The following is a 72,089-nucleotide window of genomic DNA, read 5'->3' as shown; positions in this document are numbered from 1 at the left end:
AACAATGATCTCTTTATCTTGTGAAATTTTAATTTATGATTTCTTGAAATATAGCTTTGAAAATTAGACTTTGAAAAAGCCTATTGTGATTCAAATGGAGTTATTTGCCTGTGGTTTTAAACTCACTCTAGGCTTTCATTGAATGACCAATAATAGGTATCAGCCCAAACCTCTCATTCTTTATTTGGGTTTTGATGACTCAGAATGAGGCCAGAAACTCTAAGGGTCTTTCCCTCTCAGACAGATTCTTTTGTGATGGCAAACTAGGCCATCTTTTGTCTGATTTCTTAATCAGTGAATAGTTTGTCTTAGACAAACTGAAACTTGGGAAAGATCATAGCTTAAATAGGCCAAGGTCACCCATTACATCAAAGGCCATTGCCATTGTCTTGACTTTTGCCTTGTCACTGGCCTCTATTGACTCTGGAGGAGAGAATGTGATGCCTTTGAGCAACTGCCTCACTTAAAAAAAAATTCACTCAAAGGTCTCTAAGACATCCCATTAGTTGTCTTCAAGAACTAACAAAAAAAATTATTTTTATTCTTCTCTGTACTTCTCCATCACAACTTTGATGTCCCCAGGAAAATCACTACTAGAAATCTCATTATCTAGCAAGAGTGAACTGGCTGATATTCCTATCTCAGCAATGCCTTCTACCTCTGATTGGATCCTCTGACTTGAGAACAGAGCTGTAAGCTCTAGGTCCTCTATTTTAAAAAAGCATTCAATATAGTCTTATCCCCACCAGTTACACTGCTTTTGGACTTTTGGATTTCTCTATCATGCTCCTAAGTAGAGTACCCCTTTCATTCCTACTCCCTTCCAACTTCCTTTTATTTGTTATTTTCTCCTATTTGATTGTAAGATCTTTGAGGATGGGAACTGAGTTTGTTTTTATTTGCATGTGTATTCCCAGAATTTGACACAGAGTAAGTGCTTATAACTGTTTATTGATTGACTTACCAGATCTGTGACTTGGAACTGGGTAGTGAACAATAAAGCTGCCAGGGTGCTCTAATATAATACAGCTTCTTAAACTGACCCTATATGGGGGTCACATAACTGAATATGGAGGTCATGAAAAATGTAGCAGCAGTAAAAAGTTTCTGAATGCAAAGACCAAAAATTAATTCAAAATTAAACACATAATGAATCTCTAGTGTTTCTGGAAGGGCTTGCAAGTATTGAATTGTACAACTTCACTGCAGTCTTAGTTCTGAACATACAACACACATTTTTACACCACACATGCACAAGTGCTGCCAGAAACACTTTGGCTCAGATGTGAAATAGAGTCATATAAAAATTTCTGGGGCAAAAGGTATTCATGAAAAAAGTTTAAGAAGCTCTGTTCTGGTAAGCATTTGGGACTCAACCCAATTACCCCTCCCTTGCTCTGGTGTTCTCTGTGGGTATTAGAATGCTCCCAGCATGGAATGCTTTAAGCTCAATGTGTTCAGGGGTTGATCCTATCTCCAGTGTCTGCAGACATCCCTATATGTTTAGCTAGCTGGGCTAGACAAAGAATTTACTGTGAATCTTTCTAGATTTCCCAGTCAAGATTTAGTATGGCACATCATCTAGTTCTTTTAGGAGAAATTAGTGGAGAGGAACTTACTACATTGCTTCCTATTACACTGCCATTTTTACTCAGCCTCTGTTTCAGTTATTTTCGATGAATTACTTTTGTCATAAAAAATAGTTCTTTGGGAGTAGAAAGAAGGTATCAGAAGCAGACTGATTTCAGAAAATCCTGGAAAGACTTACATGAACTGATGCTGAGTGAATCAAGCAGAACCAAGAGAACATTATGTGATGATCAACTGTGATAAACTTGGCTCTTCTCAACAATGCAGTGATTAAAGGCAATTCCAATAGACTTGGGATGAAAAATGACATCCCCATCCACAGGGAGAACTATGGAAACTGAAAAGGCATCAAAACAGTCTTTTCATCTTTTTTGTTTATTTTTTCCTTTCTCATGTTTTTCCCCTTTAAGTCTGATTTTTCTTGCACAACATGACAGATAAGGAAATATGTTTAAATAAATAGCACATATTGTGCAAGAATGTTTGTGGTAGCCCTCTTTGTAGTGGCCAGAAACTGGAAACTGAGTGGATGCCCATCAATTGGAGAATGGCTGAATAAATTGTGGTATATGAATATTATGGAATACTATTGTTCTGTAAGAAATGACCAACAGGATGATTTCCGAAAGGCCTCGAGAGACTTACATGAACTGATGCTGAGTGAAATGAGCAGGACCAGGAGATCATTATATACTTCAGCAATAATACTATATGATGATCAATTCTGATAGACATGGCCCTCTCCAACAATGAGATGAACCAAATCAATTCCAATAGAGCAGTAATGAACTGAACCAGCTACACCCAGCAAAAGAACTCTGGGAGATGACTATGAACCACTACATAGAATTCCCAATCCCTCTATTTTTTTCTACCTGCATTTTTTATTTCCTTCACAGGCTAATTGTACACTATTTCAAGGTCCGATTCTTTTTGTACAGCAAAACAACTGTTTGGACATGTATACATATATTGTATTTAATTTATAATCTAGTATATTTAACATGTAATGGTCAACCTGCCACGGGGGGTGGGGAAGAAGGGGAAAAATTAGAACAAAAGGTTTGGCAATTGTCAATGTTGTAAAATTACCCATGCATATATCTGGTAAATAAAAACTATTAAAAAAAAAAAAAAAGAACCTATTAAATCCCCCCCACAAAAAATAGCACATATTTAACCAATATCAGATTATTTGCATGTTCAAAGGGGGAGGTGAGGGAAGGAGGAGAAAAATTTGGACAAAGTTTTACAAAAACTGAATGTTAAAACAATCTTTATGTGTATTTGGAAAAACAAAAGATTGAACATATTTTAAAAGATATCAGGAAATTACTGTGGGTGGGGACAAATAAGAGACATTAATGAAACTTTTTTTAAAGTAAGCATTTGACTGACAAAATTAAGATGCAGCTTTCAAATATTCTCTCCAACAAAGTGTTTTTCATGGAGCCAATCCTTGTAGCAGACATGTGGATATTTGATGAGCCTACTTCTTGGCATATGGAATGGAGAGGTCTCCTCTCCCCTTCAGAACATGTACAGGTGTTCTACAATTGTCTTTTTTATTGGCTGATGAATCAAAACTGGATGTAAATGAAAAACAACCTTGGGAGCAACATGATCTCTGTCTCCTAGCAAGAAGACTGCTGTAATTTTCTGAGTGGAGAGAGGAGGAGGAACAGTGGTTTACCACCTGGCTGCCTTTTTCCCATCTGGAGATGACACATGGCCATGAACATGACTTCTCTGTTCTTTGCCTCTTTGTATTTTTTTTCTTTCCTGGACCTCAACTAAAGAGTATTGGAGATAGAATGGATGAAAAGGGGCACCTTGTGAGTTATAAAAGATTGGGAGGACTACCAAGAGTCCCTATGCCTAGAATGATCTCTGTCCTCTTATTTTTCTGAATTCCTTGGCTTCTTTCAGATCTCAGCTAAAGTCTCTCCATCTATAAGAAACCTTTTCCTGTCCTCCTTAACCTTAGTACCTTCCCTCTGAGGTAACCTTAAGTTTTTTCTGTCTGTATCTTATTGTTGCCTCCTCCAGTACATTGTGAGCTCCTTTAAAACTGGGACTTTTTTGTTGTTGTTGTTGGGTTGTGTTTTTGGTTTTTTGTGCCTCCTAAGTATTTAACATAGTGACTGGCACAGGACAGAAGCCTGATTACCAATTGCAATAAGACTTTCAGACCTAGATCATGGCTCAGAAGACACTGAGCTCAGATGAGAAAGAAACAGAGTTTTGGTAGTGTGAAATAGTAGGGAGGAAAACAATCGTTTTTAAGTCAGAGCACCTCAATTCTTGGATAAGTCATTTTGCCTCTGGTCCTCAGCTTTCTCATCTATAAAATGAGAGGGTTGAATTAGATGAGCTTTACAAACACTTTACAAAAGTGAGCATCATTTGTTGAGAGTGCTTATTTTTGTAAAGCTTCTCTTACGGTATATCATCCTTCCTTGCTATGTATTCACAGCAGCTAGCATTTATATAGCACTTTAAGATTTGCAAAACACATTACCTATCCTATCTCATTTGAGCCTCTAGCCAGCTAGCAAAGTATTTAAGCATTTGAACTCAAGCTTTGCTATCTCCAAGTTGGACATTTTACTTAATCCACTCCTTAGCTGCTATGATTTGAAGGTAGTGTTGCTTTACATGTACTTGTTATGTTTATATGTAATCACTGTTTAAAATGGTGTTTTATTATGCTTTGTGTCATATATTGCATAATATATCTTATGGTTTATGGACTATGCTAATGCTAGCTATTCTTGAATTCTAATGTGAATGGCATAAGTAAGATGCCTACATGTACATTGTGCAATGTAGCTGAGGTGATTGACTACAGTATGTTTTGCTTATCATATATATTCATAGATATGCAAGGGAAATCACATGTAATTTTCAGTGGCTGCAAATTCTTTAATAGGGAAAAGAATTGGGAAATAGTTAAATTTTGTGCTGGGTATAATAGAGAGCAAACCCACCTTTATTCCCAGCACAAAAGCCAATTAGTACAAAACATAATGTCTCCTCTTCCTTCCTTCCTCCTCTTCCTTCTCCTCCCCTTTCTTAGTGTAAGAGGTCAAGTTCTATCTCCAAGTGTGCTCTCCACATATACTCTCAGGATATATCCCTTTCCCCTAAAAGTAGCTGCTAACCTTTAGAACTAGGCTCATATGAACATGGGAAGAATCTTTTCTTATAACTTTATTTTCTATATTATTTGACTAAAGATCTTTTGTTTTAAACTAAAGTGTCCTCTGGCCAGCTAACAGAATTAAAGCTATCAAAACCTGGAAAGACATGCATGAAGTGATGTTGAGTGAATGAGAAGAACCACAAGAGCATCGTACACAGTAACAGCAACATTGTATGTAAGACTTTCATAGACTTGACTCTTCTCAGCAATACAAGGTTCTCAGACAATTCCAAAAGACTCACGATGGAAAATGCTCTATACATTCAGAGAAAAAAACTATGGAGTCTGAAACCAGATTAAAACATACTATTTCTACTTTTTTGTTGTTTCTTCTTTCTTGTGATTTTTCCTTTTGTTCTGATTCTTCTTGATCATACCATAGAAATCAGCCAATGCAAGAGTATTACCAACAGGTTATAGACCAAGATACTGAACCACAAAGATCAATAAATCTTTTCCCAGAGTGCCTGCACTATCTTTCTTGGCTGTCCTTTGTGTGAACTTATGATGAAGTCAGGCTAATCATAATATCATTATCATACATTATTAATACCATCATCACCTCAAGTGGGGTTTTCTTATGCATTCTGGGTGACCACACGTACAATTGCACCAAGCTTTAGGATCTCCTCATGTTAGTAAACTCCTCCTATAACCTCAAAATCTGCATATCGTAATATAATCAGATTCCATAAATATCTTTGTCTTGCTTTGCTAGGAAGCTAACTCCTACAAAACTCCTTAAAAGAAGACAGCCCACTCTAAGTGCATAATTCTAAATAAATTTTAATAAATGTCTTTATTTGATTTGGAGATGACCTGAGTCCTGAATTCTTTCAAAGGAGACGTCACAAATTATCAACTTGCATTCCAGCATATGTATAATCTATATCAGATTGCTTGTGATCTTTGGGAGGGAGAAGGGGAAGGAGCAAGGAAAGAGAGGCAGGGAGGGAGTTATGTAACTCAAAATCTTCTAAAAGTGAATGATAAAAAAACTGTCTTTCATGTAAAAAAAGTAAAATATAACTAAGTAGGAGGGGAAAGAAGTAAACATATTTATGGAATATATGAATTATAGTTTTGAGTGAGTTTTTGCCCATAGGGTGCTTTGAATTTAGAGTAGTTTTTCCCCAGGTTTGCATGTAAAAATGGGTCTCCCTCCAGACATTTTATGATACTATGTGTTGAAGTTACTAGGATTCTTTGAATTGTTCCAGTTTAATATGAATACTAATGGATGAAAAACAATTTCCTAACTGAGAGGATAAAATTAGAGAGTTTAGGGTTACAGCCAGGTCTGACCTAGCTTGAGCCAGAGGAAATGAGGGATAAAGTCCCATGATGAAACATGCTACCCATCTCCTGACAGAGCTAGCTATAAGGATCTGTAAGAGGCAGCAAGAGGGAAAATATCTTCTCTTACTGTAATTTATTATTTATTATTATTAATTATTATCATTAATTTAATATTAATCCTTTAATATATTTAGTTGAGTAGCAGCCTTCTCTAGGAGAAAGATCATTTGATTTGGAAGTGTTGTTATTGTTTAGGTGAGTCATATCTGACTCTTTATAACCTCATTTAGGGTTTTCTTGGCAAAGATGCTCAAATGGTCTGGCATTTCCTTTTCTATCTTATTTTACAGATTAGAAACCGAGGCAACTATGGTTAAGTGACTTGCTCAGAGTCACAAAGCTAGTATGTGTCAAGTTTGAACTCGGGAAAATTAGTCTTCCTGACTTTAGACCTGGCACTTTTTCCACAGTACAACCTAGCTTCCTCACCTCTGATAATTTAAATCTTTGTTTCCTTAGGCAAGTCACTTAACCCTTAAGGAAATGGTTTCAGAGTGTAAACTGTTAGTATTTTTTTTTTTTTTCCCTAGGTTATTTTTACCTTCCGAATCCAATTCTTCCTTTGCAACAACAACAAAATTCGGTTCTGCACATATATAATGTACCTAGGATATACTATAACATATTTAATATGTATGGGAATGCCTACCATCTAGGGGAGGGGGTAGAGGGAAGGAAGGGAGTGCAAGGGATAATGTTGTAAAAAATTACCTATGCGTATGTACTGTCAAAAAATGTTATAATTATAAAATTAATTTTAAAAATTAAAAAAAAAAAGATTAATGTTTAGATCAGAGCAGAAGACAAGCTTGGGGTCATATGAATTTACAATTTGAAACTGAGGCTTTGTAAATTACATTCCCAGTGAAATAATTAAAATGAGAAAAAAAATCTAAAAAAAAAAAGGAATTAGTTTCATTTCCTTTTCTAAGTTAAATGACTAGGTTGACCCATATGGCAAAGGGGGATCTCTTTCTACTCGAAATCTGTTATCATTATGGTGTATAATGTAATAACATAGAGCTGGAATTTTCCATCCACCACAGATATGTTTACTCCAACTTAACTGTTGTTTAACTGTTTTTATTTATTACAAAAGATGGTTCAGGAAGATTAGAGATTATATGTATTGGGAAATGATTATGGTGTAAAAACAAAAGGTCTTCCATAAATTTATTTTCTAATTAAATTTTCCTTTTTTTTTTTCCTCACCTTCCCTATTTAAAAAGCTAAAGAAATATTTTTAACAAATATAGTCAAGTCAAGTTAACTCCCTCAACAGTCATGTCCAAGAAAGGATATCTCAATTTGTATGGAGTTTATCACTTCTCTGCCAGGAGATAGAAAGCATTTTTTTATCATGGGACTTCTAAAATCATGATTGGTCGTTGTGGTGATCAGTGTTCTTAAGTCTTTGAAAATTGCATTTATAATGGTTTTTTATAAATTGTTCTGGTTCTGCTCTCTTCACTTTTAGTTTATGTAAATCTCATATTTCTCTATAACTATAGCTTTTCTCATTTTTTATATTACATTGGTATTCCATTTCATTATCTATCTATCTATATATATGTACAAATACATAATTTATAATACATTAATGTATAAGATGATGTAATTTAACATATATATAATTTGTTCAGCCATTCCCCAATTGAGGGGAACCTCCTTAGATTCCAGCTCTTTGCTAACTGCTAACACAAAAATAAGTTGTTATTAATATTTTTGAACATATGTTTCATTTTCTTCTTTCTTTGATATCTTTAGGGTATAAGCCTGATATTGTTGCATCAAAGGTTATATATAGTTTAGTAACTTGGGGACATAATTTGCTTTCTAAAAGAGCTACACAAACAAAGAGCTAAACACCTCCACCAACAATGCATTAATGTTTCCGTTTTCCCCTAGCCTCTGCAACACTTGTCATTTTCCCCTTTTTGGTCTGATAATTTTAGTAACCTGACGGATATAAGATAGAACCTCAGAACTGCTTTAATTTAAATGTCTTTAAATATTAAAGATGTGTAGCACTTTTTAAATATGGCTATTGGTAATGTATATTTCTTCCTTCAAAAACTGGTCTTATGAACATTTGTCATTTGGGGAATACTTTTTATTCATATAAATTTGAATCCGTTCATTATATAACTCAGAAATGAGACGCTTATTAGAGAAATTTTCTGGAAAAAAAAAAATTTCCCCATTACTTGATTTGCTTCTAAGAATTTTAACTGTTTTGGTTTTATTTGTACAAAAAAAACTTTAAAAATTTTATTTGATCAAAATTGTCCATTTGCTGTTGTGTGATCCTCTCTATCCCTTGTTTGCATATGAGCTCTCCCTCATCCATAAATCTAAAGGGTAATTTCTTCCTAGTTGATTTGTTTATGATATCATACATCTATTTCATACTCTATATCTAAGTCATATGTACATTAGGAGCTAATCTTGGTTTGAGAGATTGATTATATTTTGTTTCATTCAATTAAATTTAACAAATCTATATTAAGTGCCTATCTACCAAATGCCATGGATTGTGCTGGCATGTAGAGTATAAATACAAAAGTCCAGACATTACAATCTCACAGTTCCTGTCTCTGAGCATGTCACAGTTTACTAAAGGGAAACATGTACAATGAAAAATAGTTACAAAATATATATTCATCTTTAAATACAAAATAATTTTGTGGAGGGAACTCTTAAAATAGAGGGAAGTAACAACACCTATTCTAAGAGATGATATTTGAGCTGAACTTTAAAGGGATCAATATCTTTTTGTGTCTCCAGCACTTAATACAGTGCCTGCTGGCACAATGATAAATGTCTATTTAACATATCCACATAGAGGGAAGGAAAAAGCATTCTAGACAAGGGAAGGCATGGAGGCAGGAAAGAGAATGTCATGTGGGAAGAACAACAAGTGGAATATAGAATGAATGACGTAAAGTGTAATTATCCTGGAAAGAAAAGATGGAACCAAATTATGAAGGGCTTTAAATTCTAACCAGTAGAGTTTATATTTAATTCTACAGGAAAAAGTGAACACTAATGTCTGTTAAACAGGAAATGACATAGTTAGACTTGTACTTTAGGAATATTATTTTGGCAGCTGATTGAAGAATGAAGTGGAGAGAGGAGAAACTGGATACTGGGAGAACAACTTAAAAATAGTTATAACAACATTTATGGAATGAACAAATATCATCTTATTTTATCCTCACAACAATCCTTGGAGGCAGATGCTATTATCACCTCTATTTTACAAATGAGGACACTGAGGCAGGCAGCAGTCAAATGACTTGCCTATGATCACATAACTATTAAGTGCCTGAGGCTGGAAGCTACTGTCATTATGACAGGATCATAGATTTTGAGCTGGACATAACTTCTGAATTCATCAAATGCAGGCTTTTTATTTTTACAGATAAAAAATTGAATAGCTTACCCAAGGCAAAACAGAAATAAATTTCTAAGGTGAGGATTTTTATTCAATTCTTCCTAATTCCCAGTGATCAAGTGGGAATACCACAGAGATCAGCCCCCCACCTAAACTCTTACCCATTCTATCAGTGTCTCTCACTGATGAAAACTGATCTCATGGAGAAATATTCTCACAAAATATCAGCTGACAAGGGCTAACTGGCTGTGTGATCTTCAGCAAATATTTACCTCTCTAGGACTCAGTTTCCCTCTCTAGAAAGGTACTGCAAGGGACTCTAAAGTCCCTTCCAATTCTAATATTCTCTGATTTAGAATATAAGGTATCTTTCAGCTCTGACATTCTACGGTAGTTTTCTTAGATTCCTTCCACAATTGACCTTTTATGATTCTGTAATATGGGTTCTGCCACTTTTCAGAGGGATTTGCAAAAAGATTGTTTTGACCAGAAGTTCTTAACCAAGGACCATGAAAAGATTTCAGAGGGTCTATAAAATTAGATGGGAAAAACTAATATCTTTATTTAAATATAATTTTTTCCTATGAAACCCAGTATATTTTATTTCATGCATTTAAAAACATTTAGAGGGGGTTCATTGGCTTCATTCACTTTTTATAGATCACAAGAATAGGAAAGAACTTTAGTAAGCATTTACTCCAATTACCTCATTTTACAAATGAAAAAGCTGAAGTCTAGAGAAAAAAAATTCTCTGCTTAAGTTCCATAGCTTATAAGGGGGCATTCAGGGTCTGAATCTAGGTCTCTTTAGGACCAGTGTTCTTCCTACTACCATGCCTTTTCTCTTCTTCTTATCGAGTTATGAAAATCAAATAAAATAATGGGTGCAAAATATTTTGAAAGCTCTTTTAGGCTGGTATAGCAGGGACTCATCAGTGTCCTATTTCTCATGACAATTATGACTAAAGAGAATAAATCCGTAACTCAATAGGAGAAGGCACTAACATGTAAGCAAATGTACACCCTCCCACAAATTACCATAGTAATTTAGTGTTTGATAAACCCAAAGATTCAAGTTTTAGGGACAAGAACTCACTATTTGACAAAAATTGTTGGAAAAACTAAAAAACAGTAAAGTAGAAACTAACATCTCATATCAGATACAAAGATGAGGTCAAAATGCTTACATGATTTAGACATAAAGGGTAATAAATATATTAGTGGAGTATGGAATAGTTTACCTGATCTATAAGTAAGAGGAAAATTTAAAACCAAACAAGATATAGAGAACATGATGAAATATAAAATGGACTATTTTGATTGTATAAAATTAAAAATATTTTGCACGAAAAAAACCAATGCAACCAAAATTAGAAGGAGTACAAAAAACTAGGGCAGGGTGGGAGGGATTTTACAGTATCTCTGATAAAGGCCCTATATAGAGAACTTGGTCAAATTTATAAGAATGCAACTCATTCTCTAAGTGATAAGTGGCCAAAAGATACAAACAAGCAGTTTTTAGTTGAAGAAATCAAAGTTACCTATAGTCATATTTTTTAAATGTCTAAATCACTATTGATTAGAGAAATACACATTAAAACAACTTTGAGGTACCACTTCATACCTATTACATTGGCTCCATTATGACAGAAAAGGAAAATTATAAATGTTGGAGGGAGTGTAGGAAAACTGGGACAGTACTGCACTATTATTGAAGTTGTGAGCTGATCCAACCATTGGAAAATAATTTGGAACTATACCCAAAGGGCTGTAAAACTGTATACCCTTTGATCTAGCAAAATACTAGGTCTGTATTCCAAGGATATTAAAAGGGGGGCTAAGGGAGAGGGGAAAACTATTTGTACAAAAATATTTCTTTTCATGGTGGCTAAGAATTTGCAATTAAGGGAATCTTCATCAATTAGAGAATGACTGAACAAGTTGTAGTATATGATTGTAATGGAAAATTATTGTGCCATAGGAAAAAACAAGCAGGATGATTTCAGAAAAAAACTGGAAAGATTTACATGAACTGATGGAGAATGAAGTGAGCATAACCAAGGGAACACTGTATACAATAATAGCAATATTGTATCATAAATGACTCGGCTATTCTCAGAAATATAATGATCCAATACAATCACAAAGGACTCATGATGAAAAATGTTATACTTTTCCAGAGAAAGAACTAATGTAGTCTAAAAACAGTTCAAAGCATGCTATTTTCACTTTCTTTTTTTCCTTTTTTTTTTGGATTGAGTTTTCTTCCACAAAATGACTAATATGGAAATATGTTTCATATTATTACACATGAATGACTTATACCAGATTACTTACAATTTCAGGGAGGGGAAAAGGAAGAGTGGGAAAGATAGAATCTGGAATTTAAAACTATATGTTAAAAAATTGTTATTGGGGGTAAATAAAATATTATTTTTAAAAATTAATTATTACAGTAATATGATGTTTCTCTGAGAGTTTACAGAAAGGAAAGCTATCATTACATAGGTAACCATCACTTCATAGGTGACTTAGGAAAACTCATCCAGTACATACTCTGCCTATATTCACTGGTAGAACATGGTAGAAAGATCTCTGGATTTGAGAGGGAAAAGACTTAGGTTCAAATCCAGATTCTGCCACTTGCTAGCTGTATAATCTAAAACAAATCATTTTACCTCTCCTGTCTTCTTTTTGATATATATATGTATGTATGTATGTATGTAACAATCTTAGTACTTTCTATTTCTTAAGACTGTCCTAAGGAAATCACTTTGAAAACTTTCTCCCTCCCCAATCCCTAGGGGAAGACATTTTACCACACTTATCTATCCTTAAAACTGTATAACCTTATAGGAAACAAAACACTAGCTATTTCCACAGTGGGACATCTGACCTAACAGGTTCTAAAGAACAGGGCCCACTGTCCTCTACTAGAGTTTGCTGAGTCTTGTCATAAAGCTCACTTAACCTTGTTGTATTGAGACTTCAATGGTCCCAATCGTGACTCTTACTGTAACCAAACAGCCCCAGATCCAGCAAAGCATTGAAAGGAATCTAATTATATGCAATGTTCCATACCCATGTACCTCCTACCTCAACAAAAGAAGAAACAGCAAAGATATCCTTTCACATCCTTCTTTGGGGCAATGCTTATTCTTTGTAATTTCTTCACCACATTCACTTCTGAATATTTTTGTAATTGAAGTTCTTTCCATTTACATTATGTAGTCAATGTATATATTTTTTCCTTGGTACTGCTTATTTCATTCATTCTGTTCATGTAAGTCTGTGTTTCTCCATATTCATCATCATAATGATTTCTTAGTATTACTTAGCATAGTAGTATTGCATTACATTCACAATACATATCCTTTCAAAAACTAAATTGTCTTTTCCCCTCTTTTTTTGGACACAGAAATAAGGCCCTTGCTTGAACTCTTCAGAAGGCCTAAGAGAAATCCCAGGGAGTAAACAAAATAATAATAACTAACATTTTTATAGCACTTACTATGTATAAGGAATTGTGCAAAGGGTTTTTCATTTATCTCATTTGATTCTCACAAGAACTCTGGGAGGCAATTAATAAATGGTCAAAGGATATGAGCAGACAATTTTCAGATGAAGAAATTAAAACCATTTGTAGTCATATGAAAAATGCTCTCTATCACCATTGATTAGAAAAATGCAAATTAAGACAACTCTAAAGTAAAACTTCACACCTCTCAGACTGGCTAAAATGATGGGAAAAGATAATGATGACTGTTGAAGGAGATGTGAGAAAATGATGACACTAATGCATTACTGGTGGAATTGTGAAATGACCAATCTTCTGAAAAACAATTTGGAACTATAACCAAAGGGCTATCAAATTGTGCATACCCTTTGATCAGCATCTCTACTAGATCCCAAAGAGACCATAAAAAGGGGGAAAGAATTCACATGTGCAAAAATGTTTATAACAGCCCTTTTTATAGAGGCAAGGAACTGGAAATTGAGGAAATGCCCTTTAGTTGGGCAATGACAGAATAAATTATGGTATATGAATGTAATGGAATATTAAAAGGCCTAGAAAGCTATATATAAACTGAAGCTGAGTGAACCAAGAGAACATTGCATATAGTAGCAAGAAAATTATGTGATGATCAACTGTGATGGGTTTGGCTCTTTTCAACAATGAGGTCATTCAAGGCAATTCCAATAGACATGGGATGGAAAATGACAGTCACATCCAGATAGAGAACTATGGAGAAAGAATGTGGATCTAAGCATAGTATTTTCGCGGTTTTTGTTGTTTACTTTTTTTTCTTATGTTTTTTTCCCTTTTGATTTTTTGCACAGCATTAACAGATATGGAAATATGTTTAGGACAATTGCATGTGTTTGATCTACATCAGATTGCTTGCTGTCTTGGGGAGGAGGGAAAGGAGAAGAGAGGGAGAAAAATTTGGAGCACAAGGTTTTGCAAAAGCGAATGTTGAAAACTATCTTTGCATGTATTTGGAAAAATAAAATACTATTAAAAATAAACATTAACATTCTTTAAAAGAACTCTGGGAGATAGAGGCAATTATTGCCCCTATTTTACAGATAAGGCAACTAAAGCAAACAGAAGTTAAAGTGATTTATCTAGAATCATATAACGAATAACTATCTGATGCTGTGTTTGAACTTAGAACTTCCTGGCTCCAGATCTGTTCAAATCCTAGGCCTGTGAAGAACTGTTTGCCCTGAGAGAACATTCAGGGTCTCCGAAGCTCACACTTCGAATGAGAATCTGAAGTCTTTGAACTTTAATGGGGATATTGGGGGGGGGGGATATCCAAAGATTCTTGGAATTCAGTCAGATTAGAGGCTGGTGATGAGACTAGAGAATAGTTCAGAAATTGTCTCCACAACCCTTATTAGGGTGGTGTGTTATTCCTAGTGTCCACTGGGCCTAGGGTGGATCCTTTCCTTAGTCAGTCCTGCTTATTGCAGGATGGAAAGACAGGAAAAAGGTTCCTGGAAAGATCTGCTCAAATGATCCAGAGCAAAGCTTCTTAAACTGACCCTGTTTGGGATCAGGTAACTGAATGCGGGAATCACTAAAAGTTGGGCAACAGTAAAGGGTTTTGAACATTCTGTATCCTGCTGTGTCAAATATTCTCCCAAGATTTAATTCTTTATGTAAAAATAAACAAGCACATCTATCTCATTAGTATTCAAATTTGCTTTCTTCTTTAATAAATGGTAAAATTATATGTATGCCAAAGAATTGTTTTCAATTTCTTTATGATTTATTATTAGGAAATGTTTGTTGTGTGTACCTATTTTACAAACCTATATACCCCGGGTAGGGTACAAATTTGAGGGGAAGGGGGTTTTACAAGCGGAAAAAGTTTAAGAAGCCCTGATGCAGGGGGCCTGCTCCAAAGTTTTACATATCATATCATACTCTCCTCCATCTCTCACCACCTTCCTCCGCTGCCCCCCACCGCCACCATCATCACGTCCTTTCCTCTCTGTACAACCTCTCTTCTTCCACTCTTTTCCCCTCTCCCCTCTGGGGCCCTCTCTTTTCCTTCTCTTCTTCTCCCTTCCTTCCTTTTCCTTCCCCATGCCTGTAGTGCCCCCGCTCCATCCCCCTCTCCCTCTGCCCACCCCTCCCCTCCTGCTCCACTGTCACCGCCACCTCCGGGTCTTCGCAGACTTAGAAGGCCGAGCCCAGCCAGCTACACGGGAGAGAGCAGCACTCCTCGCCCCCCGCCCGCCCGGCCGGGCCCCGCCCGATCCCCGGGGACGCCCGGACAGCTGCTCGAAGGTTGTGCCCAGAGTAACCCGAGGCGGAAACTGAAACTGGGGGAGGACGGGCGCGGCTGAGACTGGGATGGAGGGGGGGGGAGCGAGGGGATGAGGGGGGAGAGGAACGGTCCCTCGCTGCTCCCGCTTCTCCTCTGGGCCGGAGTCTGGAGATCTCAGTTTATCTTTGCGCCCCGCCTCCGCAGGCATTGTCACGCCGCGCATCCCGCTGCCCCCGGAGCCCGGCTGCCACTCGCTGCTCCCCTCGGCGATTCTCCTCCCGTCCTCGGCTGCTCTTGCTCCTGCCTGCCCAGCCGGGCCAGCCTCTCCCTCCTTTGGTTTTGCCGCCACCTCCTCCGGGAAGCCCTCCCGAGAGGGAAGGGAAGCATGCAGGGCGCCTGCCAGAAGGATGCGGCCCCTGGGGGGCAGAACCTCGGGGGCCGCAAACAGAAGGGCCAGGTAAGATTGGGAGGCTGAGACGTTCACCCCTCGCGGGCCTCTGGCCTCCTTCCCTCCCTACCCTAGCACCCCAGACTTGAGATGCGAAGTCTCTCCCCTCTTCTCCCGCCCCATTGTAGTTGAAGGAGGCCAGGTGGGGAGGACTGGAAAAGGGGGAAGATCTGGGGCACGGAGTACCTGGAACTGCTGGGGAATAAATATCTTACCACCCGATCCCCAGGGAGCACCGAGGTGAGGAGGCGTGAGGCTGATCCCAGGGAGTTGGGGCCCAGAGAAGCGGGAAGCACTGAGAGTGCTCCAGGGGAGGGCTGGCAAAGGGGAGGAAGGAATGGCTATCCCTTAGGGATGGACTGGAAACATTTTAAGATGAGATCCTGAAAATCATCAGGTGGGACAGAATCTTAGCCTAACCCAGGGGAGGGGGCACTAAGGATGCTGCCGTGACACCCCCCCTTTGCCAGCTCCTAGGAGTTTAATCCTACTTATTTTATAACTTACCCCCACCTAACTGGGAAAGATCTCAGCCCACTGAGTCTCTTCCCCAGCTACATTTGAAAGGGGAGGAGAGGCAGCAGTTGAAACTGAGATCCAGGATGTCTGGATCTTTTTTGCACTCCCATTGCTGACTCATTATCTGATCTTATCTGACTCTTATCTGATCAGGCTTCAGTTCCACGAAATCCAAAATGGGAATTCTGCTATATTCTGGAGTCCTGTGTGACTTAATTCCTGAGACGATTGGATGTAGGGCCTGTGTTGACAAAGGAATTATTCCTATGCTTCTCCTCATCCCATCTCCAGCCCTAACACTATTTGGCATACAGATCAATCAAACCGAGATTCTATACTACTTCTGCCAAAAGTAATTAACATTTCTATAGACCGTAAAACTTCCACCAGGGATTAATTATCTATACTTTACAGGTGAGGAAGCACTCCCAAAGAGGGTAAGTGGCCAAGTTCACACAGGGAGAAATTGGCAGAGCCAGTACTCCAATCCAGGTGTCCAGACTGATAGTGCAGTCTCTCTCAAGTGCAGCTCCCTGGAACTGGCTTCTCAAAGGACCTTGCCCCCCAAAGAAGGCCTGGACCTGAGGGACAATGAAGTGAATCAGAGGGCATGGATCACCCCATTATCCCTTTTCAACCTGATACTCTTTTCTATCTACTCGGCTCATTTTCCCCGTGGTACCTTCAAAAAGTCATGTTTTATGAGGAGTCTCCTCAGACTAGGGCAAAGCCTTTCAGGACTTTTCCATTCCCATCCCTTCTTGGCTTAGAAAAACCCAAGGGGCTGTACAGCCTGACCTGGCTTACCTATTACACTGGCAGCTCCCACCAAACTGGGGCCTGATTTATTCTTTAATTTGTCATCCCCCTTCCCACAATTTCCAACACAGGGCAAGGGACTCATATTAAATATAATATTTAGCTTGTAATAATATAATAATCTAATAAATGTCCTCATCATTATCTCTGTTTAAAGCTGTTTCAGTGAAGCATGTGTGTATTCGAGTGTAATCAATTCATTGTATGTGTGCATTTATGTGCTTTGAGGTATGTCAATACACAAAAACATATGTATGTCTATATTTGTGTCCTGTGTATATAACTATTCATTATCCTTGTGTATAGGTGCCCATGCATGTTAATTTATGTAAAAATGTTTTTATGTGTATGTGGAAGAGGCTGCACAGTAGAGTGGAAGGAGGAAGAGGAGTAACAAATTACATTTATATAATACTTTAAGGTTTGTAAGACCTTTTATATTAAATATGCTGTTTTTGTTGTTCAGTCATTTCTATTATGTCCAACTCTTCATGACCCCATTTGAAGTTTTCTTGGCAAAGATACTTGAGTAGTTTGCCATTTACTTCTCCAGTTCATTTTACAGATGAGGAAACTGAGGCAAAAAGTTAAATGACTTGGCCAGGCTCACACAACCAGTAAGTATCTGAGGCCATTTGAATTCTGGTCTTTCTGACTCCAGGCCCAATCTTTTATCTGCTGAGCCACCTAGCTGCCCCTGGTTAGTGATATGCATTATTTAATTCTCACAACAATTGTGACAAGTAGGTGTTATTATGATTCTTGTTTTGTACGGAGGAAAAGAGGCTTCAAGAGGTTAATTGCCTTTTGTAGTATAACACAGCACTATGTCTGCCATATCACCCACCCCTCAGTACATACTAGATGGAAGCCAGAAGAACTGGATTCTAATCCATCCACTAGGTTCCTTGGATGGTCTTTGTCAAGCCACTTCTCTAATCCTTAGTTCTGTCATTGACAGAGTGAAGAGACTGGATTAGATATAATTCAAGGAACACTTACAATTTTCTAAAAGTTCTTTTCAAGCTCAAATAGCATGGCCCTGTGTCCATTTGATTCTCTGAGTTTATGGACACACAATATATGTCATATATGTCACAGGTACATATACATATTCTAAGCTAGAAGGGATGTTAGAGACCTTCTAGTCTAACTGCCTCATTTTACAGATGGGGAAACTGAAGCTAAGAAAGTTTAAAAATTTTTACCATGCTCATACAATAAAAAGTAGAACTGGGATTTAAATCCACATGTCTTTTCTACAACACTGAGCTGCCTCTAATTATGAGTGCTTTCAAGTATATTTCCAGGCCCTGTGTGAATGTGTATGAGCTTGCTAATGGAGCTTGCTGTGGAGCAGTCACAAACAAGGCTAGCTTAGCCTGACAGGATGAGCCAGGATTGGGTAATGGAACACATAAATGAGACACAGGAGTCTTCTCAGCCAGGGTGAGGAAGGAGGGGTTGGGGTGGAGATAACTGATTTAGGGCTACATCTCCCCTCCTTATGAAACCCTGCCAGCTCAGGGAGGTTGGCTCGGGTGAGGAGTGGGGTGAAGAGGTGTAGAACACATTTCCACACACCCGCAGTTGTTAAGGAAACCAGAGCAGCGGGAAGCTCCCCTTCTGTGCAATACAGGCAGCGTGCCCTGTCCCTGTGCTGCAGCCTCAGAAAGTCAACTTTAAAAGAACTGGGGTATGGCCTGTCTTCCGGGAAGGGGACACTCTCCTGAGCTGGCTGGGCTGTTTTTGTCACTGAATTGTTACCTCCCTAGGAAAGAGCCCTTAACTCCTGACTTCCCTGGGACTTTAAGTCCCAGACAAAACCCCACCTTGTACAAAGTCTCTCCTTTCTCTATTCCCCTTTTCCTAATGCTTCAGTCCTTTATGTAGCTTGTTTGAACATAAAGTTATGTTATTTCTCCCACTAAAGTGTGAGTTCCTCTATAGCATGAGCCATCTTTTTCTTTTCCTTTCCGACACTTAGCATAGTGCTGGCACATAAAAGGTACTTAATAGATGGTCACTTGTTATGGCCAGGATATAGCAATAATACCAAGAATTGTTCCTATGTACAACTTGTTATGGTTCCAAAGTGCTTTCCCATACTTCTCTTATAGGACTCTTCCCCAGAGTGTGAGGGAGGAAAGCTGAGCTGGGATTATGATTCTCTTTGTACAGAAGAGAAAACTGAAGCCCAGAAAGTGCAAGTGATTTACCACAGTCATGGTAGTCATGCAATGTTATAATTAACAGGGACTTCAGAAAGTCCTTCCAACTCTAGAGAATGACTTCCACTCCCAACTAGAACCTGTCCTCCACCTCCCTGGGCCAGTGTTCAAACGGATTCTGCCTGAACTCCTCTAAAGACAGCGTACAATAAGCGTTCCAAGGCTGACACTACCAATGTTGGAGCTCTCTGAAGTTCAGAATTCTTTACATTTAGCCAGCTGGCTCTCTTCTAAGTTAGCTTGGTTGTCCAGTCATTTCAATTGTGTACAACTCTTCATGATCCCATTCAGGGTTTTCTTGGCAAAGATGCTGGAACTGTTTGCCATTTCTTTCTCCAGCTCATTTTACAAATGAGGAAACTGAGGCAAACAGATAAAGTGATTTGTACCTGAGTCACACAGCTATTAAGTATCTGAGATTGGATTTGAACTCAGGCCTTCCTGACTCCAAGTGCAGCACTCTATACAAAGCATGGATCTAGCTTCCCTTAGCATAATAGAGAACCAAAAGGGATTTCAAAAACCATTTAGTCCAATTTTAAGACTGAAGAAATTGAGAACCATATAGATTACCAGACTTCTACAAGGTCATAAATAATTAGCATTAGGTAGAATTTGAACCAAAAATTCTCAATTTCCAGAGTCAGAGCTTTCTTCATTATACTCTACCTCTGGGCCTGGGGATTGGGGATTACAATTTATTTGGGAAGTTAATATGTATGTCTTCTTCCACATTCTCCTGATATCCTCCCTTCTCTGGGCTAAAAATCCCCAGTTTCTTCCACAGTCTTGTGACATAGCTCCTTATTTCATTTCCCCTCCCTTTCCTCTGAATTTATATCAATTTTGAAAATGTGGCCTCCAAAAATGGCCATAATTCTCCAGATAGTTTCTGATCGTGACCAGAGGTCAAACCAAGGTCTGCTGAGACCAGATTGCTCTATCCACAAACTACTCTGTCTCTTGGTGGGTACCTTACTGAGCATTGGACATTATAGTCTGGCTGGGAAATAGAAAACACATACATGCAATGACCATTAAAAATACCAGGCTTTAAGGGAAGACATACACAGAGTTGAGACGTATGAGGCAGACAGGAAGGAAAATCCCTCTGGAGTACGTTAATTAAGGAAGGTTTTCTGGAGGGAATGGAGACTATAATTGATTCTTGAAGAAGAGGTGGGAACTACAGAAGAGAGAAGAAGACACTTCAGCCCCATAATTAAAAGCTAGAAGGCAGGAAAGTACATATTGGAAGGTAAGGACAAGAAAATGACCTGGCTTACTGGAGCAAGTAATGGGTTTCCTGGGTACACACTCTTGTTACTCTTTGTGGGAATCAACTTCAGCCTTTCTTCACCATTTTGGCTAAATCTGGGGAGGGAAGAATGTCATGACAACAGCTTACACACCTACAGTGCTTTTCAGTAGAGTGCTGGCCCTGCATTGGAAGAGGAGTAGAAGGAACCTTAATTCAATCACAAGAATTGAGTCTGCCTTGCTTTGCCACATGTGATCTGTGTGATCTTGGTGGGTCACTTCTGGAGGCCTGTTTTTCTCTTGGGTGAAATAAGATTAGACAAAATGATCTCTAATGTCTCTTCCATTGATGTCATGTGGGTATTAGAAGTATTATTGTTGGGGATCCAGGCTACGGTATGAATTCACTCTGTGGCAAAGAAATAGGAAAGTTTATTTCTGAATATCACTAAGAAAGCAAGTCTCTTAGCAAACAAACCTCCCAATGGGATTAGGAGTTTTTGAGAAGAGGTTCATCAAGGGTACTTAGTTTTATGGTTAGAATTCAGAGCTTGGGGCTATTGAAACAATAGGGAGTTTTAGAGTTGAATAGGTTTCAATTCAACTCTATAAAAAGTCTAATTAGTAGTAGTTATCATCAATGGGGGTTGGGTTCTAGAGTGAGATAGGATTTAGGAATCTGGGTGGGACAGGAAGGCAAAGTTCAAGATGATTGATCTCTTTAAAAGAAGGGCTTTCCCATTTCATTCCCCCCTCAAACACTCACAAACAAATCATTTGGGGAAAAGGAGTGAAGGTCTCTTCTGTAGCTTCTACTAGCTGGCAAGGGTCGTAGAGATGTCCCTAGTTCATTTGGGGTTTCATGCCAGAAGGGGAAACACAGGATATGAAGACAGCAGCAGCAGTGTCCAAAGGATGTGTGTCCCCTTCAGTTGTCCCAGAGTCTCCAGGCTGCAGAAGCAGTTGAAAGTTTGAAGCTCGAAGCCGAGAAGAAACAAATCTCACAAGCAGTCTGAAAATGCAAGGACCAAATATGAGTAAAAAAATAATTATTAGAAGTGGAGTTAGTATGGGGGTTAAGAGAGATCATATCCAGAAATGCTACCCAGAGGAGAGGGGAGGGTCTCAATCAGAGACATTCTCCTAACAGGCCCCTTAGAAACATTAAGGTGGAATGGAGGACTTACTTTGCAAAGGGAAGCATACCCTTTAGGTACACAGATGGTCCCCGAAGTTATATTTTGTAGCAGTCTCCTGGTTGCTTGTCCCCACAGATGATTATGATCGCATAACATCCTACCAATTGGAATGTTCCTTTTGAGGAGGTTATGAACAAGTTTCAAGGAAGGTGCTGTAGAAGCACTGTGGATAAGCTTGTTAGGATAATCCCTGAATGAGTTTCCTACAGTTAACTTTGGTGGGGGGTGCACCTGGCCTGTGTCCCACCTATGCAGCTTGTTTGAGTTGCCAAGGTGAAATTGCGGCAGGCTTGAGAGGAGTCACACTCTCTGGCACCCACAGTATTGGTGGTACAGGTCAACATCCCCACATCAGGAATTTGAACATAGCCATTAGGGAGCATGATGATAACCACTGTCTCTTCCTAGCCAGAAAGCAGGGAACAGTTGGGTCAGAGAAGTTCCCCTGGGGGTTGGCCAGTACATCTACTGAGGAGCTGGTGGCCTGTGGGAATGGAACCTTTGCAAAGAATGCATTAGGCCGCATCTGTGGCCCACCCTGGGGGTGGTGATGGCACACCCAGCAGTCCTGGACACCCCCAGTCCACGCACAGAGTTCCCGAGTCTGACCAGGAAGTTGTCACCCCATTGCTGAGGGCCCACACAGTAAGACCCCGAAAGCTGGAGAGAAAGTATCAGGAGTAGGGTCCTCATAATGAGGAAGAAAGGAGATTAGTGTGAGAGGCTTCTTTCTCCAGCGTTTTTCCAGGCATCTTTCAAAAGAAAAACTTCAGGTCCTCTATGGGCTCGAAGGAATAGACTGGGATATCTGAAACAGAAGCAGCATTTTTAATCCTAGAAATATGAGTCCAGCTGGGGGACCCTTCCAGTTTAACTGCATTTGGAGTGGTTAAGATGGCCTTGTATAGGCCTTTCTACTTCATGCCTAGGGGATCAGCCCTTTGGGGCTTCCAGCTTTTTAAATACACCATATCCCCGGGATTTACAGGGGAGTTAACCTGAGCGGGAGCATCTGTGGGTTTAGGGAGATGCTCCTTTGCATATTCAGAAAGGACCTTCTGAACTTTACCTGTGTAACAAATCGAGTGACCAGATGTTCTGGGTCAACAAGAATATCAGTCGTTAGAAAAGGCCTTCCATACAAGAGCTCAAATGGACTGAGCTTGATGGCCTCTTGAGGGGAGATTCTAATCCTAAAGAGTCCTAATGGGAGATTTTTTATCCAGTCCTCCTGAGTCTCCAGCCATAATTCACTGAGGACTCCCTTGAGGGTGTGGTTCATTTTCTCTACCTTCCCCGAGGCCTGAGGACACCAGGCTGAGTGGAGATGATAAGTGATTTTAAGGGCTTTGGCTACAATTTGAGTCACCTGAGAGATAAAGGCCAGCCTGTTATGGCTCTGTAAAGAGTTGGGCAAGCCAGGTGTGATCTTGTTCAACAGGCATTTAGATACCTCATGGGCCTTCTCAGTCCTGCAGGGAAAAGCTTCTACCCAGTTAGTAAATGTGTTGACAAACACCAGAAGCAACTTGAAAACTCTGCAGGGGGGCATATGCATGAAATCTAGTTGCCAGTCCTTGCCAGGGTAAGTGCCTCTCCTCTGAATTGGCTTCAGGAGAGGTGGGGGCCTAACAGCTCCCTCAGGACTCACCTGGGCACAAATTGGGCAGGCCTGGCAGACCTGCCTGATCGTTTCCCCCAGCTTATGGCCAGTGAAAACATGTCCTACCAAGGAGTGGAGGGCATTCCTCCCCAGAGTCATGGCCTGGTGCAGACCAGAGATCAGTTTCCACTGATTTGCCTCTGGGACTAAGGTGGCCTGAGGATGTTTGAAACCAACCAGAGGGAGAAAGGATGTACCCCTTTTCTTCTGCAAGAGCTTTCTCCTGTGTGCTATAGGAAGGAGTAAAAGACTCAGCCAGCGGGGGATTAAAGGTGTCAATAGTGGCGTGAATTTAGCCGTTTTCACAATTGCATCTGCCAGCCTATTTCCCTTAGCCTGAAGTGACTCTCCCTTCTGGTGTCCTCTGCAAAATATAACCGAGACCTCCTTGGGTTCGTGGACAGCTTGTAATAGATGTAGAATTTCTCCCGGGTGTTTAATGGGAGAATTCCTTGCTGTTAACAAGCCCCTTTCTTTCCAAATAGCTCCATGAGCATGCAAAACATGAAAAGCATATTTGGAATCAGTGTAAATATTGACTCTCATCCCCTTCCTCAGTTCTAAAGCCCTGGTTAATGCTATGAGTTTGGATTTCTGTGCTGAGGTGCCAGGGGCCAATGACTTGGCTTCCAGGCTGTTATAAAGGGATACCACTGCATAACCCGCCTTTCTCTCCCCATCCTTATGAAAGCTAGACCCGTCCGTGAACCATTCCCTGTCTGGTTCTCAAGGCGGGTTTCCTTCAAGTCAGATCTGCTAGAGCAGAATCTATAACTTCCTTGAAATTATGGACAATCTCTCCCGATTGAGAGACGTCAGGGAGGAGGGTGGCAGGATTTAAGGTGCCGCAGGATCGAAGAGTCAGGTCAGCGATATCTAACAGGAGAGCCTGGTATTTAGTAAGACTCCGGCTTGACAGCCACTGATGGCCTTTGGCTTCTAGAATGCTTTGGACCCTGTGGGGGGTTAAAACCTCTAACGGCTGCCCCAAGGTCAGTTTAGAGGCTTCCTTTATTAAGAGGGCGGTTGCAGCTACCGCTCTAAGGCAGGAAGGCCATCCTAGGGAAACTGAGTCCAGCTTCTTTGAGAATTAGGCTACTGGCCTGGGATCTGGTCCCAGAGCCTGCCCGCACCTTTCATCTACATAGAGAGTGAAAGGTTTCTGTAAGTCAGGCAGGGCGAGAGCAGGGGCAGAGGTTAGTTTAGCCTTCAGGGTTTTAAAAGCATTGGCCTGCTCAGGTCCCCATTCGAGAGGAAGGTTATCGGGACCTTGAATAGAATCATAGAGGGGCTTAGCAATAATCCCGAAATTTGGGATCCAAATTCTGCAGAATCCCACCATAGCTAGAAAGGTTCTCAGGTGTTTCTTAGAAACAGGAGGTGGGATACTAAAAATAGCCTGCTTCCTCTCCTCAGTTAGAGAGCGAGAGGTGGGGGTGAGATTGTATCCCAAATATCTGACAGACTGGCAGGCAATGTGGGCCTTGGATAGAGAGACCCTGTAACCTCTTGAAGCTAAGAAATGTAAAGTTTTTACGGTCGCTGCCAGGGACTCCTCTCTAGTAGGGCTGCAGAGCAAAATATCATCCACATATTGAATAAGGCTGCTGCCGGGCAGCTCAAGAGCTCTCAAATCTTTAGATAAGGCTTGCCTGAACAAATGTGGACTATCCCAAAAGTCCAATCCAAGTTAGCTGGTGTGGGAGCTCTCCTGGCAAAAAAGAGGCCCCTGCATCGAATAGAAATCCAATATTCTTACCTGCCACATCTAGAGTCACCCTGGGTTCTGTGAAGCTGATGGAGAAGGGGGGGCTCACCAAGCCCGGGCCCGTCACTCCGAGTCCTGAGAGGACTGGAGGGCGAGGTTTGAGGCAGTCCCTCTTCCAGTGCCTTTCCTTGTGGCATTCAGGGCAAGGGCTGGGGGTTTTCTCCGGCCCTTTGCACCTGAAACACGAACCCTTATGCTCTCTAGAAATGGCAGCAGCTAAAAGTTTGTTTCTGGCTCTGGCTCTGCGATCCTTCTCCATTCTGTCTCTATTATTGAACACACCAAAAGCAACTTCTAGTAATTGAGTCATAGGGGTCTGGGGCCCCAAGGCTAATTTTTGTAGCTTCCTTCTAATGTCTGGGGCGGACTGGTTTATAAAATGCATGCTAAGAACTGTGGTACCCTCCTGAGAAGTGGGGTCCAGATTAGTGTATTTCCTCAGGGCCTCTTCTAATCGACCTTGGAAGAGGGCAGGATTCTCCTCAGCTGTTTGAGTAATCCCCCTGAGCTTGTCATAATTAACTTGCTTTTTGATTCCTTTCGTCATGCCTTCAATGAGGCAGGTTATTAGGTGATCTCTCCTCTCTCTATCCCCGCTTCCCTCCTGGTAGTTCCATGAGGAATCGGATAGGGGTACAGCAACAGCCCCTGGTTGGTATCTAGCAGGGGAGGAGGAAGCCATATCGTCCCTGAATTTCTGGGCTAAATCCCAGATTCCCCTTTTCTCCTCTATGGTACAGGAAGAGGAGATGATAATATTAATATCTCCCCAGGAAAGATCATGTTGGAGGGTGATAGCCTTAAACCCCTTGATGAGGTTTAGAATGAAATTAGGATTAATTGAGCTCTAGTGGCAGGTTCAGGATACAGGGAGTCAAATGGAGCTCCCCTGCAGCCCCTTTGGATTCAGCACAAGTTTACAGTTAAATGAGGTCTAGTGGTGGCGCAGAGTCCCCTGTAAAGGAATTTACAGACCTGAAAACCTAGACTGATAAAGGAGGTTTATTTTGGGGTTTGGAAGTAAAGTTAAAGTCTAGTTAGTAAAAGGTGAAGGTAGAGATAAAAGGGCACCGGAAATAGGATTCCAATGGTGCCAGATGTAAGGCTGCCATGTTAGGAACCTCTGCAAAGAGAGAGCTCCAATTTGGCTTTTTTATAATGAGAGATTTAGCTAAAGGGGCCTGTGGGTCCTGTCCCAAGTTGGCTCAGATCCCTTGGGGGCTGGGACAGGCCCAGATCTCCTTTTGGAATTCAAAAGGGTGCTTTTGACAGGATTTGTAAATCAAAGGTCCTAGCTTCTTGAATTGATAATGCATCAGCTAGAAGGGGCTGGGAATCAGAAAGGAATAAATCAATCTGAAAGGATTAGTTTCTTAAAGGGAGCACAACCCACATCACCCTCAATATATTTAGTGGGATCCTCAGAGTATCTGCCCAGTTTCTCCTTGATTTGGGAGAGAGCTGACATGAAAAAGGGCAATTGTACCCTAAGTGCTCCTCCCTGAGGGTCGGCAACTTCCCTCAAGGGGAAGAGTTTAGAAGTACCCAGACCAGGGTCCTGATTAATAGCTGTGGCCGAATCAGGCTCCTGTGGACAAGAGGAGCTATAGCTTCAGCTCGAGAAGGGCAAAGGCCTTGGGGCTGGCCAGCCTCAGAGGGAGGCTGGAGAGATTGGGTTGAGAAGGGCTAAGAAGTGGGGGTTGGGCAATTCCAGAACTCGACTCCAGTGAAAAGGGGACCCAGGGTCCTGTTTTTGGTAAGGGGGCGGTTCTGGAGTGGGAGCATTCTGCTGAGAGCCAGAGGGCAGAGCAGACACTTCTTGTGCCCCTAAAGGAGTGGGAAAGAGGGGATCATCTAAAAGGTCAGTTTCTTCCTCTGGTTCCTCTCCATTAAACTTGGCAAGCAATACTTTGCAATTTAGTCTTAATTTGGGGTCTTGTGCCAGAGCCCCAAAAGGCTTGGATATAAGGGACTTCAATCCATTTCCCTTGCCTCCTGCAAAATAATTCTTGTTTTTTAAGAGACAGCCTAAAGGTGAGTCTTTAGGAATAGATGAAATAAACCATTCCATTCTCACCTTAAGCCTCAAAAAAAACCCCTCAAAAGCCTCAAGAGCCTCAAGCACCCCAGATTTTCCCGATAGTTTTTTCGTTCTCCAAGGTGTCCCTTGAGAGAGAGAAAATGAAATCGCAGAAATCTTTTGTCATCCTTAGGCAAAAGATTTTGCCTTGATGGAGGAGCTCCAGCAGACCAAATTAATCCAGATCTTTGGCTGCTTACAGCTATGAGGGTTCAGAGAAAGGGGGGGCTTACCTACAGCCGGGCTTTGTCGATTCCCGTGCCAGGCCACCAAAATGCTGGGGGTCCAGGCTATAATATGAGAGGCAAGGCTCGAGTCTAGTGAAAAATTTCATTCTGGGGCAAAGAAGTAGGAAAGTTTATTTCTGAATATCACTAAGAAAGCAAGTCTCTTAGCAGACAAAAGCTCCCAATGGGATTAGGAGTTTTTGAGAAGAGGTTCATCAAGGGTACTTAGTTTTATGGTTAGAATTCAGAGCTTGGGGCTATTGAAACAATAGGGAGTTTTGAAGTTGAACTCTATAGAAAGTCTAATTAGTAGTAGTTATCATCAATGGGGGTTGAGTTCTAGAGTGAGATAGGATTTAGGAATCTGGGTGGGACAGGAAGGCAAAGTTCAAGATGATTGACCTCTTTGAAAGAAGGGCTTTCCCATCTCATTATCTTCACTGCAGAGATAAGGAAACAGACAGGAAGGAGAGAAGAATTGCCCACTACCATTATAAGTAGTGGAACTGAGACTAGAAACCCCGGCTCCTTGCTTCTGGCTCAGTCTTACCCATTTCCCTTTGAGAGTAAGAAAGGAAGTCATGAGCTCTACTGGTTCCTATCTGAGGGGCATCTCCATGGTAAGAGGGAAGTTGCTGATCGTTTTCCTTAGCCTTGGGGTTCTCAAGCTAGAAGTTTAGCTGGGAGGAAGAAAGATTGAGATAGTGCCAGGGATTGGGGAAGGGGAGCAGAAACAATAGAGAGCAGGACTCTTGGAGAGTCATGGGGTAAGGAAAAGGGATACTGGTGGGGGGATGGCAAATGCCTGTGTTCACCGATTTTCATGTTTGTGCCAGGGGACACCAAGGCTACCCACATCCAGAAAGATCTGCTATGCCCTGGGAGGAGCTCCATACCAGTTGACTGGCAATGTCATTTCCTTCTTTCTGCAGATCTTCCTCTTGGATATAGTACAGGTGAGGTTCCCAAGGAGGGAAGGACAAAAATATATAGCCTTTCTCTTCCATTTGGCACTATCAGTTACTTTATAAGTTAGGGATGTTGGGGATTGGGGGGTGGGGATTATGATGGGTTCCCAGGTTAGCAAAAATTTAAAGGGTCCTGAGCTGGGAATCTAGAGACCTGAATTCAGGCCCCAGGTCTGCCACTGATTCACTATTTATCATTGAATAGATCTTTTCCCTTCTCTGGGCTTTATTTTCTCCAGCTCTAAATTCTGTATTCCAAAGACTATTCCAGCTTTGACATTTTTTGTACCTTTTTTTGCATCATGACCCCTATGACATTCTAGTAAAGGCTATAGGTGCCTTCTCAAAATAATTTGTTTAAATGCATAAAATAAAATACATAGTATTCCAAAGGAAACCAATTATGTTGAACTATAATTATTAAAATATTAAAGCTCTAAGTTCATAAACTCCTTGAAATCTATGAATTCCAACTAAATAACCTCAAATCTTTCTCAATTGTAACATTTTCTATTACAAGGTTCCTGCCATTTCAGATATTCTGTGTTCTAAAGTGTCCTCATTTTCAGACATTCTTTGTTCAAAGGTCTTTTCCAGCTTTGAATTTCTAGGTTCCTGTTACTTCTCAGGTGGAAGAGGTAAGCTATGAAGCAATCATAGGAAACTTCTAATATGGTTAAAGATGCAACTATAGAGAGAACTAAATGGATCTGACTCTTGTCTTTAAATACTGAGGGTAAGTGAGAGAGTAGAGAAGACATCAAGAAATATCCTGGAGAAAATGGGATCATTTGTGCAAGTAATGAGTGGACTTTACCTTGAACCCACCATCTCTTTGTATGAAACAGAGGTAAATAGGAGAAGATTGTGGCAGAATTAAGAGAAAAAAATGCATTTTACTGAAGAGCCACGATGAGGAAGAGAGAAAAGTGTACCTTGTACAGGAGTGATGGCCTGTGAGAAAACTGAAAGGTCAAGGAATTGGCAGTAATAGCATGAATAAAGAGAAGGTTTTGAGCCTGCAAAAAAGAAAGTTAGAATGACTATAGATTGTGATCAGAGAAGAGAATTTCAAAGCTCATGAACATGGAAATGGTGAATTTGTGGATGATGGCAAGATCAAAGGTATAACCTTCTTTGTATTGGCTGAGAAAGAGTGGAGGAGTAGACTATGAATTGAGGGACTCTGAGGCAAGGGTGAAGGTGAAGAAGTATCTATATATATGTTGAACTGTCCCATATTATGAAGATCTGTGAGGTAAAAATATTTGAAGGAGTATTAATATATACATTGGCGTCTCATTGATGAAGACAAGAATTGAGGAGGAAAAAAAATTTAAGCCAAACACTGGAGTCATTGAGGAAAAGAAAGAGTCTTGGGTTAGTTATTCAATTTTGATTAGGTGGTAAAGTATGGATTGAATGGCCCTCAAAGGAAGAGAGGTCACTGAGTGAAAGTAGTGAAAGTAGAGCTTTGGAGATCTTTTAGCTCCTTTTCTAGCAAGCAACAAAAAATCCTTCACTCTTGCACTGAAGAAATACTACATATATATATATATATATACTTTATTTGTCTGATCTTCCACTCTCCCCACCTTCCCCCCCTGAGGCTGGGGTTAAGTGACTTGCCCAGGGTCACAGCTGAGAAGTGTTAAGTGTCTGAGACCAGATTTGAACTCTGAATTCCTAGCTGCCCTGAAACACTATATCTTAATGGAGTGATGTCTTCCTACTATCAACTGCATTCCTTTATTTTTCTCCTTCCCCTCCTCTTTTCTTTCCCCTTTCCTACTCTTTTATCTATTCTCCGTTTCTTTCCTCCTTTCCTTTTTCTATTTTTCTCTCATGCTTCCTCTTTCTTCTCTTTTGCCCTCCTCTCCTGTCTTTGTCTCAGCATTTTAAAACAATTTTTTGGTGCCATGGACCCCTTCAGATAATTAGTCAAACTTATGAATTCTGCCTCAGAATTAAAAGCTGAAAATGCTAAAGTTTATTAGGGGTTAGTGAAAATGAAGCTGTGTTTTTCCCCATACAAGTTTTAGAAATCCCTTTATGGATCACATGATATAATTCCTGCTCTATCCATTATGTTCTCTCCCCCCCACCCCAGCCCTCTGTCATTCCTCTCCTCTTTTTTCTTTTCTCTTACCTCTTTTCTATCTTTTTTCTTCTCTTTATCTAATGCCTCCCTTTCTTTCCCTCTCCTCCTCCTCCCTTCTGCCCTTTCTGATCAAATTATTTCCATAATTGCTACATAACTAATTTACTTAGAACATCAAACTCCCCATTACCAGAAGAATTTTTCCAGAGTAAGAACTCCGTTCAAATTGACTTCTTTCCACAGCCTGCTCTCCTATCCCACACACCTCTCTCAGACAGTTTACCGGTGCTTAATCACGGAATCAATTGTTAGAGCTAGTTCAGCTTTTTTCTTATTATTTTCCTTCTCATTTTCTTGAAAGGAACCTTAAAATACAGAATGCTAAATGTCAAACCTGGAGGGAGCTTTGACATAGAATATGAGAGCAGAAAGAAACTAATTGTCCAATCCTATCCTTTTATAGATGGGAAAACTGGAGACAAAGTCAACAAGATAGTGACAACCAGAAACAGAAACAAGACCTTTTCCTTCTATCACATTTTCTTCCTATATCTCATCCCTTTAATTTGTATAACATATACATTGGAGCTTAACAGAATATCTTCATTCACAAGAAAAACAGGTTGTCATCTCCATTTTAAAGATGGGGAGATCGGGGCAGCTAGGTGGCGCAGTGGATAGAGCACCAGCCTTGAATTCAGGAGGACTCGAGTTCAAATCTGATCTCAGACACTTAGCACTTCCTACCTGTGTGACCTAGGCAAGTCACTTAACCCCATCCTCGGGAGAAAAAAAAAAAAAGATGGGAGATCGAAAATCAGACAAATAAAGTGACTTACCCATAATCATTCAGCAAGTCAAACCTCAGTGATCCAAATTAAGTATCTCTTCATTTCCTTCCAGCTGGATGCCTTCTGGGCCTCTTCTGTGATCTTTGTTGGCAGAGCATGGGATTCAGTATCTGACCCCATTGTTGGCTACCTAGTGAGCAGAAGTCCTGAGAGAAAGTGTGGCAAACTGATTCCGTGGTGAGTGAGCTGGGTCCGGTGAGATGGATTCTAGGTCCTCCTTCTCTGCTACTGAATGCTCAAAGAACTTACTCATTCAACCAACATTTACTAAGCACCATCTGGGGCTGGGAGGAAGAATCAAGCTGGCCCCTAACAGATATAAAAAATTTAAATGAGACGTAGGCCCTGCCTCTAATCTAGTAGGGGAATAAGACAAACCTAATAAGACATGTTAAAGTGCATCAGAGAGGATCTGGATAAAGTGCTCTGGTTATTGACCAGAAGGATTAAGGAGGACTTCCCAGAGGAATTGGAGTTTAAGTTGGACTTTAGAGGATAAAGAAGTCAGTAGTGGATGCCCATCAATTAGAGAATGGCTGAATAAATTATGGTATATGAATGCTATGGAATATTATTGTTCTGTAAGAAACAACCAGCAGGATGGTTTCAGAGAGGCCTGGAGAGACTTACATGAACTGATGCTGAGTGAAATGAGCAGAACCAGGAGATTGTTGTACTTGGCAACAAGATTATACAACAATCAATTCTGATGTACGCAGCTCTCGTCAACAATGATTGATGCCAGTTCCAATGATCTTGTGATGGAGAGAGCCATCTACACCCAGAGAGAGGACTGTGGGGACTGAGTGTGGTTCACAACATAGCATTTTTATTCTTTTTGTTATTTGCTTGCATTTTATTTTCTTTCTCATTTTTTTTTTTCTTTTTGATCTGATTTTTCTTATACAACAAGATAATTGCATATAGTATGCATATATTGAATTTAATGTATATTTCTACAAGTTTGACATATATTGGACTACTTACCATCTAGGAAAAGGAGTAGGAGAAGGGGGGGAACTGTATCATAAGGTTTTGTAAATGCTAATGTTGTAGAATTACCCTTGTATATGTTTTGAAAAATAAAAAGTTTTAATAAAAAAGGCAGTAGGCAAAGTGGTAAGGGAATTTTGCTGAGGCATAGAGTATCCTTAGAAAATGCCTTAACACAAAATGATAGAATGGCACTAGCCAGCCTTGTAGAAGGCTTTGAATGCCAGGCAAAGGAGTTTGAGCTTTAATGGGTAGACAAGAAAAATAGTAAAAGGGTTTGAGTTCATATTTAACACTATTTTCAAAACTCAATACTTCCCATTCAATGCCTGTTCTAGGTGATAGGAATACAAAATGAAGATTGAAAATGGTACCTTTCCTCAAGGAACTCATATTCTTCTGGAGGATGTGACAGACATGGAAGCAGATACATAAATATGAGATGAATTAAGGCAAAAGAACATTTATAGGAAAGGGAGTCATCCACGAGCTCTCATAAACAAAACTAAGGATTCTAAGAGGCCAGGATGAGAAAGGAATACACAAGGACGTCATACCTTGTGCTAAGGTTTGGGACAAAGAGATGGGGTATCAAATTCAGGGAACTTCCTAATTAAGTTGTGGTATGAAAGATACTTTCTCTGGGTTTAAGCCAGGTTACTTCTCTACCATAGGGGGAGAGATTCAAAATTTACTAAGAATAAGCAATCTCACCAAACAGGGACATGGCAAGATGAAGCTGCATGCTCAAACTGGGCTCCACTTGGGAGCATTTGTCATCTTGTCTCTGGCCTAGGAATCAAGAGATACGCGTTCCAGTAATTAATTTATTTGTTGACTCAATAAATATTTGTTAATCCACTACTGTAGACTGAATGTAGTTCAGGGTGCTAAGATGATACAGGTTTACAAAGGATACAGAGTTCTTACAGCCTAGGAGGGAGTTTAGTATAGTAGTGCATTTCACTAGAACCCAAAGTATAGGTAGGGAAACTGTGAGAAAAGGTCAGAAAGTATTACATGCTAACTGCATTAGAAAGGTACAAAGCAAAGTATGTTGTAAACGAAAGTTTATTCTTGTTTAAAGAGAACAAAGAAGACTTCATGGAAATGGTAATATTTGAAGCAGATTTAAACTGAAACTAGGTTTCAGTTTCCTTCTCTGTAAAATGAGGCATTTAGGTATTTACTTGTTAGAACTCTGAACTTAGATTCGTGAAGACTGAGTTCACGATTTTGCCTTAGCCACTTACTGTGTGACTCTGGACAAGTGACTTACCCTTTCTCAATCTCAAGTTTCCTCATTTATAAAATAGGAACAATTATTGCAGCCAATTAACAGTTATTGTGAAGATCAAATGAGATAATATATTTAAAGTGCTAAATAAATGTTAACTATTTTTTCCTTTTTTTAATTAATTTTATAACTATAATTTTTTTTTGACAGTACATATGCATGGGTAATTTTTTACAACATCATCCCTTGTACTCACTTCTGTTCCGAATTTTCTCCTTCTTCCCTCCACCCCCTCCCCTAGATGGCAGGCAGTCCCATACATGTTTGTTTTTTTTTTTCCCCTTGAGGCTGGGGTTAAGTGACTTGCCCAGGGTCACATAGCTAGTAAGTGTTAAGTGTCTGAGATCAAATTTGAACTCGGGCCCTCCTGAATTCAAGGCTGGTGCTCTATCCACTGCGCCCCCTAGCTGCCCCCAGTCCCATACATGTTAAATGTGTTATAGTATATCCTAGATACAATATATGTGTGCTGAACCAAATATCTTGTTGCAAAGGAAGAATTGGATTCAGAAGGTAAAAATAATCTGGGAAGAAAAACAAAAAATGCTAACAGTTTACACTCATTTCCCAGTGTTCCTTCTCTGGGTGTAGCTGATTCTGTCCATCATTGATCAACTGGAACTGAATTAGATCTTCTCTGTGTTGAAGATATCCACTTCCATCAGAATACATCCTCATACAGTATCGGTTAACTATCATTTTTAATGAAGGGGCTAAACTAAATGAACTTTGAGATCCCTACCAGTCAGACAGCCTATGATTCATTGGTTTTCTCACCTGTAAATTTGGGATAATAATCTTGCTCATCTCACAGGACTGTTGTGAGGAACACAATGGAGGTAAAACCACAAAAATCTAGGTATAAATTTTAATAGTTCGGGTGATATTTCCATGAAGGGTATTTTTCTAGCCAAATTCCAAGAGATGTTCTAGTATTAGAATTCTCAAATCTAATGGCATCTTCATAAAGTCTGCTCTAGACCTTGAAAAACTTTGCAGTCAAAGTTAGGAAACTGAAGCTGTGGCATCTGAAACAAGCTGCTTTCTTCCTATGGACCTCAGTTGTCTCATCTACAGTTGATCGACATTTAATAAACACCTTCTGTGTGCCAGGCACTATGTTAAGCACCAGGGATAAAAAAGGAGTTCCCCTGCCCTAAAGAAACTTACTGTCTGTCTTTGGAGAATTTACAAAATGAGAATAATGATGCCTTATCTACCCCTAAGGCAGGAGGGAACTAGACCCATAATCTCTTGAGGTCCCTTCTAGCTGTAAGGACCAGGATCTAAAGCATAGAAGTCTTATTGGGAAGGAAGGATAGTAAATTGCACTTGGAAGAATGAATGAATGAAGGAAGGGCAGCTCTTTCAGTTTTGCCCTTTGAAAGTACTCAAAAATGTCAAAATTTACATTTCCAATTAATTATGGACAGGATGCTTACTTGAATCTTGCTTTGTTGAGCTTCCTGCAGGGATACAGGAGTATGAGTGATAGAAATCTCCCAAAAGTCTATTTGTTGTAGTAAATTCCACACAGTGGATCATTTTCTAGTGAATTATTTTTTTGTTCTCAAAGTGAAGAAAAATTCAATTATTTGAGCTACTACTTAGTTGAATAAGGTGATTGAAGTCTCTCTGTGCCAGGATCTGCCTCTCACCCATTCAAAAAAAACAAAACAAAAATCATTCTGCCATATCATGAGATTTACCCCTAATTCATATCATAGAACATAGAAGAGCATTTGGAACATAGAAGGCCATAGCTAATAGAAACCTTCAGACAGAAAACACAGAATATCAGAAGAACTACAGGGGCCTGGAGTATAGAATGTCAGAGCTAGAAGGAACATTTAAGCAGGATGCTAGAACTGAAAGAGAACTTAGTACAAAAGTGTCAGAGCTGTAAGAGGCCTTATGCCGCAGAATATGGAAAGTGAGAAGCACCTTAGAAATTATTCAATTTCATTTAAACAATAAAATAAAAATAAATTTAAACAATAAAAATAAATAGCTACTGTTTGTAGAGGAGTGTCCTAGGGGGTAGGAGATACACATTTTACAGAGGATGAGTTTGAGGCTGAGAAAGGAGGAATGGTTTGTCCAACCAAGTTATTTTCTAAGTCAGGACTAGTATCAGAGTCTATTGAACCAGTATCTGGTTCTGGACACGACCTCTGTGCCCTGTCTCATGGGATCCTCCCCATTCTTTCTCTGTTTCACAGGACATTGGGCTCTACCCCCTTCGGTGTCTTGTTGTACTGCCTCCTCTGGTACACACCCTCTGACCACCTATCCAGCTCCTGGAAGTTCTTCTGGTACCTGACCACCTACTGTTTCTTCCAGACATGTCTGAGTGTAAGGTAGCTCCAAGAACTCTGGGGGACAAGCATCACTCGGGATCCTGGGGATTCAAAATTGAGACTAAAGTATGAACTGGGGCTGGGGGTGAAGGGAGGAAAGGAGGGAGAGGGAAATTCAGTCAGGGAGTCTGGTTTCTAGTCCCAACACTGTCTTATTTGAGCAAGTCACATACACATCCTTTGGGACTCAGGTCCTCTTATCTGTAGCCAAGCAAGCAAGCTACCTTTATTAATCATCTACAGTGTGCAAAGTGCTAGAGATTCAAAGGCAAAAATAAAACAATCCTTACTTTCAAAGAATTTGTATTCCATCCCAGAAAACAATATGTGCACATGGGAGTTTTAACCAAATAAATATAAAAAGTAAAATCTAAAGTGATTTCATGCATGAACTTAATTTTAAAGGATGCCAAGAATTTTAAGGAAAGACAGAGACAGAAAGAGAAACAGACAGAGACAAAGAGAGAAACATATTCCAGACATGAGGGGACAGACTGTAAGAAGACAAGGACAAAGAGAATGGAATGTGGTGGGTGAAGGAACAGCAAGATCACTAGTTTGAGCAAAGGAGAGTAATTGTAATAAGCCTAGTTGGAGCCAGGTTGTAAAGAGTTTCAAGTGCCAAATAGAAGAATTTGTATTTGATTCTATTGGGAGCCTCTGGAATTTTTTGAGCAGGAGACCGACATATAAAAAGCTCTCACTATGGCAGCTATATAGAGAATGGATTTCAATGAGGAAGCTATTGCATTAAATGGACAAAAAATAATGAAGGCATTGTTAGGATTACTAAGTGAGAACTCAGGTTGTCTGGATAGTGACAAGGTGAGAATTCAGGTTTTCTGGACAATTACAAGGTGAGAACTCAGGTTGACTTGATAGAGGGGGCAAGCTCATTGGCTGGGGTGGTTCTTCCCAGAAGCCCTTGCATTATTCCACGCCCATTCTCTGGGAGGATAAAAGAGACAGCACTGGGCCCAGAGAGCAGATCGGCCTGGAGAAGGATAAGCTGGAGGAGATTCAGAGCCAGGATTCAAGAAAAAGACTATGCATTGCATCAGGCTTGACGGGGCTCTCTGCAGGAAGGGAAGTCACTTCTAAGGACAAGAGTTAACAGCAACTGCCTGGAGACAATGGTTCGTTACAGGAAGAAGAATCTGTCTGAGAGATTTGAGTAGACACAGCAGATCTCTTCCCAGAGAGCGATCCAGCAGCTTCTAGAGACGACAGCTCGCTACATTTGGCGCCCAACGTGGGGCAGACACGGTCCTGATTCCAGTGGAAAAGCCTCCCATCCAGATCTCAGTCTCTCTGACCCAGAACCGTGAGTAACGAGGAAACTTTGTTAAAGATTAAGTGAGCGTGCTAATAGATAAATAAGGAACTTAACTTGTTAAGGGCTAAACCAGGAATCTCTTATAGCTGAAATGGGGCAGATGTTAGCTATATTCAATCCCTGGACCTCAGCTGACTCAACCCCAGCCCCAGAAGCAACCTCAGCTCCACCCCCATTCAGGAGTGGTACTATAGAGAGTATAATCAAGATAATTGAGGAGCAGAGTTTACTTGTAACCTGGGTACAGATTGCTAAACTCTTGGCTGCATTAAGATGCACATCCCCTTGGTTCTTAGAGGAAGAAAAGATAGATGTAGATAAATGGAAGCTAGTGGGATATGAAATGAAAGAATTTCAAGCAAAAAATGGGCCTCGTTCAATTTCTGCAGAAGTATTTTATATCTACAACATAGTTCAATTAGCCTTAAACTATCAAGCAAGTTGTAGGAGAAGGAAAAGTTCTAAAAATGAACAGAGGAGGAAGTGTGAGGAAAAAAGGAAAGATCAAGATCTTTCCCTAGAGCAAGAGGATTTAAATTAGAAAATTAATGGTATAGAGAACTAAATTTAGAAGTTCCCTAGGGCTACCTGTGGCAAATTTTATTGGCCACCGCTCCAAATTTTGCACATGGATCTCCATTAAAGATTACCCGGCTACTACATAATTGGCGATGGATTTTTGAAGAAAAGGTTTCTAAGGTTCCTCTTAAAGGACCAACAATCTTTACAGACGCCTCCAAAGAAAATATTTGTGCTATATACTCTCATGATTTAACCATAAAGAGAGTAATCAGGACTCCTTTTCAATCCACTCAACAGAATGAATTATTTGCTATCATGCTAGCTCTTAATTATTACCCAGGAGACGTAAATATAATTACTGATTCAGCCTATTCAGTAGGTGTAGTACAAAGAATTGCCACAGCCCAAATAAAATTTGCAGCCTCTAATATTTATCAGCTCTTTAAGGAACTTCAAGAGCAAGTGAGAAAACATCCAGGCAAGATTTATATCTTGCATGTCCACTCACACAGTGGACTTCCAGGTCCCATTTTTGATGGAAATTCAAAGGCAGATAGCCTTCTAACCATGTTAGCCAGTAGTCCTTTATTTCAGGAAGCACAAGAATCTCATTCTAAATATCATCAGGCTGCTCGAGCTTTACGTTTACAATTTGGAATCACAAGAGAGGAAGCTAGGAGCATAGTAAAAAGCTGTACAGCTTGTCTTCCTTTCCATGCTCCTACACTCCCTCCAGGGAAGAATCCTCGTGGTTTGAGACCCAATGAAATCTGGCAAATGGATGTGACCCATTATAAATCTTTTGGTCGTCTATCTTTTATTCATGTCGTGGTAGACACCTTTTCAGGATTCACATTTGCAATGCCAGCAGCAAAAGAGACAGCCCGAGTGGTCACTGAATTCCTTATACAAGCTTTTGCAATTATGGGTGTGCCACAAGCAATAAAAACAGACAATGGACCTGCATATACGTCCAAACATTTTACACACTTTTGTGCACAGTACAAGATTTTACATACCACGGGCATACCCTTTAATCCTCAAGGGCAGGCAATAGTAGAGAGAAGAAACAGAGATATTAAGACACTCCTCCAAAAACAAAAGAAAGGGGGAGCCACAGGTAGCCCTAGGGAACTTCTAAATTTAGTTCTCTATACCATTAATTTTCTAATTTTTGACAAAGATGCACTGGCTCCGGCAGACAGGTTTTATAACCCACCAGAAGGGCAGTGTCCAGTGCGAGCATCTCCACTGTCCTTAGATAATCGCCAGGTGATGTGGAGAGATCCAGAAAGTGGTGAATGGAAGGGACCAGATAGGCTAACTGCCTGGGGGAGAGGGTTTGCTTGTATTTCTTCAGCAGGAGAAGGAATCAGATGGGTGCCAACAAGTCATATTCGCCTTGTCCATCAGAGAGAGACAGAAAAAGAGAAAGACCTCAAAATAAAGGAGAAGATCTAAGAAACATCTGACACTGAAAGAGCATGGATAATAAGAAGACTGTTAAAGAACTTTAAAACCAGCAGGAATCATTGGACTTCCTCACACAAGATGAGACTAATGGACAATGGACTTATGGACATTTATAAATTTTCAATTTATGATTATGTTATATACTTCTAGCATGTGTTATGTTACTATGTTACTATATGCTTATGTAATTTATGTAATTATCTGTAATTATGTAATTATTGATGGATTTATGTTTCAAGGTCATGACTGTCCTATGTTCTAAATCAAAAGAAAGGGGGAGATGTTAGGATTACTAAGTGAGAACTCAGGTTGTCTGGACAGTGACAAGGTGAGAATTCAGGTTTTCTGGACAATTACAAGGTGAGAACTCAGGTTGACTTGATAGAGGGGGCAAGCTCATTGGCTGGGGTGGTTCTTCCCAGAAGCCCTTGCATTATTCCACGCCCATTCTCTGGGAGGATAAAAGAGACAGCACTGGGCCCAGAGAGCAGATCGGCCTGGAGAAGGATAAGAGCTGGAGGAGATTCAGAGCCAGGATTCAAGAAAAAGACTATGCATTGCATCAGGCTTGACGGGGCTCTCTGCAGGAAGGGAAGTCACTTCTAAGGACAAGAGTTAACAGCAACTGCCTGGAGACAACGGTTCGTTACAGGAAGAAGAATCTGTCTGAGAGATTTGAGTAGACACAGCAGATCTCTTCCCAGAGAGCGATCCAGCAGCTTCTAGAGACGACAGCTCGCTACAAAGGCATGAATTAGCATTAGACCATGTGACTGCTGAGAAGGAAGCAGATACCCAGATACAAGAAGTGTTGTAGAGGCAAAATTGACAAAACTTGAATTTATGAGATTTGTAGGTCCAAAAGACCCACAAGAGAGCCCAAAGATGGCTCAGTGAGACTTGAAGGACTGTAGTACCCTAGACAAAAGTTATACATTCAGAAGAGAGGTGTGTGTGAGGGAGAACATGAGTTCCATTTTGGACATGTTGAGTTTGACATGCCCATGGGACAATTCAGTTTGAAATGTCAATAAGCAGTTGGTGATACTGACAGTTGATGCCTGGACTCCCAGAGTAAGTCCAAGGCTGGATGTGTAGAAGTAAAAGCCATTATGTAGAGATGACACTTCAATTATGGTAGCTAATGAGGTCCCCAAGAATGTAGTAAGATGAGAAGAATACCAGAAGAGCTTTGGAGAACACCCATGGATGGATGGATGGATGATCCAGGAAGACTAAGAAGGAGCCTTTGGATAAGTGGGAGAATCAAGGGAGCAGTATCACAAAAAATTTAGAAAGTATCCAGGAGGAGAGAGTCAAACTTTACAGAAAGATCATAAGGATGAAAGATTTTAACTACATGACATCTAAGGTTCCTTCCCACTCCAGCATTTTGAGATAAAGGGCAGACTTGTAAAGGGAAGGAAGCAAGGCAAAGATGAAAAAGTAGAGTGTAAAAAGCTGTCAGGACAGAAAGCAATTAATGGGTAAAATAAGCAAACAACCACTGGATAGCAGAGCAGCAGACTGAGCTCATTAATTGTATGCACACAGGCAGGAACATAGCCATTTTGTGTCTGCAAGTGTCTATTTGTGTTCTGGGGCCAGGGGAGGGAAACTGGGCAAGGGGCATAGGACAGAGTTAGAGATCTCAGTACCCATAGGACCTTGTCTCTGCAGTGCTACCACGTGCCATACACTTCAATGACCATGTTCCTGGGAGGAAGCCAGAGTGACCGAGACTCTGCCACTGCCTACAGTAAGTGCCAGCATCCCCACAAAGGGGATGGGGGTGGAGTGCATTTTTTCAGCTCTAGGATGGCCTTGAGCATCTCCTAGACAAGTGCTGACTGAGAGCCCCAGCATAGTCACAATGCTTCACCTGTGTTACACTTCTTCCTCAGTGGCTCCAGAGACTATAGTGACAGAATTTTACTACATCCTTTGCTTAAAGAAATAAAAAATTCGTATCCCCATTTTTCCATTACTAGAATTGATATCAAGAGAACTGGGTTCAAATCCATGCTGTAGGGCTATGTGACCTTGAGTAAATAGTCATTCTTCCCCTCCCAACCTCAGTTTTCCCATCTCTAAATTGGTGATGATGATATTTATATCAAATACCTCTAGTATGGTATTCTTGAGCAAATCACTCCATCTTGATAAACTTTTGTTTCCTCAGCTGTCAAATGGTGTATAATGCTGTTTGTCCTATCTGCTCCCCAAGGTTATAAAGAATAAATCTTATAAAGCTGAAGGCAGTAAGTCATTAATGACACGTCAAAAAATATCTTTCACCTGGGAAAATTGAGTTTCTAAGTATAAATAGAGATCTCTCCCTCTCTCTCTCTCTCTCTTTACATATATCTTAATTCTTACAACCCTTTGACAAAATCACTATTATTATGCCCAATTTACAAATGGAAAAAACTGAGATTCAAAGAGATTAAATGTCCTTCTAGGGTCACCAGTGACATGGTCAGATTTGTGTTTTAGGAAAATCACTTTTTTATCTGAATGGAGTGGGAAGAAACTTGTGGCAGACAAACTAACCAGCAGGCTATATAATAGTCCATTCATTAAGGCAAATAATATAGATGGAAAGAAAAGTAGACCCAAGACAAAGTCCTGGGTTAGTTACTACTACCCAGTTAGCAGACATGACATAGATGAAGATTGGGCAAAGGAGACTGAGAGGAAGCAGAGAGCCAGGTAATGGAAGAACCAGGAGATAGGAGTGTACAGAAAACCTACAGAGAAGGAAGTATCAAGAACGTGATCAGCAAGATTAAAGTCTGCATACAGGTTCACAAGGAAGGGGATTGAGAAAAGGCCATTGGATTAGACAATTAAGAAATTATTAGTAATTTTGGAGAAAACAATTGGAGTAAGAGGAGAGGAAATGTCAGCCTTATTACAGATGGCCTTCTAAAGAGTTTAGCCACAAAAGGCACAAGGTATGTAGGATGATATGTAGTAGAGATGGAAAGATTCAAAAGAACATTTTAAGCATAGATAGGGGAGACATGAGTATGTTTATGAGCAATAAAGATTAATAGACAGGGAGAAATAGAAGAAAAGTTGAGAGTGGGGATTATAGGTAAAATTCTGCTAGAATAAATACTAATATTGATAGAAAAGTGTAGCGACTGCGTTAGTACCCTGGGTACCTTAGAATCAGCCGGAGTCAGGATAAGCAAAAGTCTTTATTCTTGGTCTTTAGCAGTAGAAGTGAAGAAAGCGGACTCGTAGGATCTCTGCGACCTCACCTCTTCATTTCTCTTGCAGAAGTGACCCTGGCTAGTCTCACTCCACCTCCTACTCCCTCCCACAATTCTCTGTATTCACCAAACAATTGGGCCAGCACAGGAAAGTGGGAAGGGCCATTTTCCAAGCATATTCCTATAGAATATTGTCCAACCAGTAATTAGCCTCAAGTGCTCAATTGTCCCACCCCAGTGCATTGACTCAAGAGTTTCAGCCCTTTACAGAAAAGCCCATAAACCAAAGGGAATAAGCCATTTTATATGTATTTATTGGGATTGGGATCACTTATGCACATGAAGGGATTTGTTAAGACAAATCCTTGACAAGGAAAAGGGTCACTTCTCCATGTGAGACAGAGGAGATGGTGGCAGGAGCATCAAGTGACTTGAGATGAAGAGTAGAAAAGAAGGAATTTTCAGTGAATGGCCCAGTTTTTTTTTTTTGTTTTGTTTTTGTTTTTTTTTTCACTAAATACAAGATAATGTTCTCAGCTAAGAGGGTAGAGAGGGGGAGCCGTGGAGGTATATGAAGGAATGGAAAGGTTTCTAAGAGCTGCTGTGAAAATTAGGCTAGTCCATCTATACAGAGAAGATAGGTGGATCACAACATAGAATTTTCACTCTTTTTGTTGTGGTTTGCTTGAATTTTATTTTCTTTCTTTTTTTTTTTACTTTTTGATCTGATTTTTCTTGTGCAGCAAGATAATTGTATAAACATGTATGATTTTATTGGATTTAACATATATTTTTACCAAGTTTAACATATATTGGATTACTTGCCATCTGGGGAGGGGGTGGAGGGAAAGAGGGATAAATGGGAATCCAAGATTTTTCAAGGGTCAATGTTGAAAAATTATCCATGCATATGTTTTGAAAATAAAAACCTTTATTTAAAAAATGTTGAATATGATAAATAAAAAAAAAAAAAGTAGGCTAGTTAATTAGGGAGGATTGCCTTACAGCAAGAAGGGCCCAGTTCATAATTTTCTCCAGTTTTATTTAGCAGCACATGTGTAGGAACAAGGGCAGCATATGCTGGGAATGACCTGAGCTTTAGATGTGGCGGGGCACAATTGATAAAGGGGATGACTAAGAAGAAAAAAGTACATAGTTGAACTGGTTGATCAAAAGTTCAAGATGGGGAAGGGAGGGAAGTGTAGCTAGTGCAGAGGTGATGGCTTAGGAGTGATCTGAGAGGTCAGGGGATGGACAGTCACAGTACAATTAGGATTTGGGGTGGTAAGGTAAAGGGAGAGGTAGATTGTGAGCATATGAGAGAATTCCAAAGTTGGAGCGTGCATTTGTGGTCGTGCATTTGCGGGTGATTAAAGGTCTGACCATCTCTATGTGTGGCTGAGGTGGTATGGAGAAGGTGGCCATGGCAAATGAGAAACCTGAGGGACTCTAAGGAAAAGGTATTTGAAAAAGTATTATTATGTATGTTATATAAGGATAGGAGTCGGGGGTGGGGAGGAAGACTGTGAGTCAGGCACTGAACTCATTGAGAAAGAAAGGGGAGGGAGCATCCTTGAGTTCTATAGACAACAGTCCAAAGTAAAATTTAAACTCAGATTTGCCCAACCCTCTTTCCACTGCACTACCTAGCTGCCTAGAATGGAAATACTGTCTTCTGCTTCCCTTGGGGATTACTACAAATCAGAATTATAGACTCAGAGAACCTTAGATCTTAAAGGACCCTTAGAGCAATGTCCAAGCTGGAGAACTTTAGAACATGGAATGTTAGAGCTGGAATGGACCTTAGAACACAGTAGAATTGAAAGGGACCTGAGAATATAGGCCAAGCTGTCAGCTACCTCATTTTATAGATAGCAAATTAATTGTCTAAAATAACACAGCAAGTAAATGGCAGAGCTAGAATTAGAACTCAGCTCTCTTGACTTTCGGCCAAGGGTTTTTTACTAGATGAAGAAGATTCTACAGAGCGATGGAGTTAATGAGTCTGTTCCAAGTCTCCCATCACTTTGGCAGAAGTGTCTATGGGTAAAGGAACTTATATATAGCCTGTGATTCTGTTGATAGATCAAGTGGGATGAAATAAAATTTTAGGCTGACAGCAAGGCTCCCACGTCTCCCAGACCCACTTATAGTTTTGAACAAAGAAAACACAAATTCTTTGAGAGTCTGAGTTACAGTCAGAGGGCTTCCTGGAGCACAACAGTGACTCACAACTACCTCACCTGAGCCAAGGGCTATGCAGCCTCCATAGAGCTGAGTGTGAGTCATGGAAACCCACACACTCCACAGATTCCATCTGTCTGATGGTTTGGCAGTACCATCCCCACACTCCACCTCAAATCCAGAGCCACCAACCATTCCTCGGAGCTTATCCCTTACCCACTGCACTTACAGAATCACAATGTCAGAGCTGGGAGAATCCATTGGACATAGAATGTCAGAACTGGAAGGGACCTAGGAATATAGAATGTTAGAACTGGAAGGGACCTTAGAATATATAATTTCAGGGATAGAAGGACCCTTCAGACATAGAATGTCAGAGCTAGAAGAGACCTTAGACCATAAATGTCAGAGCTAGGAGAAGTCTTAAACAGACAATGTTAGAGCTAGAGGGGATCTTAAAATGTAAAATGTCAGAACTTGAAGGGACCTTAGAACATAGAATATCAAAATTGGAAGGGACTTTAGATTATGGGATTTCAGGGATCTTCAAACATAGAGTGTCATAGTTGGAAGGGTTTATTCAGTACAGGACAGTATCTATAAAATGAAGAGTTTGACCTTTGATTCTTGACAGCTTTTGACATTGAAAGTAACATTCCTTCATCAATTTAAAGTCCCTCCATTCTATGCAGAGGTGGGAGATTATGGGAGTGAAATATAGTATATGCTACTAGACTCTTTTTCAGTCTTTATTACAAGAGAATGGTTCTCTGGGTAGCAAGCAGTATATAAAACCAAAAGAAAGCAGCAATATTTTATTTTTAAAGAGAAAAAGTTGATTGGAGCACTTAGAAGTCAAATAATCTGCCCGGGAAATACTATGAAATCATGTACCTCATTTAATTTTTAAGATAACCCTGGAAAAGAAACAGAGCCAGAATTATCGTGACAGCTTTACAGATTTAAGAAATAACAGCAACAACCACAAACCCAATAACAAAATGAAAAACTGAGGCCCTGAGATGGGAATTGGCTTGTTAAAAGTCACATGACTGATGAAGTGGCAAACCTGGTACTGTATCCAAGTTCCATGTACAGTGCTGTCTATCTGGTATCAGGGTATGGAATCCAATCTCATCTTTGCCGCTAAAGCATCTTAAAGGAAGGATATTGCCAGACCCGACCTTCTTGCCTTCTCTCACTGCTCCTGAGTTGTTGACCTTTTCTCCCTCCTTCCTCTAACCTGGCCCATTTCTCAGCCATCTTCACATTCCCAGATGGCTTTCCCCATTCCAGACTGCAGGTCTGAGTTGGTGCTTCTGCCAGATCCTACTTGTTTCATTCTTGAGAGTAGGTCTATTTTTACCTCCCTTGAGAATGCACCCAGAGTTTTGACTCATAAGAGAATTGTGGGGAAGGGGACAGTTCTTGCTTTTCTCTCTCGTTTGGAAAGAAGTTAGGTGATATTATGGCAAAAGTCCTTTCCAGCTCTAAATCATATGCCTTCATTCCTAAATCAAGCAGGAAGTTTAGAAAGGACCTAAGGCTGGGGCTCATTCACTTAGAAGCATGAAGAGGGAGATTTGTTTAAATGGGTTTGGGCAAGGAAACTATTTTGGGCCCCATTAACTGGTGTCTCCCACCCATAGGGATGGCGATGGAGATTGTGAGTACCCTCGTTGGCAGTGGCCTCCAGGGGCTGATTGTGAGCAAATATCACGCCAACATAATTTCCAACTGCCAGGGACTCAATGGATCCCTGTCTAATGAAACTGTGAGCAACTACACTTTCCCATCAACCGAAACCTTGAAAAACGCAGTAAGTACATGTGACCTACTTCCCAACAATGAGGAGGTGGACCCAGATTATAGCATTAGACATATTTTCATGCACTGTCAATGTGAGAATGTGTTTTTGTTTGGCTATGCATTTTTCATATGACTTTTGTTTTTCTTTCAATGTTTGCATGTTGAGGTAAGGAAGAGATAAACGGTACAGTTGCCAAAATGAAAAAAGAAAGAAAAAGAAAAGTAATTTTTTTAAAGGTCCATTGAGTCATTTTTTTAAATGCACAGGAAAGAATAGAAGGAAGGTCAGTAGGAAGACCAAGACAAGCTTTGAAAATAACACATTGGATTCGTTTTATACTATGAAGCCATCTGTGGTCAGATTCATGACTGCATGTGCAATTCTCTTTTTCTGTTCTGATTTGTCTTTGAAGATGTTCATCTTATTTAGGGTTTGTTAAGTTCAAAATTTTAAAGAAACTTCCCAAAAAAACCTATTGTGAGTAGTCAGTAAGCAGTGGCCAGTTTTAATCCTTCCACTGTTCTGATGGCTGACAACCAGACATCAATTCCAGAGCCTCTTGGGACTGACAAATTCTTTCTTTTGGAGGCTCAGTCCTGTACTTCATTATAACAGAAGTTACCAATGTAGACCAGACTCAGTCTCTGCCCTGAAGAGAGTTAACTTTCTGGCTAGGGAAATAATGTACATACAGACAATAATATACATACTTTGCCTCAGTTTCCTTATCTGTAAAATGGGGATAAAATAGCATCTACTTCCTAAGGTGGTTGTAAGGATCAATTGAAATAATAATTATAAAGTACTTAACACAATGAGATACTCCAGTGTTACATAAAGCTTAACTGTTACCATTTCTATTTATGGGAGAATAATTAAAGAAGATGAGCATGGGTAAGTGAGAAGATAGAAAGAATATTGGGCCAAGAGTCAGAAGATCTGGATTTGAATCCAGAGCTTATCCCAACGGCCCGTGTTGGGGAAAATTCTTTACTCGTTCTGGACTTAAGTTTCCTCTTCCATAAGATCTCTTCCAATTTTGCATTTTTCATAGTTAGAACCATTCGGCTTCTGGGCCCTGAAGTTGTTCCTTCTACCTCTCAAATTCTGTTTTCTGTTCTGAGGCATAATTCACCTATGATAGAGATTCTGTATTCCAAGTACCCTTATAGTTCAGGCATTCAGTGTTCTGTTCTTATTCCAAAGTGTTTTCCTGTTCTCACTTTTTTTTTTTTCCTCCTCCCCCCCCCCCCAGGCTGGGGTTAAGTGACTTGCCCAGGGTCACACAGCTAGGAAGTGCTAAGTGTCTGAGACCACATTTGAACTCGGATCCTCCTGAATTCAGGGCTGGTGCTCTATCCACTGCACCACCTAGCTGCCCCCTGTTCTCACTTTTAATGATTCTTTGATGACATATGGTAGTTGGCATGTTATAGAATAGTACAAGTATTCCATTTTACAATTAAGGAAACACATGCTTATAGGAGCTGTAGTGATTTTCACATGGTCACAGGCAGGTCTCAAGTCTTTGGATTTCAGGTTCTAAGTATCCTGTATGTCTGGTCTTATCAGGAAAAGTCTTTTATCAGAGTTTAGATTGGATCTGTCCAGTGAAAGATGAGTTAAATTGTTCCACAAGAAATGATAAATGATAAGCAGGCCAATTTCAGAAAAACCTGGAAAGAATTGCTCCTTAGTGAAGTGAACAGTACCAGGAAAGCACTGCACATGGTAACAGCAAGATTGTACAGATAACTAAAATCGACTTAGTTCTTCTCAGCAATATAATGATCTCAGACAGGTCTAAAAAAGTCATGATGTAAAATGCTACCCACATCCAGAGAAAGAACTATGGAGGCTGATCGCAGATTAAAGCTTACTATTTTCACTTTTTTTTTTCTTTCTTGTGGTTTTCACATTTGTTCTGATTCTTCTTTCCCAACATAAACAAAACTTTTTTAAAAGATGAGTTAAGATAAGTGGATAGCTGAGAAGGAGAAATTACAGGGTTGGTGATCAGGGAAGGCTGTACTTGAAGTGACACACACACACAGATTAGAAAAGATAAAGGTGACAGTAAAAACAGTAGGAAAAGTGGTGAACACAGCATGAGCAAAAATGAGCATTAGGGACAAATTTGGTGCCTGGAAGAGCAGTGAAGAGTGCCCACTGACAGATGTCTCTCCTTATTCTGCAGCGAGCATCGTATCTGATAGCAGCATTGGTCATCAGTTCCCTCTACTGCTTGTCCTGTGCCATCCTTGTCCTTGGAGTGCAAGAGCAGCATGGTGAGAGCATTGGGGAGGTCTGGCCATGGCCAGCTGGAAGGTGTGCAACACTGGTTATGCGATTTGGGGCAAATCACAACCTCTCTTTTCCTCCTTAGCAAAAGGAGGAAGCAGGACTAATGACCACTAAGATCTATTTCTGACCTAAGCTTCCTGAACCCTAATCCAGAGTTTTTCCCCCCTACTTCTCACTTGCTTGCTTTATGTCATGGGACACAGGCTTCAGAGCACCGTGGGACCTCCTAGCCTCCCAGAGGCTAATCTGGCCTGACCCTAGGCAGAGTCCACACCTAGGCCCCAAATGTGAAACAGACAAGATTTGCCTCTTGGTTCTCTATTGTCCCGACCGTGGTAAATCCCCATCTCTCTCCAAGTTCCCTTTCTTTCAGGCTTCAGAAACTATAGATTGCCTCTCCCTCCATGGCCAAGAATGAATATTAATTCACTTACTGATAGGGAATTAAGAATCCTCTTCCAGGAAAGTTTGCATTTTAGTAGGAATTAAAACTTTTAACCAAAGGGGTGGATCCCCAGCAATCTGACATGAGATACTCCAGTGGACCCTAAAGGCCAAAATTCCCTTTTAAGTATAAGTGAGCCAGTGGTTCCTGAAACCTACTAGTACTCCAAGCATAGAAACGTCTGGGTGACCCAGGTAAGTGAAGCCAAAACCAACAGGTCCTGATCATCCCCTCCAGAGTGTAGAAAATGGGAGGAAGCTGGCCCCAGAACAAAGTCCCAAATCAGGAACTGAGGCTGGAGCTGTGACTCAACAGAAGATGGGAGCATTCTGAAGAACCATGTAAGCCAGTGAAGGGTGGTATTGAGAGGGAGAAGGAAGAATTTTCCCAAAACCCCCTATTATTATGCCCCTAAGTTCCTAGTTTTGTTTGGGGTTTTCTTACTGACCCCTATTGTTCCTTGGCCATCTGATAAGGTCTTGTGGCAGAAACTGTCCACTTGAAAAAATTTAATGCAATTCCACAAATCTTTAATTATCAAATGGCACTCAAATGAATTACATGACATGGGAGATGCTGCCAAAAGACCCCCCACTGACATAGCTGCATCAAAGAAGGCACTGTGCTCTGAGCAAAGCAGAATTGTAGTAAGCCAAGTGAGATCACAAATTTAGAGAATCCACCCCAAACGTTTACATGGACTATTTGTGCCTGATCTGTAGAACATTCTGAGGTCACATTCATTTGATCTGCCACAGTCAGATGCACTGTAATTCAATCCTAATATACTGGTGTCATTGTGATCCTCTTTGAGAACGAAGAACAACAACCAACCATTAAATGGCAGGTGTGTGCAGCGGCTCTATGTTGATTATTAGGGGGAAAATGTTAGTAAAGGGATATTGCCTCTGCTTTCAAGGAGCCTGAAGTTAAATAGAGACATCAACAAATATAGAAATAAATGATATAAGATAGGAGCAGCTATGTGGCACAGTGAATAAGGTGCCAGATCTAGAGTCAGGAGAGCCTGAGTTAAAATATGATCTCAGATATTTATTGTGTGACTCTGGGCAAGTCACTTAACCCTGTTTGCCTCAGTTTTCTCATCTGTAAAATGATCTAGAGAAGGAAATTGCAAACTCCTCTAGTATCTTTGCCAAGAAAATTTCATATAGGATCATGAAGAGTTGGACATGACTGAACAATAATAATAACAAAATATTACTGTATTGGTCAACCTGCCATCTGGGGGAAGAAAGGGGAAAGTTGAAACAAAGATTTTGCAATTGTCAATGATGGAAAATTACCTATGCATAAAATTTTTGTAAAAAATAAATAAAATTTTTAAAAATAACAAAATGTTACAAGATCAGATGCAATCAGGCTAAAGAAGAAATGTAGATTAAAGGCTGTAAGAAATTTGCAAGAAGGTTTTTTAGTTTCCTACTCTAATTTGAGCTGAATAGCTCTCTGAGCCCTTGTCCTCCTGGATTGTCAATCCCTAGGTTTTCACTCTTAGAAATTTCTTCCCTTCTATATTATTCTATTCTAGCTTCACTTAGTTTTTCACTAACTAATTCCTGCTTCTTTTCCTCTTATTTGCTATTTTCTCCTACCTTCTTCCCTTCCTCTCCCATCCTCCCAGACTTCTGGGTCCCATGACTTTTAGTGGGGTGACCATATCTTCTTCTTTCCCCACCATCAGTCATTTTTTTTAGAATGTTAGTTAAGAAGTTCTTGGAGACTCTATAATTAAAAGAAATATTTAAGTGCCTAGTAAGCACTAAAAGCTGGGGGGAGAGGGAATAAAAAATTACATAGGCCCTAACTTTAAAGTCTATAATAGTGAGTCACAACCCACACACAGACAAATAGGTACAAAACAAGATAGAATGTGAGCAAGCAAAGGAGAGGTCCAGAAAAAAAAAATTTAGGGAACAGCAAACTCACAGGTAAACTCAATGGGAAAAACTAGCAACTCCCTGGTTACAGAAGGCCCCTAGTGCCTATGACTACAAAAAGTCAGCCTATGGCATGATCAGCCCCTCACCTGACTCCTTCCATTGCAGGGCCATCTGGGAAACAGGACCAGTCCAGACTCCCATTTATTCACAGTCTGTTCATCATCATGAGCCACAGGACCTACATGATCCTCCTAAGTGGATTCCTCTTTGTCTCCATGGCATTTCAGGTAAAAGGACAGAGTCTGCTGAGTTGGAGTCCTAGAGATTAGGAAGGGCTGACTCTAACTGAACCAGTAGTGGGGGGAATTTGAAAGAAGCCTTGGTATAGTGGCATTGGGTTTAGAGTCTGAAAACACTTGGTTCAGATCCTAGCTTTGCCAATGACCCCCTTATGGGTCTCTGGGACTTATCTTTTAGACGAGAAGGGGATTGGACTAGATTGTCTTGAGAGTCTAACATCTATGAATCCTGTATTGAATAGAGAAGGTTACAACTGAATCCTAGACCTCGATTCTGTTTTACTATCTGCCCCATCACACTCCATGCAGGCCACAGCTGGATTTCATTGTGCTATAGTGAGAAAAGCCCAGGAGACCTGAGTACTATTTCTCGTTAAGGCACTTTGTCACCATTGACAAATCACTTCTTTAAAATGAGAAACTGGACTAGATTTTGATAAAAACTAATAATGATACAGCAATTTAAGATGAATGAAGTATTTTCCTCATAACAGTCTTACCAGGTAGAATATTTTCTCCTCTGATTTTAGCAGGGGAAATTGAAGCTCAGAGTGATTTGCTGAGTCCAAATACTATGCCCTTTTCACTACATGATATTGCCATCTGAGTTTCTAATTCCTCTTCAGAGAATCTGTGGAATCCTTTGAGAAGGAGATCCAGCCAACCCTGCACACTTAACCTCCCCCATTAGCCCTCTAGCCCTGGAAGTAACTGGATCTCCCTGAAGACTGTCCTTCTTTCTCACAGATGGCCCAGGGGATCTTCGCCTTCTTCTTCACCCATGCCGCCGGTCTCTCAGAGTACTTCCAGTATCTGTTGCTCATCCTACTGGTACAAAGTTTTGTCATTTGGGGGAGAAGCTGGGTGGGCCAAATCCCCCATTGCCTGGATCCCAGTGAGGGATTTCTAGAAGAGTCTGGGCTTAGAAGGAGATTCACATGATCTCAGAGGACCTACTTTCAGCCATTCCTGGGGCCTCTCTGGGGTGTAATAACAACTGACATTTGTATTTCTCTTTAAAGTTGTCCAAGTATTTTGGGTACATTAGAGAAGTAGTGTGTGGTCTTTGAAAGTTACTGGTTTTATATAGCTATGGGAAAGGTCATATAGCAATACAGCTATCCCACATGTACACCAACAAAGATGTAAAAAAAGAACAAGTGAATGTTCAAGATAACCTAAAATAAACTACAGTAAGTGCCTTCACCCACTCTGAACTGCACAAAAAGACAGCCAGAAGCATTTCCACCAGGAAAACCAAAACTAATATAAGTAGGCAAGCTGAAAATTTAAGCCTCTAACCAGAGACATTCCAGGGGCACTTGAATGAATAAAAAAAAATTTATTAAGTGCTTACTGTGTGTAAAATACTAGGAATACAGATCTAAGAGTAAGACAGTCCCTGTATTTGAGGCCTGTAGCCTCTTTACTCAGGGGGCAAGAAGCCTAGAATAAGTAGATAAAGAAGTCCAAGGTGCCTTTGAATCCTACATCTCTACAACTGTGGATCAGGGACAAGAACAGGCAGAAGTCCACTCTGTAGCAGAGAAGAAGACTGGAATGCTTGGACAGGAAAATGCCCAGGAGGTCAGAAACTCACAGTAGTAGGAGCCTAGGTAAGTGAGGTCAGGATCAAACAGGGCACTATCATCCCAAATAAGAGGATACAGTACAGAGATGGAGTCTGACATAAGGCTGAGTATAATTCTAAAGGGGAAGGGGAAGAGTTTTAATAGAAGAGAAAAGCATTCCTGGTGAAAAGACCAGAGCTGCGCAAATACTTTGAAATGAAAACACAGGAGTCAAGAGAAACCTAGAAAGGTAAATCTATTTGAGTAATTGAAAGAGATTAAATGATGGTGAAATGCTTATATGACAGATAGTGATGTGTCCTTTCAGAACTCCAGTAGCTTCACTGGTTATTAAATAAGACAGATGGCTTGAAGGAGGTTGTGTTCTGTTTTGATGATTTTAAGAGAAGGAAAAAAGGGGAAGGAGATAGGAATATACTCGAAAAGAAATGAGAAAAGGGGAGATAGAACTTTTTCTTTCTCATAATTAGGATTCTTGAGAAGAATATGCAAACATGAAGGAAAGGAATAGAGAAAGTGGGTGTCACATGAATTTAATGTTTATCTAAGCCAGACAAAGGAGAGCTAAACTAAAAGACAAATATATACACAGAGAGAAATAAGCAGACAGGAAAGGAAGAGATGAGTGTGATTTATGGAGAGGGTAGAGTTAAAAAAAGGAATAAATCTTAACAAAAAAGGAAATAAGATAGAAATAAGAATTTTAATAGAATTTTAGAAATTATAGATCTCTGGAAGTTATTGAATAGGAACAGCAGGAATATATCTATTTCTCAACTTTGCATCCCACCCTTACAAAAACTGACCATGTGCTATCACATAAAAACCTCATAAACAAGTTAGCAAAAACTGACCATAAATGAAATAATAAAGAGCCTTTCAAGAAAAAAATTCAAATTTAGGTGGAGACTAAATCACTTAATGTCAAAGAATAGATCAAAAAATCACATAGAAACGAGATAATTTCATCAAAGAAAATGATGAGACAACATACTCAATCTTTTAGGATGTAGTCAAAAAAATCATTAAGGGAAACATTTAATCTCTACAAGCTTTTTATCAACAAAAGAATTTTGTCAACAAAAAATAATCAAGAAGTTGGTCATGCCACTAAAAAGAAAAAATTTAAAAAGCAACAAACAAATAACTAAAAATTTTGAAACTAAAAAAGATTAAATTGAAAGCAAAAAAAAATGAATTTATAAATAAAACTGGGAACTTTTTAAAAAGGCTACTACAAAATTAAGTATTTTTTTTTTAATAAAATTAAGTATTAACTAATCTGATTTTTTTTTTCTTTTGCTGAGGCAATTGGGGTTAAGTGATTTGCCCAGGGTCACACAGCTAGGAAGTGTTGTGTCTAAGACTAGATTTGAGCTCAAGTTCTCCTGACTTCAGAACTGGTGCTCTAATCCACCGCCCCACATAGTTGCCCCTAACTAATCTGATTTTTAAAAACAGATTAGAAAACAATATCAAAATACATACATATCAAAAATGAAAAAGCAGAATTCATAATAAATGAAGAGGAAATAGAAGAAATAATATCTAATTTCTATATTATTTGGCAAGAAAATGTTAAATGAGATGTAGAAATATTTACAAAATCACAAAACACCAGATTAATAGAACAAGAAATAGAGACTTTAAGTAACTCAATGTCAGTTTTTAAAAAGTTGAACAAGCTATAAATTAATTCCCAAAGGAAAAAAAAAAATAAAACCAGTACCAGATGGATTTAAAAGCAAATTCTATAAATATTCAAAAGACAATTAATTTCAATATTGCGTAAACTATTTGTAAAAACTGATACAATTCCTTCTGTGATCTTGTTACTTTAGAGAACTGAAAATTAAAACAAGTCTGAATTTCCACCTCACACCCATCAGATTTTCAAAAATGACAAAAAAGGAAAGTTAACAGTTGTTGAAGAGGATGTAGGAAATCAGGCAAATTAATATCCTGTTTATAGAGCTATAGATTGCTCCAGCCTTCCAAAAAGTAATTTGAAACTATCGCTCAAAAGTCACCAAAACATAAAATATGCCCTTAGACTTCTTAATATTACTACTAGGCATAAATCCCAAAGATATAAAGGGGAAAAGGACCCATCAGTAATATATGAGTATGTGTGTGTATGTGTTTATATATTTTAATATTTCTAGCAGGTCCCTCCACTGGAAAAGAACTGGAAACTAGAAACCCTATCAGTCTGGGACTGGGTAGATAATTTAGAATCCATGAATATAATGGAATATTATTAGGTCCTAAAAAATTCTAAAAGTGGTAGATTAAGAGAAACTTTGGAAGACTTATATTAGTTATATGAACTTATATGAATTAATAATAAAGTGAGTAGAGCCAGGAGAATAATTTACACATAATAGCAACATTGTAAAGGAAAAAATTACCTTGAAAGATTTAAGAACAATGATCAATGAAATGACCAATTGTGAATCTAGTGGATGGACGATATAATCTAACAACTGAGGTGACTAGAAGTGCAGAATGAAATAGACATTTCTGACATGGCCAATGTGTTTTAGGGAAAAAAATGTTTTTGCTTGACTCATGCTCATTTTGGATTTTTTTTTTTTTTTTTTTTTAGAAGGGAATGGGGAATAATGATACTGATGCCAGAAAAAAGAAGAGCAGTATTGAAATATTCCTTTAAATTCTGAAAACAGAAAGAAGTTCCTAGAAATATATAATCAAGCAGGATGTCTTTTAAACTAATGTGTTGGACATATATACCCCTAAAGAGGTACATTTTCATAACAGAAAGGAGTCAAAGAAAGTACACTGGACTTGACCTCAGGAGACCTGGATTTTGATCTTTGCTTTAACACTAGTTATAAATGAGCCTGGATTAACTGTTTCTTTCTGTGCCTCAATTTTATCTATTATGAAACTCAGATTATGATACAAAACCTACCCTATAAGGTTACTGTCAGAAAAGTTCTTTGTAAACTTTACATTGCTATAGAAATGTGAGTTTTTAATGCAGTTAGTTGTTTTTTAAAAATTCCAATTCTATTTATTTTCTATCCATCCTTGAAGACCCAGATTTAATGCTGCCTTCTTCATGAAATATTCCCTATTTTCATCCCTCCCAATCCTCTGTCTCCCAGCTGGAAATAATCCTTTAGTCATCTAACCTTTTAGAATTGTGTGCTCCTTTTCTATACTTATTATAGCCAAATTTGTATTATAATTGTCTGAGGAAAGCTGGGCTGGTCAGAGAAGACTTCCTGAAAGAAATGGGACTTGAAGGAACTATAAATTCTTGTTTTTCATGATAGATATCTTCTGTTTCAAAGGGAGAGTCTGGTATATCCCTGGTACTTTTTGTAATTGCTTGGGCCTTACCTGGTATCTACTTTATTTTCTCTCGTCCTCCTTTTCTCTCCCCTTTTTTTAAATTTAGCTATTAAGTGTAATGTTTCCATATATTTAATAAAAATCTTACATTCTAAATGTTAATATTAGTAAAAATAGCTGCATAGGTCTCCAAAGGTCTCCAATATTCTATTACTATAAACCTACAAAGAATAAAGGAATAGCCTCTCTCCTTTCTGTGTTTTTGTGACATGGTTCTTTTTTGGTTCTCTTCCTAGTACTTCCCTGGATCACCATCCATAGCATGTCATCTATCATTTTTCTTTTTCTTCTCCTTCTCCTCCAACTCCTCTATCTCTTTCTCCACCTCCTTCTTTGAAACATTTCTTTTTCTTCTTTCTTCCGTCCCCACTACTCACATCTCCATATGCCCTATACTCATCAGGCACACATAGGAAGGCATTTATTCATTGGCAGCTAAGACCTGAGCTAGTCTTCCATCCCTTATTTCTCCTCAAGACAACTAAGGTTCTCGTCTAAATTAACCTGGCATGTCAAAAGAAGTGCTGGACTGAGAATCAAGAGACCTGAGTTCTAATTCTAGCTTTTCTATATTAACTAAGTCACTCTGTAGCCTCATCTGTGATGTCCTGTTTTCTTAGGTCCCCTCCAGCGCTGACCACTCTTTTTCTGTTCCTAAGCACTAGTACTAATTCCTGCCCATTCTGCTTCCTCCCTCAGGTGGTAGCCTGCTTCACCATTCCATTCTGGCAATGGTTCCTGGTGAAGTTTGGGAAGAAAAATGCAGTTTTTGTTGGATATTCAGTAAGTCTGCCAGGCTTTCCTGGCTAATTTTTTTTATTCCACTAGAGCCTTACCTGCTGATCATCTTCAATGATACTTATAGCCAAAATTCCGACAAGGAGGTGGGAGCAAGAGTGGAGGGGCAAAGGGAGGGGAACATGCAGATTGTGGGGAAGGAAACAAAACTCAGCTGGCTTGCTGTGATCTGGTCCTTGAGCTCCGCCATTCCCGGAATCTTAATGGTTCAGGGACCCATCCTGTAGGGAGAACTTCTGCTTTCAGCCCAACAGGCTTATAAAGAATCAGCACTAGAGGAAGCTTTAAGAATTATCTAGTTCAATGTATACATATATTATATTTAATTTATACTTTAACATAGTTAACATGTATTGGTCAACCTGCCATCTAGGAGAGGGGGTGGGGGGAAGGAGGGGAAAAGTTGGAACAAAAAGTTTTGCAATTGTCAGTACTGTACCCATGCATATATCTTGTAAATAAAAAGCTATAATTTAAAAAAAGAATTATCTAGTTCAGATTCTTCAACTTGCCCAAGGTCACATGACAAATATGACAGAGCAAGAAGCAGCAGCTTTTTACTTCCTCTTTAGTCACGGGAAGAAAAATTTGGCTTAGGTAATAAGTTTATATTACCAAGGGCTATAATAACTCACATTTCTATGCTAAGTGCTAATAAAAGCACTTTCAGGTTTACAGAGGGCTATATAATTTTATCTTCACAATAGTCCTGGGAGACATTATCATTATTCCCATTTTATAGATGAGGAAACAGAGGCAGGGCTTGGTTAAATGACTTCCTAGGCTAGGGTTCACACAGCTAGTGTCTGAGGCTGGATTTGAACTCAGGATTTCCTCACTCAAGGCCCAGCTTTCTCTCTGCTGTATCCTTTAACAGTCTCAGCAATACTTCAGAGTGTGCAAAAATCCTCTTCCCATAAAAACCTCTGCAGAGCAGATAAAACATATAGTATTATCAGTGTTTTATATGTGAGGATATTGAAGCTCAGTAAACACACATCAAGACCTGGATTCAAACTCAAGACTTCTCATAAGTAAGGGACCTTAGACACCATAGAGTTGTAGAATCAGAACCCAAAGTTCATGTAGTTCATCTTCCTAATTTTACAGAGGAAAAGACTTATGTTGAGAGGTCAGCTAGGAAGTAAGCACCAAATAGAGCTGGGATCCCAACCCATCTTCTCTAGATAGAAACCCTTTCCTTTGTTCCACATTGCCTGCCGGGTAGTGTGTCTGTGCTGAAACCTGGTAGTAGAGGAGAGAAAAGTCTACAGCTCTTCCCACCCTCCCCTTTCCTCCCATTTTCTTTAGCACCTTTCCTTTGAATTCCCCTTTGCTGCCTCCTGACATTCTTTCCTACTCTACTGACTTTGATTCCCCAGCTCGCCATCCCAGCCTTCATTATTTTGGTTCAAGTGACAAACAGCTTCCTCATCTTTGCTTTCACCATGATCCTGATAGGCTGCAGCATAGCCGTGCTTTTCTTGTTGCCATGGTGAGTATGGGCTTCTGCCAAGACAGTTCCTAATCTTCAAAAGGAGATGGGGTGGCAGGAGGAAAGGACCAGAGAGTCCTGATCAGGGCTGGATTGAGAAAGGATTCATTGAAAATGAATTGAAAATGTCTGGGGTCACAAAACATTAGAGGTGGGAAAAGCTCTAAGAATTTAAAACAGCATACCAGAACAGGAAGAGACCCTAGAACATCGAATTAGAAGAGATCTTAAAGAGCATCTGGACTGAGAGTTCTTAACCTGAGATCCATAAATATTTTTATAGTTATATTTTTAAATTATTGGTTTCCTTTGTAGTCCAATGTATTTTATTTTAGGCATTCAAAACATTCTGAGGAGTCTACAGACTTTATCAGATTGCCAAAGGAGAAAAGATTAAGAATTGCTGGTCCAGACTGATCCCCTCATTTTTAAGGGAAGGAAATTGAGTCCCAAAACATCATGTGACTGGATTCAGGTAACATAGTTTCACCCTCAAAACACAAAAATATTGTTTGGGGCAGGAATTGGATATATAAGGAAGGATGCATTGCTAATTGGCCTCTAGAAGTCAGGTCTAAGGGCTATCTTTACCAGTAGTTAAGTCCAACCAGTTCTGACATCTTAAGACAATAGAAATATACCTAGGGCCTGGAGAGAGGGAAGATAACTGGGAAGGACCAATTACCATGGAAACAGTTATTGCTTCTAAGAGACCTATGTCACTTTAGCACTACTGTCTTCCTAAATTAAGGTTGCCACTTACCTCCTAATATAAGCCAGAGTAGACTCTGAGCTAGGAATCAGGAGAACTGGCTTCAGGGTCACAAAATCACTTTGTGACCCTCCTCTAAGACAGTTTCCTTATCTGTAATAGGAATTGGATTAAAGGAGGTGATCTCTGGGGTCCCTTCCATTGCCAACACTACATGTTTCTAAGTAATAGTGCCCAGGTGGGGAAACAGATGTGAGGGGCATAGCAACAACTGATGGCAGCATCCTAGTCTTCCACTCTTTCCATTCCTTTGAGGCAGGGGCAGAGAAGGATGGTCTGCCTTGCCAGACTTCTTTGGCATTACCTGAGTCAAAAATGTAGGACCAGTTGGGCAGGTAGCATAGGCTTTAGAAGGAGAAACGACCGTGGAACTCATCATTTTGAAGCAGATAAAATTAAGATCCAAAGAAGGAAAATGATTTGCTAGTAAATCACCTCACTAAGCAAGCAAAACATCTTCACTCCTTCAAGTCTTTGTTTTCCCTTGTATAGGTCCATGCTCCCAGACACCATAGACGATTTCCAAGTAAAGAACCCTACCTGCCATAACCTGGAAGCATTCTTCTACTCTTTCTTCATCTTTGTCAACAAGTTTGGAGGTGGTCTGGCCCTGGGGATCTCTACCATGTGTTTACAGTAGGATTTGCTTTACTCTTTGTGTTTGTGGTTGGTTGTAGAGGTTCTTTCTGGGAAGCAGTTGCTTTAGCATTCCCTCCACCCCCAGGAAGATGGCTACATTCAGTTAACAGGACCTGGAATCCCTGAGAATCCCAGAAACTTCTAAGGAGATTTACTAATTCACTTGTGACTTTTGGATATGAGGTTTCAGAGCTTTCCCCATAATAGATGAAAGATTTGGAGTGTTCCTAAAAGAAATGAAAAGTCTAACCTTTCCCAATGATGGCCCTGGGAGGTTATTACCATGGATGTGAAAGATCTGGCCCTATTAGTAAGGGTTAGTGTGTCCCTAAAAAAAAGTTTCAGGATGTTCCTTGAGGAAGGTAAGACCTGGGTTGTTCCTAAAGGTTACAATGTCTGGCCCAAACCACACTGTATGTTTTTATCCTGATAACAATTCAAAATGACCACGTGAGTGACCTTGAATGGGAAAACAAAGGAAAAAGATGTCATGAAAAAGAAAATGTAGCTACAGGTGGCACAGAGGGCTTTAGGAAAATGCTGGGATACAGGAGCATTATAACAAAACTCCAGTCTTGTTTTGGTGCTAATGGAGAGGAAAGGATTAATATGAGTTCTTACGTGCCATTTCTCCTCCCCTCCTACCCCAAAATTATTACCATGCACCCAGTAGGATAGAAACTGATCCATAGGAATAATCTTGGGCATAAAATTCTTAACTCTCCACTGTGTGTTTAGCTTTGCAGGCTACCATCCTGGGACCTGTGAGCCAAACCCTATGGTCATACTGGTTCTCCGAGTGCTCATGGCCCCTGTTCCCATCACCTTGTTAATCATCGGCCTGACTATCTTCTGCTTCTACCCCCTTGATGAAAAAAAGAAGAGAGAGATCAGAGCAAAGATGGAGGCAGCTAAGTGAGTCCCCAAGGCTCTCTGTAAAACAGAAGGAAGGGTCTGGTATCACCTTGGCAGTCTGGTGAAGTGGAAAGAAAATTTCCCTGGACTAGGAATGGGAAAAAAAGAAATAAAGCTCAATATATAATATTCAATAGCTTCTATTTCTAGAGTACTTTATAGTCTTCAAAACTTGTCAAGGAGACAGAAATACAGACTATTACAGATGGTGAAATTGAGGTCCAGAAACAGGAAATAACCTGTCCACAGTCATACAGCTAATAAATAATGGAGTCAGGTTTTAAACACAGGTTTCCTAACTGGAAGGCTAGAGCTCTTTATTCTGCGCCATGCTATCTTACCATACATGCTACAAATAGTTGCCATTCAAGAGAAAACATCTAATTCAATTCAGATTTGAGTGGTAGTAACATGAGAGTTTGGAGAAGAAAGAAAAAGAGCAATATGGACTGAGAAATCCTTGAGGGCTTCTCAGAATAAGTGGACTTTGCCATCTTCTTCAAAAAAAGCACTGAGGAGAAAGTTTTTCATCAGGCATCAAGACTGTAACCAACTTCTTCCTCCATTCATTCAATCAACAAACATTTATTAATTGCCATTTATGCATAGGATCCGGTACATAAATGAGAATTAATGTTTGTTAACAGGACCCTATGCTCAGTATTGCAAACACAAAAGAAAATAATTACTTTCACTCTTTGGCTTCTGTATTCCTGTATTCTCAAAGGTCTCCTCAAAGAATTTATCACCTGGGGAAAGACAAATACACAAGTAATAATGATAGGAGAAAGAGTAAGATTTAAGTATTGTTGGTGGTTCAGACACCCTCTAAGGAATTGGAATATGGAGAGGTTATTTCCATATTATTGGAGAGAAATAAAACAAAGACATCAGGAAAAGCATTTGATTTGACATCTGAGTTGAGCATTGGAAAAAAAAAAAAAAAAGTGAAATAGGAAGAATCCATTCCAGGCATGGAATATGATATGGGCAAAGGTACAGAGAGGGGATAGGATAGTACTTAAACCAGATATAAAGTACTTCAGTTAGAATTCAGAATATGTAAAAAGGAATACAGAGACTAGGTTGAAAAGGTTAGTTGAAGTCAGATTGTAGAGGGTCTTGAATACCAGAATTGAGTTTTCCTCCTTCATTCAGGGGGAGCTTTTGAAGATTTCTGAATAGAGCTATGAAAGGATTGTAATAGAGTGAGTGGAAGACCACTTGGGCAATTGGATGGAGGTCAACATAGAGTGGGAAGAGACTGAAAGCAACAAGATAGTTGGAAACAATTACAGTAATCTAGAGAAGCAGGGGGAAAGGATTATTATGGAGGAAATGAAAGGAGAAACTTGATTCAAAATATGAAGTAACAAGAGAAACGAGAATTTGGTATCTCTTTGGATTCAAGGGCCACCACCTTCTCTAAGACTGGAGGAAAGAAAAGTAGAATGAGAAAGGATGTTGATAATTAGTAAGAAAATGGGAAGGATCAAAGGTGACTTAAAGTCTGGATGAGTTTAAGGATGGAGGGGAGGTCCTTTGTAAATAGGAGAGAAATTGAGAAAGGAACAAGTTAGGAAATAGAGATGAGGTATTCAGATGTTTGCATTCAGTTCTTTTTTTTTCTTTCCTGAGACAATTGGAGTTAAGTAACTTGCCCAGGGTCACACAGCTAGGAAGTATTAAATCTGAGGTCAAGTTTGAACTCAGGTCCTCCTGACTTCAGGGCTGGTGCTCTATCCATTGTGCCATGTAGTTGCCCCATTCTTGAGTGCCAATGGAACACCCAGGCAGGAGCTATCTAGAGGAAGGAAGGGGAGGGAAGGGAAAGGGGAGAAAAGGGAAGGTCAAGGAAAAAAAGGAAAGGAAAAGGAAAAAGAGAGGAAGGAAGGAAGGGGAAAAGGGAGGAAGGAGAGGAGGGAAGAGCATTTACTAAGCACTTACTATGTGCCAGGCATTGTATTAAACACTTTAAAATATTATCTCATTTATTCCTCACAACAATTCTGGGACATGTTATTGTTATCTCCATTTTACAGTTGAAGAAACTGAGGCGAACAGAGTTAAGTGACTTGCCCAGGGTCACACAACTAATAAGTATCTCAGGTTGGATTTCAATTCAAATCTTCCTGACTCGAAGCTCAGCGCTCTATCCAATGTGAAAAGGGAAAAAGCATTTAACAATAAAGAGTTCTAGAAAAGGGTTTCAGTAGGAGGTAAGACCTGAGCTAACCGTGAAGGAAGATAGGGATTCTTGGATGCAGAACTGAGGAGGCAGCACATTCCAGACCTGTGGTATTCCCAACTCTGTGCAAAGAAATGGAGATAGGAGATGAATTGTTTGAATGTGGGAAATGACTAACAAGTCAATTTTTATCAGAAGGATGGTGCAGTCCACAATGTCAGTGACTGCCCAAAGATGGAAGAAAATTGAAAACATGAAAAAAGTACCTATTAAACTTGGTGACATGGAGAGAAGCATTTCACCATAGTGAAGGGATGGAAATCAAATTTTAGGGGCTTGAAAAGGGAATAGTGAGGAAGTGGAGGAATTTGGCAACAAAGGAAAAAGGGGGAAGACAATCAAAATGATTCAAGGAAAGGCATTGTTTAAAGCTAGAGTAGATCATCTAGGTGATGCAGTGACTAGAACTCAAGGCCTGGAATTAGAAAGACTCATCTTCATGAGTTCAATCAGGCCTCAGATACTTACTGGCTGTTTGCCCCTAAGCTAGTCACATAACCCAAGGCAAATTCACAGATTGGCCTTGTTCTAAAACACAACACACACACATCTACACTGAATCCATCACCTCTGTCAGGAGATGGCTAACATTCTATAATTAGTCCTTTGGACTGTGATTGATCAGAGTTAAGTCTTTTCAAAGGCATACTCACTAACATAGAGACTATCTCACATAAGGATGGTCCTCAGATTTCTTCATCTGTAAAATGAGCTGAGAAGGAAAGGGCAAATCTTTGCCAAGAAAATCCAAAATGGGGTCCTGAAGAATCAGACATGACTCTTAACATCAGAGAAGACCCAACATGTTTTTAGCTTGAGAAGGTGAAAGTCACTAGAGGGAAAACAATAAAAATGGGTGAGAGTAGTAGAAGTGATTGATAAAGCAAGATTTCAAGGTTGAATGGGACAGGGTATATAATTTTGCAGTATATATTAAGTATAGAATTTTTGCTTTGGCAAAGAGGAAGAGGGTATCCTTTCCTTTGAAACTGGAAGGAAGGACAGGATTAATGAGGATATTGGAGATTAGAAAAATCGAAAGGTTTGGAGGGGGTTAATCTTCTGAGTGAAGCAGGAAGCCAAATCATCTGCTGAAAACAGCTTTTGATAGAGGAAATGGACTTGAAGTCTTGAGGAGAAAAAAAACTTGAAATAACCACTCTGGGGAATATAAAAAATAATAAGAAATGGGTGAAAGGTTTGCCATGGAATGGTGAGGATCCAGTTGAAGTTAAAATAGCACAAGTTTATAGAACGTTCAAGGTAAGATAATTTTGAAACTTTTTCTTTTTTTTCTGAGGCTGGGGTTAAGTGACTTGCCCAGTGTCACATAGCTAGGAAGTGTTAAGTGTCTGAGGTCAGATTTGAACTCAGGTCCTCCTGAATTCAAGGCTGGTGCTCTATCCACTGTGCCACCTAGCTGCCCTATTTTAAAACTTTCTTCAGCAATTCTTGGCAGCTTTGATATAGGAATACCTAGGAGTTGAGAATTAACAGGGCAGAAAATGGAGACGAAAAATCAGCTAGAAGCCTGAGCTCAAAGGAACACTGCTCTGCAGCTTTAAGAGCAGTGTCTAATTCTAGAAAGGAAGAAGTTCTCTAGTTAACACCATAGTGCCAGTTCTGATAGCTGCTTCAAATGGCATTTTCAGGCACATTTTTCCCTGAAAACTGCTCTTCTTCCTACAGGGACCCATTATGCTAGCATTTGTGATCCCAAGAGCTAGAACCAAAAGGATCCCATGTTCCACATTGCATGATCATGAGGATGGTGTCAAAGCTGGAGGAACAATAAACATCTAGTGGAGCCTTTTCCTTGTAGCTCTTCCAGGGAAGGTTCCTGTTTAGTCAGCCACCAAGCTGTGTCAGTCATTTGACAATACGTGCCAGATCCAGGGGGAAGAATATACTCGGAGGAAGTGCAGGATATCTCCTTGCATCCTTCCTGGCTAAAAACATGACCTCAGAAACATATGCTGTCAATCTTGGAAAGAACCTTAGAAATTATCCTATTCACACCTCTTATATATGGAGGCTGGAATTGAGGCCCAGAGAGAGCAAATGATCCATCCAAAACCACACAAGCAGGACTAGCACTCAGGTCTCTTGACTCCCAAGTATTATGGTCTTTCCAGAAAACTGCACTGCTTCTCTTTTAATCTCTAACTCCTTAAGGGTAAACGCATCTTTCAGTATATTGACATAAAAGAGATTGTCATGCATCCTTTATTGCAGACAGTGGAGAGTAAGTATGGTCTTAAACCTGTTCCCAGGAGACCATGAAACCCCAGACATTCTAAATGCTTACCTCTTTGACACAGTAGGTCTACAAGACCTAAAGATTCACCTTTATATAATACTTAGAGATTGAGGGAACATCTAAGGAAGCCAGTTACACAGAGTGACAGAGCTAGAATTAAAACCATGGTCTTTAAGCTTTGTACTTCGTTTGCTTAGTTTCCTCATCTGTAAAATAGGGATCTGTAATAGGAGTTCTCATCTTCAAAATAGGGTTGCTAGGTAACATAATGGATAGAGCATTGGGCCTGGAGTCACAAAGACGTTATCATGAATTCAGATCTGGCTCACAGTCCCACTGGCTATTTGACCCCTAGCAAGTCACTTAACCCTGTCTGCCTTAGTTTCTTCATGTGTAAAATGAGCTGAAGAAGAAAATGGCAAACCATTCTAATATCTTTGCAAGTGTCATAAAGAGTCAGATATGGCTGAAACAACTGAACAAGCTATTTCTACTGAACTCAGCTATGTCTCTAGTCCATTGAAAGACTGGCAAAATTCCAGGGGCATTCCAGTGAGCTCCTAGTGTTTAATACTGGTCACTTCTATTCCTGTTATCTAAAGAACTACAGGCCCCTTTTTTGGTTTTTAGTATTCATTTAATTTTTTTCCAGTTAGCAAAATTATTTTCTTTCTCAAAATTATTCTCTCATTGGAAAAGAAAAATAAATCCTTTTGAAGAAATATCTATATAGTTAAGCAAAACAAATTGCTACATTGGCCTTGTTTAAATTACACAACACACATACACACACACACACACACACACACAAGTGTACATATATATAAATCTTCACTGAGTATCATCTCTGTATCAGGACATGGATAAGATGTTTACTTTGTTATGAGTTTTTTTGAATAATGGTTTTTAGGAGTTCTTAAGTTTTTCAAAGGCATATATACTCATAGAATACCTCATATAAAGGTGGGGATTGGGGATCACAGAGACTTAAGTCCATCCCACAGGATGGCGATACTCCAGTGTGAAGGTATGTTTCTGCCAGAAAGGAACGTGTGCTCCAAAGTCCTCTTCTGAGAGTGAGGTTCTTATACTCTGATTTTGGCTGCAATCTTTAATCTGGCCAATATGTATAATAGGAGTCAAGGTAAAATATTTTAGGGTTTGTTATCAAGGAGAAGAAATAAGCTGGTAGTAGGCAAAATATTATTTGAGGGTTGAAACAATCTCAACCTATTCTCAAACTTTCAATGGGTAAGAAGCCAGCTCACTGGCTTGGAGCAGGGTGTGGAATGTGAGTGCCTGTTTAGCCATTTTTGGTAAGCAGAACTGGCGCTGCGGGATGAACCGAACATAGGTTATGTTTACCTTCAAAAAATATTGTCAATATTTTTCCATGAGTATGGTCTATAAACTTATAGTCTCTCTTAATAGAAGACCATCACCATCATGATAGTCTCAATATCATTGAGCCTGATCTTATATAACAATGGTTTCCAAGCATTAATTCTATGTTATAACCTCCCTTTAGGGGGAGCCTATACTGCTGGAATTAAGATAACCAGACCCAATTTTATAAGAGGCCTTTATAAGATACTTCCCCCATTAACTACTTCTGTTACAATTTTAGGTGCAGTGGTTCAGTTTGTGCAAAAGTTTTTTGTTATATCTGTATTCCTCTTTATCCCTCATTTGATCATGAATTCTTCCTGATATTCATAGATCTAAGTAATTCTTTGCTTTTCAAATCTGTTTAGGATGTTATCCTGTATGACTGGCTTATGTATCCATTTGGAACTTATCTTAGTGTAAAAGGTGATACACTGATCTAGCTGCTTTCCAGTTTTCTTAGCTATTTTTATTGATTAGTGAGTTCTTACCCCAGTAGTTGGTGTCTTTGGCTTTATCAAATACTAACCTCCTAGGTTCATTTGCTTCTAATCTGTTCCACTGATAAACTTTTTTACTTCTTGACTAGTACCAAATAATTTTGATAATTGCTTGGTAATACAGTTTAAGATCTAGTTTTATCAGGCGCCCTTCCTTCTCACCCACTTTTTTTTTTTTTTTCATTGTTTCCATTGCGATTCTTGACCTTTTATTCCTTCAAATAAATTTCTTATTTAGAGGGCTTTTTTTGAATGGCTATGATCTTGGGAAGGCTGCTCTGGCCCTTTTCTTGCCCCCTTTTCAGTATTTATCAACAGTATCAAATTCAACTAGTTCAAAGGGAAGTCTTTTAGAAACAAATGATAGTATTCTTTATGGCTACAGAATTTAGCTCCTCCCAGGTTTAGGTCTCCCTCTAATCAAATCATCTCAAAGGCCTCATTTCATTTGCTAGTTTTGTCTTGCTTTGCTACAAATATAGCTCTCTCACTTTTCAAACTCAAAATAAATAAGGTTCTTTATCTAGTTTTCTATTGTCAGACGATCACCAGGGCTATGGTTTTCCCTAATTCTTGTGCCACAATATCTCTCAACTTCCAAATTGCCTTTTTTCTGTTCTATATTTTAATTATTTGGTTTAATTACTAGTTTCTTTTTTGCAAACATTTCACAGAATCATAAAACTTGGAAGGAACCTTAAAAGTCATCTACACTACTTCAGATTCACAGGATATTTGAGCCAGAAGGAACTCTTATAAAATATTAATGCTGAAAAAGATTTTTTTTCCTTTTTTTTTTTTTTTTTTTCTCTTTTTCTGAGGCTGGGGTTAAATGACTTGCCCAGGGTCACACAGCTAGGAAGTGTTAAGTGTCTGAGACCAAATTTGAACTTGGGTCCTCCTGACTTCAGGGCTGGTGCTCTATCCACTGCGCCACCTAGCTGCCCCCTGAAAGAGATATTAGACATGATTTAACCATGTTAAAGACTGAGACCTTGAAAAGAGGATTAATTTACTCACAGTCATACAACTAGTCAGTGGCTAAGCCAGCCTAATGCTCAGTTCAGTACCACATCCACTGTGTAGAGACTTTAGAAGATCTCTTGGATTTACCTTAAAAGGATCCCTCCTTAATTATCCATTTTATAGATTATCTGTAAGAAGATTTTAGTCCTTGGTTGACTCCTCCCTGCCAATAAGGAGAATACTCCTGCCTATAGGCATATTTCTGATCATCTAGACCAGAGGCAGAAAACTCTTTTTCTGCCAAGGACCATTTGTATATTTTTTACATCATTCATAATCCATACAAAATTATCAATTTATAAAACTCAATCAGTGGGATGTTCTTATACCTAACTTTCAGCTCATTGCTTGCTGTTGCCTTGGCAGGGCCAGGCCAAATGATTTCATGGAGCCTTATACAGCCACATGCTGAATGTTCCCCATCCCTGATCTAGACCCTCAATGCTTAAAGTAACACAATTTATTTCTGCCAGTTATTTGCAAAATATATATTTAGAGATCATCTAGTTTAATCCTTTTATTTCACAGATTTTATCTCCCTTAGTAGATTGTAAATTCAGTAATGGCAGAGACTATATTTTATTCATGTTTGTATCCCTGATAGTTCCCAATATAGGAGTTTATGCAGGATAAATGCTTCATAATTCGATCCCTCTGTGTACCAGTTTCCTCATCTATGAAAGTAGTACGCAAATTTTTCAGCTTTTTCTAGCTTTATATCTTATGATGGAGGTTCCCTCTAGGTTTTGGATTATTCTTATTATTTCTTTCCTCCAGTCTTGTGTATAATTGTGAATTGCATGCATTTTATACTCTTGGTTTTGTAGATCCACAACTTTCATTTCCAAGATTTTCTCCCATTCATCAATGTGCATATATATAACTTAACTATTACCCTAGGTTACTATGTCTCTATCTTCAACATCTGTCAGAGCTAGAAGGAACTAGAGACTACCCAATTCAGCTATTTCATTTTGCAGAAAGGAAAACAAAAGAATAAAAGGGACTTGATCAAAGCTACACAGTTAGTAAATAGTACATTTAAAATTAGAAATGGAAAGTTATTGGGTTGTGACTAAAAATCCCATCCAGCTTACCTGTAAATCTTCCAGGTACTCTAGTACATTTACATGCCAAGTACAACACACCAAATACAACATGTTTTTATAAGCATCATTCTTAAACACAGGCTGCTTTCCTGTACCACACTTGCTTATGGCAAGGGGATGGTTCATATTGTTTTAGGGAGTTCTCTGTGCATCTTTCCAAGTCAGAAGGAGGCTTCCCAAGCAATGCAAGATTAACATTTTTGTCTCACTTGGTGCTATTTCACATAGCATTTGACTTCAAATTGTAATCTGTGGATTGTAACCTGTAGTTTGATCTGAATGAAAATTTAGTTGATTCTAAAAATCTTATTTCTGCTAATGTTGGGTTGAACTGTGACATTGCTTGTTTTATACCTGAATGTCAGAACTTAAAACCAATGACTTTGTAATGGGGAATAAATATGTTTTTATATCAGACATAGACTGACAACCTTCTCCATTAAATCTCTAATGAAAACCCAATATTTATGGGATAGGGTCACAAGGTCATCCATTCTTTTCCAACCACATTCCAGCTTGTCAACATCTTTTCTAAAACATGGCACCAAGAACTAAACACAGCACACTCCAGATTTCAGGCTGTTCATTCAGGGTAGATTATTGCATACAGGACTATATGTACCTCCCTTTCAGTGAACAATAGATATCCATGAATGCAGCTTAAAGTCTCCATCAGTATTTTTTTGCCTGCTTAGTCATACTGTTAATTCGTTTTATTTGCCTGCTGATTCCCCTTCACTGTCATAATAGAGCCAAAGAACAAACCACCCACACTCTCTACTTACTGATCAAATCAAGTGGCTTATTAAGGAAAAAATGCAAGGCAGAAACATGTGTTAATCAGCTACACAATCACCTTCAGGTCCCAGAAATCCTAAATTCAGGAATGCATCACAGAATTAATATAATTGAAGATTTGGCAGTCAGGGGATGGCCAAGCATATGGAATCAGTGGTTCTAGGTAAGGTGATCCAAGAGCCAATCATGTTAGTAGATTTTAATATAGCTTCCAAGTACCCCAAATCCACACAAAAGCTACTCATGGGGTCAAGGAATGACCCAATGAGGATCACATACTGCAGCCAGACCCAATAATGGACAAATGACCTCGCTAATCAGATCAAGGTAATAAGGTAATATCTAATTTTAATTGAATGGATGAAAATTGGACCTATGCAAACACTGGGGATGGGGGTGAGGAGTAAGAGGGTCATACATTTGGAAGTGAACCAGATTTTACCAAACATTTCAGAATATTTTTACCAGCCTTCCAGAAACCCAGACTTAAAACCTGTTTCATTCTTGACTCCAGATCTTATTGTTTCTACTTCACTTCTCTCCTACACCTCCTGCTGTTATCACACATAATTACTACCTGAGTCCAAGCTCTTATTACCTCTTACCTGGGTTACTGAATTAGCTTTCAAGTTTCTCTCACAGCCTCACCTACGTATGTTCCAATCCATCTTCCATTCACTGTCAAACTGATTTTTCTAAATCATAGGTCTGACCCAGTTCAATAAATTCATTTTACATATAAGGAAATTGAAGCCTAAGGGCAAACAGGAAATGCAGAAAGTGAGATTTGAACACAGATGCTCTGGAATCCAATTAGTAATTTTTCTACCACATCATATTCATAGCTTTGTAACAAGGATCCTAGATCACAAGTTATGTGTAGAGTTAATATAGCTAGGATGAACCTTAAAGATTATTTAACCCCAATCCCTTTCTTTTACAAATAAGAAGACTGAAGCTTTACCAGGATAAGTGATTTTCCCAAGAGCATTCAATAATCAATGTCAGAACTGGGATAGCCTATGATAGCTAGACTGTTGGGCTAACTGAAATCATTGGGCTTTTATTTGTTAAGACTAGTTCTACTCTTTCATTTTCCAGAAGATAAAACTATGCAGTCTATACAGTAACATTGTGCATTTATTTTCAGAGGGACCTGATGAGTTACCTGAGAATGAGTTTTAGTTTACTGAAGTGAGTGGCCAGGTCTGAGATGACAAAGATCTTGGGACAGCACATTCTGATCTGAAGAATGTGCACTGGATTAGCATTTGCAGTCTCAGGAATTCTCTGAAACTGCTGCCATTCACTAAAAAAGTAATCAAAAGCATTGCTTTCTGGGACTGGGAACCAAGCCATATTTTCAGGTTTGTGAGTTCCTATCCATTGGACACTAGAATAAAATAGAACTTGCTTTTAGTTTCTACTAGACAGTTCTGCCCATCAAAACATGTTCACAGTCTTTTGTCTTGGATCCACTTTCCAAGGGGCTTGGTAAAGACTACCCTCCCCAACTCATCTTGATTTTTTCCCAACGATATATCACAGACTATT

At 39.6% G+C, this 72,089-nt stretch overlaps 1 protein-coding gene across 6 annotated transcripts; it reads left to right on the top strand.

The window, feature by feature from the left end:
* Positions 1–15,240: 15,240 nt before the first annotated feature.
* LOC141557342 (sodium-dependent lysophosphatidylcholine symporter 1-like) lies at positions 15,241–61,337 on the top strand. Of its 6 annotated transcripts, none has more exons than XM_074292859.1 (14): positions 15,241–15,354; positions 15,539–15,791; positions 28,385–28,504; positions 31,521–31,645; positions 35,981–36,113; positions 41,130–41,208; positions 46,504–46,673; positions 48,862–48,952; positions 51,483–51,604; positions 52,364–52,447; positions 57,289–57,372; positions 58,770–58,882; positions 60,147–60,290; positions 61,032–61,337. In XM_074292859.1, exons 2-14 carry the CDS (start codon positions 15,720–15,722, stop codon positions 61,210–61,212), a joined length of 1,518 nt encoding a protein of 505 aa, XP_074148960.1. In that variant the 5' UTR covers positions 15,241–15,354; positions 15,539–15,719; the 3' UTR covers positions 61,213–61,337. The 6 variants fall into 6 exon arrangements, with proteins under 6 accessions (XP_074148960.1, XP_074148959.1, XP_074148961.1 ...); XM_074292861.1 differs by lacking the exons at positions 15,241–15,354; positions 15,539–15,791 and adding exons at positions 24,465–24,637; positions 27,995–28,168; XM_074292862.1 differs by lacking the exons at positions 15,241–15,354; positions 15,539–15,791 and adding exons at positions 24,469–24,651; positions 27,995–28,168.
* Positions 61,338–72,089: the final 10,752 nt, after the last annotated feature.

Source organism: Sminthopsis crassicaudata, chromosome 2, assembly GCF_048593235.1.
Source record: "Sminthopsis crassicaudata isolate SCR6 chromosome 2, ASM4859323v1, whole genome shotgun sequence".
Taxonomy (NCBI): domain Eukaryota; kingdom Metazoa; phylum Chordata; class Mammalia; order Dasyuromorphia; family Dasyuridae; genus Sminthopsis; species Sminthopsis crassicaudata.
The sequence above is the reverse complement of the archived record's forward strand: the minus strand, read 5'-3'. Positions and strand labels throughout refer to the sequence as shown.

Excerpts from the sequence above, each read along its gene's own strand:
- LOC141557342 (XM_074292858.1), top strand. The coding sequence starts at position 15,444 with ATGAGGGGGGAGAGGAACGGTCCCTCGCTGCTCCCGCTTCTCCTCTGG. Across the intron at positions 48,953-51,482 it reads TGGAGTGCAAGAGCAGCATG|GGCCATCTGGGAAACAGGAC; the intron begins GTGAGAGCATTG and ends CTTCCATTGCAG. Across the intron at positions 60,291-61,031 it reads ATCTCTACCATGTGTTTACA|CTTTGCAGGCTACCATCCTG; the intron begins GTAGGATTTGCT and ends CTGTGTGTTTAG.